This window comes from Taurulus bubalis (assembly GCF_910589615.1).
Source record: "Taurulus bubalis genome assembly, chromosome: 1".
Taxonomy (NCBI): domain Eukaryota; kingdom Metazoa; phylum Chordata; class Actinopteri; order Perciformes; family Cottidae; genus Taurulus; species Taurulus bubalis.
The window spans coordinates 4292274-4364362 of NC_136589.1; the positions used below are offsets into that span (position 1 = coordinate 4292274).

A 72089-nucleotide genomic window follows, 5' to 3' on the forward strand; every position below is an offset into this window, starting at 1 on the left:
TTTAAAGATAAACGCTGTGAGCACAACAACCCATAGTTCCCACATTAGAAAAGCAATCACCTTTTAACTAAATGCAGACGTTTCCTTCTGCGGCCTTTAATACTACTACTACTACTACTACTACTAATAATAATAATACATTTCATTTTTAAACGCACTTTTCTCTCAAAAGAAACTCACAGTGCCATAGAGCCAATATATAGTAAAACAAATAAACACATAGTTTAAATATTATTAAAGCGTTCTTTCTCTTTCAGTCTGCTGATTCACTATGAATGAATTATGAACACACACACACACACACACACACACACACACACACACACACACATATATATATATACAAATATATATATGCATATATATATATATATATGTATATATATATATATATATATATATATATATATATATATATATATATATATATATATATATATCTTGTACGGATGCAACTCTGCTCACTTTATTAGTTTATTAACACCTTTTTTTAAGTTTGAAACTTAAAAAAAGTTTTGTGTAATATGGAAGAAACTTTGAGGGATATCATTTACGCTAGTGACAACTGATACATCTATGTTTCCAATGTGTGTGTGTGTGTGTGTGTGTGTGTGTGTGTGTGTGTGTGTGTGTGTGTGTGTGTGCAGGTATGCTGACCATCACTGACTTCATCAACATTCTCCATCGTTATTACAAGTCTCCTCTGGTGAGCTGTGGGACCTTTTGGATTAAACATGTGCAGCACTTAAACACCGTGGTGTCAAATTATCCAGTTGTATAAAAAATATGCAAGAAGCTATGAATAACTAAATATATATCCATATGGTCCTCACATGCTGACGGATGTTTGTTCTGTCTGCAGGTTCAGATCTATGAGCTGGAAGAACACAAGATAGAGACGTGGAGAGGTCTGTACAGCACGATCATATCCTGATATAGTTTGTTTACTTATGAATAAATCATTACATGCATTTTGTTTTTGTTTGTGTTAATAAGGTATTTCTTTCTCTCTCTGTGCAGAGATCTACCTCCAGTACTCCATCAACAGGCTGATCAGCATCACTCCTGACTGCAGGTGAAACCAGTCTTTGAAATAAGTCATTAAAGTCACAGTTAACATTTCATCATTTAAAATGCAATACGTCATAAAATCAATTCAATTCTCATTTCAGCGTCGAACATACATTCTCTCTGATTTCACAATGTTTACTGAGGGAATAAATCAAGTGAGGAGTCATTTCTCTCAGACTTCTATACAACCATAGGAGTCCTATTGTTTATCTTAAAGAGAGCATAAAGAGTCTCATCATTCCCTCCCGTGTATTTATTCTCACCTTAATCATAAGTTTTATCGTCTCCTCAGTCTGTTTGACGCCATCTACTCCTTGTTGAAGAATAAGATCCACCGCCTGCCGGTCATCGACCCGGCGTCGGGGAACGTCCTCCACATCCTCACTCACAAGCGCATCCTCAAGTTCCTCCACATCTTCGTGAGACTTCTTCCTTTTGGAATAAACACGTATTAAGCCTTTCAGCATGCATCTCTTTATGTCATTCAAAAGGACTCTGAAAATGTCTGTCCTCCAAATAAGAATAACAAATGAGAGGCATCATCCCTAGAAAATACTTCAACTTCACAATAAAAGATGTTTTCTTTTATTCTGAAAATAAATAGATACATATATATGTATGATTTCTATTAAATAATAATAAAACGTATCCCCTCCAGGGATCAATGATGCCTAAACCCAGGTTTCTTCAGAAGCGCATCAATGAAGTGGGGATCGGTACCTTCAAACAGATCGCGACGGTCCAGGAATCGGCGTCCGTCTTTGACGCTCTGACCATTTTCGTAGAGCGAAGAGTGTCCGCTCTGCCCGTCGTCAACGAGAAAGGTAGCGCAACGTCACACTTGGCATTTGGTGCTTTAAAAACAATGCATTTGATCACTGTTGGACTGAAGGAGTCCTTCCTTCAACTCTTCGCCCAGCGTGGTTCACCTTCAGGCCAGCAGTCAAGAGTGGATGCCATTTTTTCTTTCTTGTGTGTTTTATCAACTTCCAGTAAAACTCTCAGATGTTCTTTCATGCGTAATGTTTTTGTGTTGACGTTGTCCGTGTCCACATCTCTGTGTGTGTCTCCTCTGTAGGGAAAGTGGTGGCGCTGTACTCCAGGTTTGATGTCATTGTGAGTTTCCATCCTATGAGTCATGTGATTCATTCATTCCATCGTCGTGCTCAGTCAGATAGTTTTATGTTGTTTTTGACTTGTTGACTTTTCATCTTCCACTTTGGGAATAAAATACAACAATTTTGATAGTGATTACAACTCAGAAAAGGACCACTGTAAAAAGTAAAATTGCCTTCTAGAAAAAAAAACGTAATCAGCTCACCAGTGAAAGAACAGTGTTGTACCTCTAATGAATGCCCAACACATACATGTATACATGTATATATATATATATATATATATATATATATATATATATATATATATATATATATATATATATATATATATATAAATATATATATAGTTGCTGGTATTGCTGCACACTATTGTTTAAAACAAATGTTTTCCTACTCCATCATTCAGAACTTAGCCGCCCAGAAAAACTACAACAACCTGAACATGACGATGCGGGAGGCCATTTCCTCCAGAGCCTGCTGTATGGAGGGGGTCCTCAAGTGCTACCCCTACGAAACGCTGGAGACCATCATCGACCGCATTGCCAAGGCGGAGGTACCACACATGCACCACCAGTCTGACGAGACAAGTCTTTGTTTGAATAACGTTCACATATTGATTGGTGGAGTCGTGGTTTTGGCAAGATCGCAGTATTATTTTCTGTCTGGTCTCCACTGAACGCTCATTCAAAGCGATTGGTTTTAGGTTTTTGTGCTCAATTATTGGGCAGGGATTATGTGAAAATGAAGAGGATATAAGATAAATTGCTAAATTAGATAAAGCTTTCAAAATTTGTTTTGTATCCAGCTGAGATCCAAATGCACACCTCCTGCTTGGTAATTGCTCTGTTAGCTCATTTGACCCAGCTGATGGTGGTTTTATATGATTGGTTAAGGTTAGTTGGTTATCCCACATCACATATGATTGGCACGATTCTGGCACGAGTTAAAGTGAATATACAATAAAACAAATCAAGAGGGATTTGGACAGCAATTATAATTCACTAACTTACAAAACATACAGTTAATATGGTCTCCTCAAAGCCACCAGACTCCATTCAGACAACAGTTGTTCATGAAAACCCACTTCATCCCAACGTATCATAGTCTTTCCACTGTTCCAACAATCACCAACTCTGGTTTGGTTGAAATCGGTTCATCAAGTTGGACGTAAAAAGAAACAGCCGTTATATGCACTGCTCAAAGCCACCGGACTCCATTGACAGAGCCCATCACAGATATTTTCAGCGGGTTTTCTTGCGTTTAACAAAACAACTTCATTCACTCGTTAATTCTGGTAGAAAACAGGTGTAATACTGTCTAATAACACAGTGAGCATTTCAATTTACTGTTTAGAACTGTCACCTTTCCAGTTTCTTATTTCTCTGATGATACAATGGCATCTTCATTGGCTGTAGAAGCATTTAAATCAAACATTATAAAAGAACGATTTCCCTTTCAGGTGCATCGTTTGGTTTTGGTGGACGGTGACGATGTGGTGAGAGGGATTGTCTCCCTGTCTGACCTTCTCCAAGCCTTGGTTCTCACTCCTGCAGGTATTGACGCTCTGTACTCCTGACTCCAACCCTTCCATTCACTCTTTCTCTGAATCCCCCGGTTGTCCGTCCATCTGCCTTCAAATCTTTCGAAAAAGCTTCCTCCTCTCTGCTCATCCGTGGAAATAAATCTTCTGATGTCAAAATTCCAACTTTCCTCCCTCGCCTCGAAGTATACGTCCCAAGATGAAGTGCCGTTATTGGACAACCCCACCCCCTTCTACACAAAGATCAACCTCTGGAATATTTTCCTAAACCTTTGCTGTGATCAAACGAACCAACGTCAGCCAACCATCTCATCTGAAACCTCATGGAGAACTAACCTCTTTACATGTATTCTAAAACTCTCATTAGACGCATTAAAACAAAATGAAAGGACACATCCTGCCCCTGTAGGATGAACAAAAGCCCTCAGCAAAAACCCACTTTTCCCTCCGCCAAACCAATCAAGAAGCCCCCCCTCCCACCCCACCCTTCGTCTTCACGCTGAAATCCCTCCTCTGAAACCACGGAGCCACCAGCACCTCTTAGCCGACACCTCCCAGGTAGGACGCCCAACCTGAGCTGCTGGTTGGCTGCCTGTCTGAGCTTGCATCTTCACGTTTCCTTTGAATTACAAAGTCTCCGCTGCTGCCTGTTGTGGCTCTTCTGTAGATTCTCCAAAAGGATCACATGAGGGGGAATTGGTATAATGAGCTATTTATACCTCAATAAGGCAGTGATCTCATATCATTTACCATCAAGGTGACTCATTGTTATGTTGTACCATTCCCACCCATCTCTGCTTTAAGAATCTGTTAACATCTGGGGGACAGATGTGATGTGATGGCACAATCAAATTGAGATTTTATTATAACGTTTGAGTGGTTTTGGGGACTGGTGCCTGTTCGGAACAAGCTTTTTCCGATCTTGAGTTTTCTGGAATGCAGAATAAGATTTTGCCTGGTTTTCCACAAAATTCTAGTTTTAACCTTTAAGACTTCTTATCCATGTTGGCTAAAAAAAACTGGGCAAACTCATCATGTGCTCAGATTGAAAGCTGCTACGTCATGGTGCTCACATGTTGGGGTGGCAGATCTCAAAAAGCAAGCCTGCGTTATCGTCCTCGTCCCGTGTCAGCATGTCATTACAAGAATGCTGGAGTAACATCATACCAGATTTACCAGTAATACAAGCGGCCATCTTGGAGGAACTATTAGGTTTTTTGCGTGGGATGTGCGGCTTTGACATTTCCCATTTGATTTCACGAGTTCTCCAGTGGTGGTCACACCTGCTTCCAGCAGACAGTAAATCATCTCGTCAAAGAGCGATGTGATCAAAAAGACAACATCCATGTTGTTTGACTGCAGTATTATCAATTTTTCCTGGTTCATCTGATATGATGTGAATGGGTTTCAGCCTTGATGAAACTGTAGCATTAGACTTTATGCTCGTTTTCACTCTACAAACACTGTAAATATGTGTTTAATTTGAACGGTATAAGAGTGTGTTTTTTAGTTGAAGTGAGGTCATAGTTTCTCGTCACACAAGTGTGAGAATTTAAACTTAACAAAGTGAAAACCTTTTCCTCTGTTGTTTGATCTTTTCCAGATATTTACGAGGGATCGCGCTGTCAAGACTGAAGAAAACCAGATGCAGGTTGATCACTGGTTTCAATCACAGTCCGGAAGACGAATACGGAACGAGAAAGTGCAAATCAGCCTCCTCTTTGAGCAACACTAATGTGCCCTTGAGCAAGGCACCCAATACTAAAGTGATGCGGCTCAGTGGCAGCCAGTAGAAGACTGTGGTTTTGCTGGGACGCTACCAGTTCGGAACTATTTACAGGTTGTGGCTGGAAAATGGCTTCAAACCAATGAACCACATCCAGAGACTTTTTAAACCGACCTTGACAAATTATATTGGATTTTTGTTGTTATTTGCAAATATTTTTTCTTGGAAATTGGAAACTGTCCTCTCCCAAAAGACTTATTACGACCCATAGTTCCATCTGTTGTTACCCAGGGACCTCTAGCACCTCGGGAGCAGAGGAGGAAGTCAGGTGGCGTAGGGTAAAGAGCATCAGAGGTCGCCAAGTCCCGCCCTACTGTGCTGTGATTGGATAATACTGCGGGACTAGACAGAACATTTTTGGGAAAGAAAAATATTGTAATCGGGGTCCCCAAAATTGAGTTGTTTAAAAAAAAGAAGATGTTTATTGGTTTGTACTTGACTTTCTGGTCTTAGAATGACTACAAATGATTCATTGATGTATTGAAAATATTGGATCTTGGAATTGTGGATTCACATTTGCGTGAATGCACTTCTGCTCCGGTCATAATTTTCATTTAACTGTTTCTTGGTTGTTACACTTTTCCTGACCTACGATGAGTTAATGATACCTTCACATTGTTAGTATGTTACCATATTATAATCCATATTCCCTTATTTCTGTTTTCTAATATATAATCCCTGATCACACCTCACGTTGTCATGTTTTTATTACCACATTGTCACAAAAAATTAACAACATTACCACTAATTAGTACCAAGACACTAACAGGCTACTACATTTGGAATTACACTGTTGTTCCATGATATTGACACACTTATTACCTTGTTTTTATTAGGCTGTAACCGTCGTATTTGTTTAGCGTGCACGACCTAATCTTTAATGTTCTCCACCGTATTAAAACTAAAGGACCGTATTGAAAAGCAAAAGTGTCTCTGAAGTGTACATTTATTGTAGTTACCAATAAACTTGAAAGCAAAACATTTTATGTATTTATTCTTCTTCATAAAATGTTTTTTTAAAGTGTTTTTTTCAGATATTTGTAATGCAAACCATCCGTCCGGCTGGTACGTAACAGTGCATGAGGTCCACTCTGTCAGGTGATCAGACAGCTGATGTGTGTCTAGATGGTGAGGTATGACTCTGTTTACCAGGGGTGGATTTGTTAACTCTACCACTCTCATACATCCTGGTCACATTACACACACACACACACACACACACACACACACACACACACACACACACACACACACACACACACACACACACACACACACGGTAAATAGCTCTGCTTCTGTTTATATCTTGACAATCCTCCATATGGGATCTAAGGCGGATGACAAGGACAGTTTTTCCTTCTTTCTGCTAGAAATCTCTTCATGTTTATGAAAAGATTGTTGTTTGGTTTAAATTAAACCTCTTCTAGAAGAAGAAAGCAACAAGCTAAACCATAAAAAAATGTATATGTAAATACAAAAATGAAGCTGAGCTACTTCTGTAGTATTTTGCTCTTGAGGTTTCCAGCAGGTAATAAAGTGAGAAGGTAATAACCGTCGTCCTCACGCTCCTCTGCTTTACAACTTCATCCTCTGAGCAAACAGTTGAACCTCCAATCACCAGCTCGGGCTCTGACTTTGCCTCTGAGCAAACACATGCATGCGAGATGCAGCGGAGCGCGTCAGGCTGACACAACTGATGGGTGGCACGCCGACTCCCGACGGCAGACATGGATCCCAAACTCAGGTAGGAGGCCGCTTCTGACCTTTGATTACTTTGGTGTTGAGTCAACAGGCTAATTTTGTTGCTTTTACTGGGTGGGTGGGTTGGATTTTTGCCAACCTGAACTGAATTGAGGTAAAGTCTGTGTAGTTTTGTGTCCGTGATCCAACCCAAGAGGCTTTCAAATATTCAAAGATGGCCGTTGTTGCAGGTTCACTCTGCTGTAAACATGGAGCCACATGGGCGGAGCGTTTGAGATTCTTTATATATCAGCACAACACAGAGCCGTGAGGATGTTTTCACTTTTCAGACAGACATTATAGCAAAGTGTCCTCATTCATTCCAATGAGAGAAAACAACTGGCTCAGCTTTTACTGCAACCAAATTCAATTTACATCCAGCAACAAATTCTATTGGCCAATAAGCGCTTCTTCCTGGTGGATCGCTTTAAAAAAAAATGTAGGTGGTAATTCAGATGTTTACCTGACGATCGTCGAGTCTGAGGATAAAATGAGTCGTAAAATCATCAGTGAACAGCTGTGCAGTGTAGAGCATTTGATTTGCCTCGTAACTCATAGATGTATCGCTCAAACTGGACTTCCTGGATTGTTCTCCACCGGGATCTGTAGCAACATTCCTGCACTGACCCAAAACCCAACGCAGAGCTATTATTGGTTCCAATAATAATATCAAGAAGAAAAAAAAGTTTGCTCCAGTTTCTGACACATAAATCATTCTGCAAGGCCTTTATTTATTGTAAAATACGACTTTAAAAAAAGAAAAAAGACATTCATACATTGGACTAATACGTAGAGTTGTAAAATAAAACTACGCCATTGGCAACCATTTTGAGAAATTGGCCTTTGGTTGCCATCAGATGCAACATGCAATGTCCCTTTGTCATAGTCGCCTCTTTGTCTTTTTGCAGCTGTTTTGCATCTCTTTATAGTCTTTTTGTGTCTCCTTGTAGTTTCTTTGTGGTAATTGTCTTTTTGAGTGACATTTTGGGCTCCTTTGGGTACGGCACATTCATCCATGTGCGTAAAAACCTGCGTTTTTTTTAGGCTTTGCGTTCTTTTCTTTCCAATTTAAAGTGTGCGCACACACGACTACGAGTGATTGTGTGTCGTGCAAACGGTCAGGTGACCAATACAGCAATAGCTTGCCATGCAGACACCGACAGGCAACTCAGGTTTCTCAAGTAAAGTGTTGCTTAAATGTCAAGCAACCTGTTCTGTCTCTTGGGTTGGAGGAGTCACTCTGTGATCACAGACGGTTGAATATGAACGTTCCTTCTGTTAACGATGAATAACAAGAAGGGCCACTAGGAACCAGGGTCCTTCTCCACAATATAACGAGGACACAGAGATTTGCTTTTCCCGTCTCAAAGCATTTGTCAGCTGTTCATGGCAGCAGATGTGAGTGTTGTTTGGGGGCAGGATGCATCCCACTTGAGGTCCTGGGTTAGGATGGAGCTCAGGAAGCGGAAGGACTCCAAAGCGAGTCACACAGGGTCACCTGTAGAACAAAACAAAAAGTGAACTGAAGGAGAAACCCCTGCTGGGTTGAAATCCTCTTCATGTGAACTTTCTGACTGTGGAGGCATCATCAGTCCACGGTGATGTAAACAACATTCAGATGTGAGAAAGCCTGTTAAATAAAGCGAGGCGGGCGGGGACGCTCCACCTAAAGCCACAAACTAACACAACACTTTAAAGAAAAATCAGCTGCTGGAACCAGAGCAAGGTACACACTGGGCCTGATGGGATCAGCGTGTGTTCTTTAGGACTAGAGGAGGTTTAATTGGCTTGAGACTGCAGCTGTGAAGAGGGAGCTGGGGTTTCCCTGTTGAAGGATGTTTCCATAAGTCTTTATTGACAGCTATGTCAAACGATAGAGGCACTTTGATATCCAGCTTTGTCCAAGACGGGGACAGCGTCTTATGTTTCAGTCTGAGAGAGAGAGAGATGAGGAGGCAGGAAGGCAGCTGCTAGTAGTTTAGTTGTTACCTAAAGAACCCGGATCCTCCTGGTGCCGTTAGTGGATCCTCCTGGTGCCGTTAGTGGATCCTCCTGGTGCCGTTAGTGGACCCTCCTGGTGCCTGTTAGTGGATCTTCCTGGTGCCTGTTAGTGGACCCTCCTGGTGCCTGTTAGTGGATCCTCCTGGTGCCTGTTAGTGGATCCTCCTGGTGCCATTAGTGGACCCTCCTGGTGCCCGTTAGTGGATCCTCCTGGTGCCTGTTAGTGGATCCTCCTGGTGCCTGTTAGTGGACCCTCTTGGTGCCGTTAGTGGGGAGAGAAAACCCGTCTGGACGTCGGCAGAATGGATCTCTCAGAAAGTCCTGCAACCAAGCGGCGGTGAGCAGCTGAAAGGATCTTTGTTTTTGGAGCATTTTGTTGCATCGAACTGACTTTTATGGACAAATTCTGTGCTACATTAAACACGCGTTGATATGATTTATTGTCAGTTAAATTAAATACTTTCAGATGTCAGTTGAAGTTTTCTTCCTGTTCTTGGAAACTGATTGTGGAGGAAGTGGAACACTAAATTAAAAGAACATTTAATAAATATCCGATGAATCAAAGAAAGAAAGATCAGATTTTTTTTAAATGAAAAATTTTAAGAATAAGATCAAACCCTTTTTAATGGTATGATAATAAATAATAAACTGTTCCTGAACAATGTTGGCATTTTGTTCCCACAATGTCCTTAATACAATTTAATCAAGTACTTCTCATTACTGTCATGCAAAAGTTGTCGCCACATGATTATGGTTTATGTATTTATGTTGGATGAAAAATATAATTTTTAATTATAATTGCAATTATTCCCAATTTTTGTTTTGTTATAGTTAGCTCAATTTAAAGGTTGGTTTTAATGGGAATACTTGAAGGGATTTTAATGCAATGCATTTTTTCCTTCATGCATTTTTGAGGAAAAGTGTTTTGATGTTTACTGCAGCCATTCATAGTCACAGAATCAGATATACATAAATACAATTTGGGGGTCAAATAATTCCAAATGTTTATATTTATATTGTAGCATCAAACAAGAATCAATAGCACATTTTTATGACTATATTGTTTGGCTATATGACTTCTTATCCTGTAGGATAATGTTAACATATTATGTATTTTTATTTGTATAGGCTTTTTTAAAACTCAAAATTACTTCAAAGTAATAAAATATAAAATCCATTCGTGAAAAACTTTGACAACAGCAGAGTAACGTCCCAGGACTCCTGCGTCAGGGTTGGAAGGGAAAAGGGAAAAAAATAAACATAATCTTCCTCTTCTGTGAGCAGGAAGGCCAAGTTGATGTTTGGCCTGAAAGGGAAGAAGAAAAAGAAAGTCAACACAGACCTGGTCCTGGCAAACAAGGGAGCTGTGGGTAAGGCCTGGAAAACAAACACACACACACACACACACACACACACACACACACACACACACACACACACACATCGCGGTTGTATTGACAGTGTATTAAAGAGTAATTATTCCTGTCGTATCTCTGTGGTCAGACTCATCTTTGTCAAATAGTCTCCTGTTTAAAATGTGTAACAGCATTTATGTGTCATTTAGGTTTTTGAGTACAATCCAGAGCATCGTTCATCTCAGGATGTAATTTTCCCAGTGCTCATAAACACACATGAAATGATTTTAAGATGGTAATTTTCTTCTTAATGTTTTTAGGATCTCTCTCAAGTACAAATTTAGGAAAATACTGAGAAAGATATTGGCAAATGAGGCCCATTGTTTGCCAAGATCATTTGTTAAAATGCATTGAACAACCTCGCTGAGCTTTCCCACTAATAAGAGGTTCACAGAACATGTAGGGAGACAGGAACTTTATTCTTATTGGCTACGAGTTGTGCAAAATACAGTTTTTAGCTGAGTTAACAGCTAAAATTTTTTGTTTTAAATGTCCAACTGTTTTAAACTGCAACCGTAATCTGAAAGAAAATATGCTTTCCTTGAAGTGCAGCTTAGTTGTATAGGAACATCATTTAGTAGCATAGTAGCAATTTGGGAAAGAAAGCTAATTTTGGGGTCAGTGACTAAGGCTAGAGTTTGCCTCAAGGAAATGACTGTAAGTCAATGTAATGTCCCCAAAAGGGACTTAATAAAATGTGTGTGTGTGTTTAATGTGTGTGTGCAGACAGTGAGGTGGAGGTGGGCTCTGAGGCGTCGGCCCTGCTGGAGGGAGAAAACCCAGAGGACCAACCAGGAACCTCTGCAGTCAGAACCAGAATAAAACCAAACAATAAAAGGTATGAAATATACACATCACATCAGACCGCCAGGCCTTTATTTCTATTTGACTCCATTCATAATCACATTGAGATACTGACCTGCAGTGAAACTTCCACAGGGCCAAACTGAAGACCTGCATCCAGAAGAGTGAAGGGAAACCCCAGAGCTTCCAGGTGATGGCATGCAGAACAGTATTTGGGTGATATCTTATTTAAAATGCAATTTTAAACTCTGTGGAACTGTAACAGCTCATCATGAGAGAAATATCGATGGCCAAAATGCAAAACCTCCTATCTGCAAAATGATCCAGGAAAAGTGAGGGAAAACCCCCCTCTCTGCACTTTGTGTATTTTTTGATAATTATTTGGGGGTTACCATTATCCTAACTTTTTTTTGTATTCTCAAAAAAGTGCATTTTTCAGATGTGAGGTAACAGGGTTAGGTTTAGGTAATTGGTATTAGGGGTAGGTTTAGGTAATAGGATAATCGGGTTAGGTAATAGGGTCAGGTTGAGGTAATAGGTAGGGGGTTAGGTTTAGGTAATAGTTAATAGGGTTAGGGTTAGGTTTAGGTAATAGGGTAATAGGTAATATGGTCAGGTTTAGGTAATAGGATAATCGGGTTAGGTAATAGGGTCAGGTAATAGGGTAATAGGTATGGGGGTTAGGTTTAGGTAGGGGGGTTAGGGTTAGGGTTAGGTAATAGGGTAATAGGTAATAGGATTAGGTTAGTTTCTACATAATCGGCCATCGATTATGGAGTGGTATGTAACTTTTTCTTGTGGCCTGTAGATTGCCATTAACATCACAGAGGCCCGGCAGCTTGTGGGAGAAAACATCGACCCAAGTGTGGTGATCGAGATCGGCGATGAGAAGAAGCAGACTTCGGTCAAAGAAGGAACCAATGCTCCCTTTTACAATGAGGTAAGAAGAATCCTGATGCACCTTCTGGTTTTAAGTATTGGAGGGACCGCAATGGAACCATCTCTGTCTCTAATGGTCCCCCTCTCTTCTTTCTGCCAGTATTTCGTGTTTGACTTCTTTGCCTATAAAGAGGTCTTTTTGGACAAAGTCATCAAGCTGACGGTAAGTAAATAAGATAAGTACAGATGTCATGTCTTATATTGTACATATTTATTTATATTCTGTAAATAGTTGTTGTTTGCTTTCATGGTCTGGTGGGTTTGGGGTTGCCAGGTCCAGTTTCAAGCTTTCGCCTCGTCCCTCCTCTGTATCTCACTCTTTCCAGGTGATGCACTCCAAGTTGCTGAGGAGTTTCTGCGTTGGGTCCTTTAAGCTGGATGTGTGGACGGTCTACAAGCAGCCAGGTAGCTTCCTCTTTCTGACGGGTCTCGGTTTACCTTCTGGAAGACGTTAACGGCGGTCAACCCAACGTCTCTTTCTCGCTCCCCTCAGGTCATCAGTTCACCAATAAGTGGGCGATGCTGACCAATCCGGGTGACATTAGCACTGGGGTCAAAGGTTACGTCAAGTGTGACATCAGCGTCTCAGCAAAGGGGGATGCCGTGCAGCCAGGACAAAAAGCGAGTGATGCTGAGGAGCAGATAGACAAGTACCATACCTTTCTTTTTCTTAACATTTTCAAAGTATTCCTGCTTTATTATACCGGTTAGATTTTCTGGAAGGTTTTTGCTGATAAAGCTGGTTGATAACGAGGCTTCATATCAATCCGTTTGGGTTGAAATATATTACTTTGTTGTTGTTTTCCCTCAGGAACCTGCTGATCCCAGAGGGTTACCCCTCCGAGCGTCCCTGGGCTCGCTTCTTTGTGAAGGTGTATCGCGCTGAAGGTCTTCCTCGGAACAACTCCAGCATCATGGCCAACGTCACCAAGGCCTTCATCGGAGACAACACGGCCCTCATAGACCCGTACGTGGTGGTGGGCTTCTTCAAGCAAGTGGTGGGTTGCAGATTACTCACATTTTAATATGTGCTCATATAAAAAACAATCAGGAACTGATCTGAAGCGCAGCAGCTCTATGACAGGTTTCTGAAGAGTTGTACAATTCTTATAATGAACATAATTATTAATTAAATAAGTTTGTAAGAAAAAAATATATTTTAGGGAACAGTTTTAAATAGTTGTGAATACAAGGACAAACTGTAAGCAGCAAAAATGGATTTGCCACATAAATCACATGTGTAAACTAAACAATGGTTAATGTTTGCATAAATGTAATTTAAACTGTGTACACTTATTAACACTGCTCCCAGTAGAACACACACACACACACACACACACACACACACCAAAACTAGCAACTCACTGACGCAACATCAATGTTTACCAAACTGTGTAATATCAATATTTCCTATGAGCAATAATGTTAAATAAAACAGTTTTTACTTATTATATTTTCTGTACATATTATATTATTTTGTGTTTTAATGTTTATTTATTAATTATATCGTCTTACACCTTTCAATCCTGAGAAAGGTGCCCATGTACCACTACGTCCTTTCACAATAAAAGCCCTAAACACACACACAGTTTTTATTTTGTCATCTTCATTTTTTTTATATCAGCTCCAAAACTATCGATTCACTCTATTTCCACTTTCAGTCATGCTTAGCTTTTGCTTCACGTTTTAAATTGAGCATAAACTGCTTCATGGACGTCTAAATCCTCTGATCTTCTTCCCCTTCGCCCTTTCAGGGTCGCACATCCACTCAGAAGTCCACTGCAGAGCCGGCGTGGAACGAGCAGATCGTCTTCACGGAGATGTTCCCTCCTCTGTGTCAGAGACTGAAGCTCCAGGTCTGAGCCTCATCTGAGCCACACACTTACTCCTTTATTTAAGCCTCATCTGAGCCACACACTTACTCCTTTATTGAAACATATATTTCCATCATTCACAACACAATTATGGCCGTCATTACTCCACAGGTCTGGGATGAGGGAAGCATGAGCGATGTGGCCATCGGAACGCATTACTTTGACCTGAGGCGCATCTCCAACGAACAAGATGGCGACAGAGGTGAGGAGAGACGAAGGGATGGGGGAGAGACAAAGGTATATGGAGAGATGAAGGCATGGGGGGAGATGAAGGTATGGGGAGAGACGATTGTATGAGGAGAGACGATGGTTTGGGGAGACACGAAGGTATGGGGAGACATGGAGGGGATGGGGAGAGACGCGAGGATGGGGAGAGAGACGAAGGGATGGGGAGAGACACAAAGGTATGGAGAGACACAAAGGGATTGTGGAGAGACAAAGGTATGGGGAGAGACACAAAGGTATGGAGAGACACGAAGGGATTGTGGAGAGACAAAGGTATGGGGAGAGACGAAGGGATGGGGAGAGACGAAGGGATGGGGAGAGACAAAGGGATTATGGAGAGACGAAGGTATGGGGAGAGGCGAAGGGATGGGGAGAGACGAAGGTATGGGGAGAGAGACAAAGGCGATGGGGAGAGAGACGAAGGGATGGGGAGAGACGAATGTATGGGGAGAGAGACGAAGGGATGGGGAGAGATGAAGGTATGGGGAGAGACGAAGGTATGGGGAGAGACGAAGGTATGAGGAGACATGAAGGTATGGGGAGACATCAAGGTATAGGGAGAGACGAAGGTATTGGGAGAGACGAAGGTATGGGGAGACATGAAGGTTTGGGGAGAGACGAAGATATGAGGAGACATGACGGTATGGGGAGACATCAAGGTATGGGGAGACATGACGGTATGGGGAGAGAGACAAAGGTATGGGGAGAGACAAAAGCGATGGGGAGAGAGACGAAGGGATGGGGAGAGACGAATGTATGGGGAGAGACGAAGGGATGGGGAGAGATGAAGGTATGGGGAGAGACGAAGGTATGGGGAGAGACGAAGGTATGAGGAGACATCAAGGTATGGGGAGACATCAAGGTATGGGGAGACATGACGGTATGGGGAGACATGAAGGTATGGGGAAAGACGAAGGTATGGGGAGAGACGAAGGTATGAGGAGACATGAAGGTATGGGGAGACATAAAGGTATGGGGAGAGACGATGGTATTGGGAGAGACGAAGGTATGGGGAGACATGAAGGTATTGGGAGAGACGAAGGTATGGGGAGACATGAAGGTATGGGAAGAGACGAAGGTATGAGGAGACATGAAGGTATGGGGAGACATCAGGGTATGGGGAGAGACAAAGGTATGGGGAGAGACGAAGGTATGGGGAGAGAGACGAAGGTATGGGGAGAGAGACGAAGAGATGGGGAGAGACACGAAGGTATGCGGAGAGACGAAGGTATGGGGAGAGACGAAGAGATGGGGAGAGACGAAGGTATGGGGAGAGACGAAGGTATGGGGAGAGAGACAAAGGTATGGGGAGAGATGAAGGTATGGGGAGAGACGGAATTTCTTAGTGTTTGTATATCAACTGGGAGAGTTTTCTCTCTCTCTCTCCAGGGTTTTTACCCACCTTTGGCCCTGCGTGGATCAACCTGTACGGCTCTGTGAGAAACGGTTCAATCGGCGACGACACACTGGAGCTCAACGAGGGCATCGGAGAGGGCGTGGCCTACAGGTCCATGTTAAATCAATTAAATTAAAGGGGGTGGGAGGATGATACTTAACTGAGAATGTTTCAATGATGCCTTTCCTTCCAATTCTCGCCGGGGTCAGGGGTCGCGTCTACATGGAGCTGGCAGTGGAGATCCTCTCGGTGGGGTCGGGTTCGGAGTCCAAACTCAGCAGAGTGATAAAACCGCTGAAGGATGCCAAAGCAGGAAAAGGAGGCGGGAAGGACGGTAAAACTCCTGCAGGAGGAGGAGGAGCAGGAGGAGCAGCAGGAGGAGGAGCAGCCGATGATGACAAAGGGAAAACTGTGGCTGCAGAGGTCCTGCCTGTGGAATCTCCTCCTGTGGTAAGAAGTGTTTTAATTGTAATAACATGCCAAACATGGACACTTGATGTAGTGATTTAATAATACGACGTGGTTTTGTCAGACCAATTGGTTATACATATTTTAGTATTTATGTCGGACAAATGCCTTTCAACCATTTCAACCTGTGCAATATTATGACACTGTCCATAATAGTTATATTTATTCTGTCTGTATATATAATTCAGTATTGTAGTTTTTTTACTCTTTTATTACAGTTTTTTTTACCGTTTATTATATATATTACTTGTTTTGATTTTACTATGTCTCTTACCTTAATCCTGATTGTTGTGATCATGCTAATAAAAGACATGGCCACGCCCCCTCTTTCTGTAATAATACTGATAATTCTCCGGTCTTGGAAGGGCCTCATCGTGGACACACATAATAAATCAATGTTTTCTTTGTCCAGCTGAATGCGAAAAACAAGGAGAGATTTCTGCTCTTCGGGGCGTTATTCGAAGCCACCATGATCGACAGGAAGATCGGAGACAAGCCAATCAGCTTCGAGTTCTCCATGGGTGAGTCCACCGTTCTCCCTCTTTTGCCTCCTTGTCGCTTCTGTTTTTTAATAGAAATACTTTATTTTATTTAACACGTGTTGATAATGTTTTTGTGCCGCTATTGTCTTGAACTTGATGAGATTAAAGTGTTTCTGTTATTTTGTCCAATCTATTTATCACTGATGCCAAAAATAAAATCACAGGAGAGTTCTAGGATAGTTTAGTACCTCAAACAAGTAAAAGTAAAACAATATTATATATATATATATGTTAAATGTAAAAGTATATATTTTTCATAACAAAGGGTTTTTCTTATTTGTTTGTCATTGGAGTAAATTAGATATGGCTGATGCATTAATGTTTATATCACCTTAATTTTGCAGCTGGTAGATTATTTTTTATTTATTTATACATATTTTATGTATACACATATACTTTATACTGCTTTGTAGCTGGTGAAATTCTTATGATATAATGCTTTTCAAATATATTTGTTGAGTATATTTTGTATCTGAATCTGTAAAGTTACTGAAGCTATCAAATAAATGGAGTGCCTCAAAAGTACAGGTACCTCAAAATGATACTTAGGTAGTGTACTTAGTTGTTTCCCAGTACTTCTGTGGTGCATAAAGAAACCCTTCCTCAGGTAACTGGGGTAACGTCTTGGAGGCTTCAGAGAAGCCCTCCATCCCGGTCCCCAGTCCCAATGTCAGGAGGAGAAGAGCGCTGGACGTCCCGGACAGCGGTGACATCACCGGCTCCTCTCCGCTCAGCACCTCCCCGCTGATCCCCAGAGAGCCTCAGGACACGCCCCCGACCTCCAAGTCCACCACGGCTCCGCTGAAGCCGCTCATCGTCGAAGGAAACAAGTTGAGCCGCTTTGTTGTTTTTGAGTCCTGAGCCTCGAAAGATGATCTTCCTCTTTGCCTCAGACACCGCTGAAGTGCAATGATCAGCCTTTTCAATTGGTCTTTGCACAGATTACAACTGTAAAACGAAGCTGATCAGCACTAAAATAGTTCCTTAAAGTGAGATTATACTTAACATTAAGTGATTTAAGGGATTTAAAAGGGATCGCTTAAAAGTCTTAAAGTGTTTTTTTTTGTACTTCTTCATAGTCAGTGTAGTACTGCCCTTTAAAACATCAAATAACCCAAACTACCTGATTGAGGCAACAGCAAATCAAAAGAGAGATAAGATAACAGCTTCAGTTCCACGCTGGAAAGGGGCCGTGAAATCTTTTTTAAAAATACCTTTTTTTTTAATAGAGAAAGGGTTTGTAATATTGTCACAAATTCAAAAGAATAATTGTGTTTATTGTGTTATTTGAACTTTCAAGACTTCCAGTCTTTAAACTCAATTTGAGGTTACACCGCATTTAATAAACGGGACTAAAGGCCCTAAAGGAGATCTTGATAATCAATATTATTGATTTTACAAGTTATCGGGATTCTTTTACATTTCCTTCTTACCAGTTGAAGAAGGGAAAAGAAGGGGGTCTGCTCCTCTTCCTCATCTTGCAGCTGGATGGTCGGTGATGTCATCACAGTGCCTTTTGAGTCTTCTAACTTTACAAGATATTGCTCTTTACTGTGCGTGTGTGTGTGTGTGTGTGTGTGTGTGCATTCAGGTACTACATGTATCTCCCTCTGGAGAAGCAGAAGCCGTGCATCAATGTGCTGAGTCAATGGGAGAACAGAAGCTACCGACTCTACAACTCCAACATGCTGGACAACATCGCGTTGCTGTTTGTACGTGCACTGGTCCTGGACCTGTGTGTTCGGGAAGTTATAGTTACAAAAAAACAACCTGATGGCCAGTTTCACAGCCATCTTTGGGGAAAATATACAACTAATTCTTATTGTCTTTTAGGAGGAGGGTGTCGCCGGTGCAGCCGAGCAACACAGGAAGTCAGACCCAGGGGCGGAGCCTATGCTCAAAACCATCATCAAAGAATTCTGCATGGACGCCAGGTATTCAGGCAATATTCAAACGGAACATGACGACGCTGTTTGTGTCGCACTGCAGCGGCGGTGGGAAAGTCTAACGGCGTTACTCGAGATGAGATACTACAGGCGGAGACAATCTAGAGATTTTGGTCTTGTTTTGCTTCCATAACACGTCTTCTTTCAGACTAGTGGAGATAAAACATCCTAAATACACATTTAGGTGTTTATTCTACTACTTTGTCTCTTTACGTCTGTAGATTTCTCCTAAATTTACCAAAAGCTACCATTAGATAATGCCTCATTTGATTCAAACATAACATTTTCAAAAACTACTTGATGGAAGTAATCAACCTTGAGAGTTTCATGGTGATATCGATTAGTTAATCTCTTCTAAAAACATCTCTTTAAAGCTTGTTTTATCCTAATGATTCTTATTCTTAGACTCTGATCCAGAAATCTCACTTCAGCAGCTCTTACATCACCAAACTTTACTCTTTCATTCCTACATATATTCTGAGGGTTTATGCAGAGGGGTTTGTTCACAACCAACCCTGTCTCCTAAAAATTACGTTCCCCCAGAACTAATACGCATTCCCAATTACGTTTGATCAGAAACGTATCTCCTCCCTGATTATGTTTGTGTTTAACGTATTACACATACGTTGATTATACACGTATAGGTTGATTAAACACGTATGTTGATTGTACACGTATTTTTGTTTTATTGTTTTTATGTTTGTGTTTGACGTATTACAAATACGTTTATAATCGTGTGTTTGTGTTATTGTTTTCTTGCTTTATTTAAGCATATTTTAATTTTTAAACTCTGTGGAAAAAAAAAGAAAAGAGGGGCGGGGTGAGGCTAGTGACAGCCGGCCAGTGAGAGCCGGCCGGCCCGGGCCGGGCGCCGGCCGCACCGGGAGCCGGCCGCACCGGGAGCCGGCCGCACCGGGAGCCGGCCGCACCGGGAGCCGGCCGCACCGGGAGCCGGCCGCACCGGGAGCCCGAGAGTCGGTCGCACCGGGAGGCGAGCACCGGGAGGACCGGCCGCACCGGAGCACCGGCCGCACCGGGAGGCTCGGGGCTCGGTCTTCAGACGCTTGGCGTCGCCGCCAGGCCGTCGCCGTCAGGCCGTCGGTAACAGCCTCCTTCGCGCCGGCTCCGGTCTTCTCTGAGTCGGGTTGTTTGGGAATGCAGCCCAAAGTGTGTGATAAACTCCATCTAGTGCAGTAAACCACTGCGATCATCAGCAGTCACATCAAGTGCAGAATCTGACGTGAAAAATATTCAAACGGGCGGAAGGAGTCACGGGACCCAAACATCCGGTTTTCAAAATACTAACTGATATGAATGTGTTCAGAACATTTCTGACCACATCCAAACATCTTAAGCCCCGAGCCTCCCGGTACCCCCGGTGCTCGCCTCCGGTGCGACCGACTCTCGGGATCCCGGTGCAGCCGGCGCCGGCTCTCACTGGCCGGCTGTCACTGGCCTCACCCCGCTTTTCTTTTTTCTCCACAGAGTTTAAAAATTTAAATATGCTTAAATAAAGCAAGAAAACAATAACACAAACACACGATTATAAACGTATTTGTAATACATCTAAAATAAACATAAAAACAATAAAACAAAAGTACGTGTATAATCAACATACGTGTTTAATCAACCTATACGTGTATAATCAACGTATGTGTAATACGTCAAACACAAACATAATCAGGGAGGAGATACGTTTCTGATCAAACGTAATTGGAAATGCGTATTAGTTCTGGGGGAACGTAATTTTTAGGAGACAGGGTTGTCACAACGCATTCAAAACCTCATTTATACAACGATTTAGGACTAAAAACATGGTTGAAATGTATTTCTCTGGCTGTGATTAATGGAGCAATACAAAGATCAATAGCCCTCTGACTCAACCAAATTAACAAGATTTTTAAACCCGGCTTTATGCAATGTTCAGATTTCTGTACGTTTTATGTACATAAAACCTATAATACCATATACAAACAAACAGGTGACACTTTGTGTGTCTCTGCAGGAGTTTCATAGCAGCGGCGGAGGCCAAGTTGAAGGCGGAGCTAAAGTCCAGCTACCTGACCCAGCTGGACAGGAAGCGCCTCACGCTGTGTAAACAGGAACTGGTGGGAACTCTGAGAAACCCGGAAACAATCGCACAAACTGAAAATACCTATTTTTTGGCCATTTCAAATGTTTTTATTTCTAGTTTAGCAGTGCAGTGGATTTATGGATTATGTTATTAATTAGAACTTTTTAGTGGCAAATTTGAGATGTTAACAAAATGTTTTATATATTCTATATACCTCCCAGGTCAACAGTTCATATAATGTGTGCGTGTGTGTGTGTGTGTGTGTGTGTGTGTTGCAGGAGAGCATGATAGGAGAGGCCCAGTCCGTGGTAGAGAGGAAGAGAAAAGCTGGCGGTGTGAAAGAAATGCTGCAGCATGCAACAAAACTCACGCAGAAGCTACGCTTCCTTGTGCAGGAGGTACGGGACTGTGTGTGTGTGTGTGTGTGTGTGTGTGTGTGTGTGTGTGTGTGTGTGTGTGTGTGTGTGTGTGTGTGTGTGTGTGTGTGAGTGTTTCATATACATCCTGACAATTTGTGTGTGAGACATCGTCTTTTTTTCTTCTTTCTTATTTACCTTGTGCTTCTAAACTTTTCCCACACACACGTGCACGCCTTCGCGCCGCAGCCCCAGCACACGGTGCCCGACGTGTTCGTGTGGTTGCTAAGCAACAACAAGCGCGTCGCGTACGCTCGGCTACGCGCCCGAGACCTGCTGTACTCCGACATCCCAGAGGCCCGAGGAATCCACTGTGGCAAGATAATAACACTGTTTCTAAAGGTGAACACGCACACACGCACACACGCACACACACACACACTCACACACACACACACGCACACACACACACACACCTTTAATTGCAACCGACAAGCCCCACTCATTCCACCGTGAAGTATTTCTTAAGGCTGGTGTGTGCATGTGTGCAGCCTCCAGGGAAGCGTGTGGCAGACCTGTCAGTCCAAGCGAAGGTGGATGTGTTTCTGTGGTACGGGGCCTGTATAGACTCCGCCCACATGCTGGACGACCTGCCCGCGGGGTTCCGCTCGGCCACAGGGGGCGCTGACGCCAGCTGCCCTCCGACAAGTCTGCTCTGTGCAGGTGAGAGACAGACCGACCATCACCGTCTCTCCGTTGTTGAGCTTATTTTTACAGCACTTTGTCTTTGAACTTCACGCATTGTAAAATAGCAACACAATTATGTCTAATTGCTACCAAATGTGGGCCAACTGATTGTCACCCTGAAGTCACCCTGAACCACAAGACACACACAACACTTTAATCACTTTGGCCACTTCAATTACGCTCATCTGGTACAATTTAAACACATTTAAATACTTTGTATATACTTTTTCTTCTGCCTGTATATTTAATATTGCTATTGTATTCTTCTTTACTGTTTATTTACATTATTAGTTTTTTTATTTACTATGTGTCTCTTGTGTGCACTACTGCTGTGATCCTGCAACGTTCCCACTGCGGGGCTAATAAAGGATTATCTTATCTTATCTTATAATTCGTTGCGTGTGGGTCGGCGTCTCCAGAGCAGCAGGCGTTCCAGCTGCGGTGCCACATGTACCAGGCCCGCGGGCTCATCGCGGCCGACACCTCCGGCCTGTCGGACCCGTTTGCCCGAGTCACCTTCCTGTCACACAGCCAGACCACCAACGTGAGTGCTTTGTCTACGTTCTCCCAGAATGTCCGGAAGGTTTCTCCGGGATGCTGAAAACATTATTAGTGTATTACTTACTTAGTGGTTCAATGCAATCTAATAACATAAATGGCACCTTTACAAAGCTTATAATGGTTTATTATTGAGGTTGCAGATGGTGGTGGTGTTGTGTTGGAATGCACTTTGTAATAAAGGATGAAAGTACAGCGACAATTCTGTTTTCAGTCTCTCAGATGTGGAGATTTCCTTCCTTTGTCTGTTTTAACATTTATAAAGCAAACTCTTAAAGGGGCAGTGGGCAGGCTTTCGGGAGAGAATCGTTTTGCAGAAATGCAATAACGTAATCACAACTACGTATTTCATTCGAGGATAATCAACCTAAAAACTAAGAATCGTTGTGTATTTTCGTCAGCTTAGAATGAGCTTGAATGTTTTAAGACAGGACTTACTAAATATTTAGTTTATGGGCTTCTTACTGTGAGTATGTTTGTGTCTCCTGAGCTGGCACTGTCCAGGTCTGATTGTTTACTTGTGTTTTCATGTTTTTTGTGTCTGTGTGTGTGATGCTGCTGCCAGGTGATCAGTCAGACTCTCAGCCCGACATGGAACCAGTGTTTGCTGATGGGCCGCCTGCTGCTGAGTGGGGATCTGCAGCACATCCGGCTGGAACCGCCGCACATCCTCGTCGAGGTGTACGATGACGACGCGCTGGTAAACGCCCGGCAAACGGCCGGCAAACGAATCAAGTAATGGTTTCATTGCAGATCTCACGACCGCCTCTCTCTGATCTGCCGTGTGCAGGGCAAGGCGGAGTATCTGGGGGCCACGGTGGCGGTGCCCGAGGTCCGCTTGGCCTCCGACCCCTACACTCCTCCGACGCTGCAGTACAGCCCGCTGCACTGCGGCAGCCAGCCGGGAGGAGACCTGCTGGCCGCATTCGAACTGCTGCAGGTCTGTCGGTCGGTCGGTGGAACCATGAGGAAGAATGTAGAGTGTAGAATGTAGAGTGTAGGATGTAGGATGTAGGATGTAGAATGTAGAATGTAGAGTGTAGGATGTAGGATGTAGAATGTAGGATGTAGGATGTAGAGTGTAGAGTGTAGAATGTAGAATGTAGAATGTAGAGTGTAGAGTGTAGAATGTAGAGTGTAGGATGTAGGATGTAGGATGTAGAGTGTAGAATAAAGAGTGTAGGATGTAGGATGTAGAGTGTAGAATGTAGAATGTAGGATGTAGAGTGTAGGATGTAGGATGTAGAGTGTAGGATGTAGGATGTAGAGTGTAGAATGTAGGATGTAGAGTGTAGGATGTAGGGTGTAGGATGTAGGATGTAGGATGTAGAATGTAGGATGTAGAGTGTAGGATGTAGGATGTAGAGTGTAGGATGTAGGATGTAGAGTGTAGGATGTAGAATGTAGAGTGTATAATGTAGAGTGTAGAGTGTAGAGTGTAGAGTGTAGAGTGTATAGTGTAGAGTGTAGAGTGTAGAGTGTATAATGTATAATGTAAAGTGTAGAGTGTATAATGTAGAATGTAGAGTGTAGAGTGTAGAATGTAGAATGTAGAGTGTAGAATGTAGAGTGTAGAGTGTAGAGTGTAGAATGTAGAGTGTAGAATGTAGAGTGTAGAGTGTAAGATGTAGAGTGTAGAATGTAGAGTGTAAGATGTAGAGTGTAGAGTGTAGAATGTAGAGTGTAGAATGTAGAGTGTAAGATGTAGAGTGTAGAATGTAGAATGTAGAGTGTAGAATGTAGAATGTAGAGTGTAGAGTGTAGAATGTAGAATGTAGAATGTAGAATGTAGAGTGTAGAGTGTAGAGTGTAGAATGTAGAATGTAGAGTGTAGAGTGTAGAATGTAGAGTGTAGGATGTAGAATGTAGAGTGTAGAATGTAGAGTGTAGAATGTAGAGTGTAGAATGTAGAGTGTAGAATGTAGAATGTAGAATGTAGAGTGTAGAATGTAGAGTGTAGAATGTAGAGTGTAGGATGTAGAATGTAGAATGTAGAGTGTAGAATGTAGAGTGTAGAATGTAGAGTGTAGAGTGTAGAATGTAGAGTGTAGAGTGTAGAGTGTAGAATGTAGAGTGTAGAGTGTAGAATGTAGAATGTAGAATGTAGAGTGTAGAGTGTAGAATGTAGAGTGTAGAATGTAGAGTGTAGAATGTAGAGTGTAGAGTGTAGAATGTAGAATGTAGAATGTAGAGTGTAGAGTGTAGAATGTAGAGTGTAGAGTGTAGAGTGTAGAATGTAGAGTGTAGAATGTAGAATGTAGAGTGTAGAGTGTAGAGTGTAGAATGTAGAGTGTAGAATGTAGAGTGTAGAATGTAGAGTGTAGAATGTAGAATGTAGAGTGTAGAATGTAGAATGTAGAGTGTAGAATGTAGAGTGTAGAATGTAGGATGTAGAATGTAGAATGTAGAATGTAGAGTGTAGAATGTAGAATGTAGAGTGTAGAGTGTAGAATGTAGAATGTAGAATGTAGAGTGTAGAATGTAGAGTGTAGAATGTAGAATGTAGAGTGTAGAGTGTAGAGTGTAGAGTGTAGAGTGTAGAATGTAGAGTGTAGAATGTAGAATGTAGAGTGTAGAATGTAGAGTGTAGAATGTAGAATGTAGAATGTAGAGTGTAGAGTGTAGAATGTAGAATGTAGAGTGTAGAATGTAGAATGTAGAATGTAGAATGTAGAGTGTAGAATGTAGAATGTAGAATGTAGAGTGTAGAATGTAGAATGTAGAATGTAGAATGTAGAATGTAGAGTGTAGAATGTAGAGTGTAGAATGTAGAGTGTAGAGTGTAGAGTGTAGAATGTAGAGTGTAGAATGTAGAGTGTAGAGTGTAGAATGTAGAATGTAGAATGTAGAGTGTAGAGTGTAGAATGTAGAATGTAGAGTGTAGAGTGTAGAGTGTAGAATGTAGAATGTAGAGTGTAGAATGTAGAGTGTAGAGTGTAGAGTGTAGGATGTAGAATGTAGAGTGTAGAATGTAGAGTGTAGAATGTAGAATGTAGAGTGTAGAATGTAGAATGTAGAGTGTAGAATGTAGAGTGTAGAATGTAGGATGTAGAATGTAGAATGTAGAATGTAGAGTGTAGAATGTAGAATGTAGAGTGTAGAGTGTAGAATGTAGAATGTAGAATGTAGAGTGTAGAATGTAGAGTGTAGAATGTAGAATGTAGAATGTAGAGTGTAGAGTGTAGAATGTAGAATGTAGAATGTAGAGTGTAGAATGTAGAATGTAGAGTGTAGAATGTAGAATGTAGAATGTAGAGTGTAGAATGTAGAATGTAGAATGTAGAGTGTAGAATGTAGAATGTAGAATGTAGAATGTAGAATGTAGAGTGTAGAATGTAGAGTGTAGGATGTAGAATGTAGAGTGTAGAATGTAGAGTGTAGGATGTAGAATGTAGAGTGTAGAATGTAGAATGTAGAGTGTAGAATGTAGAACGTCGCTGAGTGTCTCTGTGATGAACGTGTAGATCCAAGGGTCTGGAGAGGAGCTGCCGGCGCTGGAGAAACAGGAAGGAGGAATCTACACGGTTCCTGCCAACATCAGACCTGTGCTCAGCACCTACAGGCTGGAGGTGTGTGTGTGTGTGTGTGTGTGTGTGTGTGTGTGTGTGTGTGTGTGTGTGTTAGGACACTTGGGTTTTTTAAAATACTAAAACGTTTTTTAGAAATATTATTCTTTTTATTTTTATGCTATAATAAACGTGTGTGTGTGTGTGTGTGTGTGTGCGTGTTTTCTGTCCACCAGGTGTTATTCTGGGGTATGAGGGAGCTGAAGAAGGTTCAGCTGCTGTCTGTTGATCGCCCACAGGTACACACACACACACACACGCACACACACACACACACGCACACGCATATTCAACTTTATTGTGATGACATTGTCTTGCCCCAAAAAAATGTAACTTCATGAAATGGCACGAAAACATATTGGAATGACTTTACCCTACTTTTTATTGAGAAAAAAACTAATCACAAATATGGCGCATATTTTTTTAGGGAACGTCCTTTATAATGAAAAACGAACAATCTTAAATAAGGTGATCATAAATCATAAGGTCCCACTGCATGAAGAAAGGCCACATGAGAAATTAAGAAATGGGAACATTGTGTCTTTTCTTTCTTGCAAGAGAATTCCTGTATTTTTCTTTTTTAATCAGGCTCTTTTTTTATTCTCCACCATGACAGTGTGCTTGAGAGCTTTTTCCAGTCACCCATGCAAGGATTATCTCGTTATTGAACATTTTAAATGATCAATTTATTGAGCTTTTTATCGCGGTAGGAGTTAAAATCCTGTATTCTGTCCCATCATGATCTGCAGAGAAGTCCTCATATCATCCAATCCCTTCCTGCAAAGTCAAGATCATTTCATTTATTTAGCAGAATATCACAAACACAGATTTGCCCTGAAGAGTCTTCACAATGTGCACACGGCCCTTTCTGCCCTAACACCCTGGATTCTTATTCATATTCAGAAAAAAGGTTGAAGAAACCTTTTTTCCCACCCATCGTGGGAAAAAAGGATCCTAAAATCCAATTAATTTACTCATGAGAAGAAAGGATGTGAGGAAAGTGGAAAACAGATGATGAAAGTAAATAACAAACCCCTCCTCTCTCGTTCTCCAGGTCTTCATAGAGTGTGCAGGGAAAACTCTGCGTTCCTCCGTCATTCAGAAGTACAAGTCCAACCCCAACTTCACCACGCTGGTGGATGCCATAGAGCTGGTAGGACCAATACAGATATATATATATATATATATATATATATATATATATATATATATATATATATATATATATATACTGTATATAGGTATATATCTATATAGCAGACAGAGAGCCTATTGGTTTGGGATGATATGTTCAGTAATGGTCAGCTGTCCACATGCCTGTGGCCATGCAGTGGAATCGATACATTTATTGGATGATGTATGTATTTTTTTGATCTGCTCTGCCGTCCTTTCAGGAGTTACCAGAGAACGAACACCTCCACCCTCCTCTCAGCATCACCGTCGTCGACTGGCGGGCCTTCGGTCGCAGCACGTTGGTCGGAAACCACATCATCAACAACCTCAAGGCCTTCAAATACACTCCGCCTCCGGCCCCGCCTGCTGCCCCCGTACAGACACACGACCCGCCCAAGGTCACCGAGACGCCGGGACCTGCCCTGCCCCCAGAGCCACAGAGCGCTGAGGGTGAAAAAAAACATACGATACGATATACTTTCTCCCCAGAGGGATAATTTGTCTTGGACTCAGATGCTGCACACATGATAGTCATAATAAAAAAGAAACAACATGTACACCAACTGCATATTACACACATTGCACATGTTAAATAACTCTATATAAGAACCAGCAATATATTGCACACGTGAAGAAGATGTTCACGGACATTAAATTACTCTGTAGTCAGAGCACATGATCCATATAACTATAAAGAGGTAGTAGATTTGAACGTTTTGTTTTACAAATGATAAATGATGTTGAAAAACACTCAACTTTTGATGCTCTTAAGCAACTCAAAAGACGGTTGCTGCCAAGTGTCTAAATGAAGATTATTGTTTGTTTGTCCAAATTTTTATTTTTTGCAATTATCTGAAATTCAAGATAAAAATGTCAGTATTAGTTTCTCGATGGAACCGGTGCGATGGCCGACAAAAACACGCCATCGATCAGGAAGGATTAATCCTCCAATCCAGTCGGCCCACTGGTCTCCTCCCACAGGAAGTCTGACCTTTGTCTTTCCACTAGGACTGGACCCGTCTGGACCCGGTGGAGACACCAGTTCGGCCACACCACTAACTAATCAAGATTTCCTCATCACCGTGGAGGACGAAGCCCTTCCTCCTCCTCCTCCTCCTTCAGTCCCACCCCCAACCACACCCAAGGAAGAAGCCAGGAAGAAAAGGGTGAAAGCTGCTGCATGTACAACAAAACAAAATCTCGTGGATCCCATTGATCAGTATCTAACTATTCTTTAAATCCAGGACAGCAAGGCGAAGGGCACCCGCGGGCGTTCCACGAAGCGGAAGAAGCGGACCATCGCCGACGAATCGGCCGAGTGCGTCATCGACTGGTGGTCCAAATACTACGCATCTGTGGAGAAACAGGTGGCTCTGATTCTGAAGGTTTTGATGCAAAAGATCTGAAACATATATATATATATATATATATACATATATATATTTTATTTAACTCTCAACCTGTTTGTGTTGCAGGCCAAACAGGACGGGTCTCCGTTCCCAGAGGTCTTCGATAAAGGTATAGAACTCTTCTCACGTGACATCACACGTCAAAGTGGACATGTTCCCTGCATACATGTGATTTGATTGAAGAGTATTGAAAGTGATGTCCAATGATATTCAAACACAAAGGTATTTTGTCTCCTTTTGCCCTGAATGGAAACATGTTATCCTACAAATTGCTTGAACATCTCTCTTTGATCATTCTTTTAAAAGAGTATTTACAGCTGTGGTAAACACTGTAAATGTAAATGTGGTCATTTTGTCAGAAGTCACAAATACAGTTTGCAACTATTTGATCCTTCATCAATTGTCTAATTCCAGAAACCTGACGACTAAATCTTGAGAATAGCTGTTAAAAGTCAGTATGGAGGGAATCAATGTCCACACAAAAAAAGTGTGTAGAAACATAGATTTTGCTGTATTATTATTGTTCAGCTATTTCAGCGTGAATGGAGATTTTCTTGGAGACATGTTACTTTTACCACTAATACTATCCATTTAAGTCCATTATTTCCGCTGACCCACAAACACACACAAACACACACATTGTTGTGCATTGCAGCGTCTCCGTACCAGGGCTTGCTCAGTGCTGGAATAGACTCCTTGGGTAAGCACAAAGACATTCAGCTCCAACTGATGTGTCATTAGCGTTACAGTGTGGGACTTTCTCTTCTACATGAACGTCCGTTACGTTCAAGCATTCAGTCATGCAATCTTTAATTACTCTCACTGCCACTAGGGGGTGGGTAAAGTTACGCTTTAAGGGACATACTCTAGGGCCTCTACTTCTAACTACCCTTGAGGAAATCTTCTGCTTGGTAACTTGTTCACTGACAACTGGAAGCTCCGGGGACTGACTGCGTCTTGCTGGTTTCTGTGGTCCAACTGTGTAGATGTGACCCTCAGTGTGGTGTTGTTTACTGTTGTGGTGGGCAGCATGTCAAATCCCAAAAGGGCAGACAGAAATAAGTGGAAACAAATTCAGCGATATTAGGGAAATGTATTATTTATTTATGTGTTCCTTCAGTCGGCAGCGATGGAGACAAGAAGAAGAAACAGAAAGGAAAAGGAACCCTGGAACCAAACCTCGGTCTGACCACCAAATTAGCCACACTCAAGGTACAAACACTGTTTATACATATATATATATATACATATATATAAATATATATATATATATATATCTATATATATATATATATATATATATACATATAAAGTGTAGTAATGTCTACCTGAGCCGAGAAAAAAGGCTACCCAGCTGGCGCCATGTTGAGAGCCGTGTGGAGGCAATCAATCGTAGACCTTAACTGAGTTTTTTCTTTAGCACCTGTAATGCTCCAACAGGCATTGTGGGTAACGCAGTGCGTGTAGTCCTACTGTGCTTGATTGACAGATCCCTCACCCTCCTATTAGCTGTGATGGGCCTGTTTGGGTGTCATCATTGTCATCATTGTACTTTGAATTTTCTCTTTAGTACTAATGAGTACAATTCACATGGAGACTCATTGACATACATATCGTCTTGTATTCCTGGTGCATTTGTTTTATGTATAAACCAAAATCAATTGTGTTGTTGTTGTACGACGAGGATCTGAGCGTACATTGATGCTGACCATTTCTCTGCAGCTGTACAACAAGGAGCTGGAGGCGGAGTTTGGCCCTTTCAATGACTGGGTGAACACATACGAGCTGTTCAGGGGGAAAGCCAACGAGGACGAGGGGGCGACCGAGGAGAGGTTCGTCGGCAAATTTAAGGTGAGACGGTCGGGTTGGAAGTCCTCTCGAGGGAACCGCTGACTTATCGTCACTATTACTAATCCACTTCATCGTCTCTGCAGGGCCGATTCTGCCTCTACAAGCTGGGCGAGGACTCGGCCGAGGACTGGGACGAAGACACGGACGGCGGGGACTTCAGAGTCACCAGAGGAATCCCCCCCAACGGGCGGGTCCAAGTCCTCATCAGGGTCTACATCGTCTCTGTGCGTCCCCGTTGCTCAGGATCAGTTTTAAAGTGCATGTGCGGAAGCATTTAGACTGAATTACAGCTGATGAGAGCATCTGATCATTCATAAATACATAGAACACAACATCAAATGTTTATGAATGTATTTTAAAGTAACTCGGCTTAATTAAAACAGGCAAGAATTGAACAAATAACAAAACCGAGGCTTTGCCAAAAAATATGACTGAATAATTTATTTATTTATTTGCTGTTTGTGTCACCTGTTGCATCAAACTCCATATTTACTTCATTATAAATATGGAGGCTGAATCCCAAAATGGTAGCAGGGGCCGTCTTTGCGAAATGACAGAATGATCGACATCCAATAAGTGGCCTTTATGACATGAATCAGATAATATATTATAATATTTAATAACTGCATTTTAGTTTAGTAAATAGTTACATTTTTGCAGTTTATATGACATTATATAGCACTCTTTTTACAAACTACCTTCGACCTATTTTGTAGCTTTTCAATATTTACTTTGGACTTATTTACATTAAAATTACAACAAAAAAATCCCATCGTGGATACATTTGAAAATAATGTGTGGCCAACCGGCAGCTGCTGGAAGTAGATTTTCTTTCTTTTTTGAAGTAATGTTTGAATTTTTTTTTGATCGCAGGAACTTTTTAAGATGAATTTCAGCCACATCTACTGGATTTAGTTTCTGCGATCCAGAAAATCCTTCTTTAGGTGCAAAGCAGTGTATCACAAAGTAATAACTTGACCTCGACCTCCACACGCACAGTGATGGTCACTGAGCCCCTGGTATATAGTTCAACCAGCTCTCCCTGCTGAAGTAGTGCAGAACCTAATCTGTAGGTCTGTTCATTGTACGGAAGCCAAACATTGCCGATGTGCTAAACCCCAATGTGTTGGTCCTCTCCTCCCCCTCCAGGCGTCGAACCTGCACCCGGCCGATCCGGACGGGAAGGCGGACCCTTACATTGTTCTCCGGCTCGGCAAGAACGAAATCAAAGACAGAGACAACTACATCCCCAAGCAGCTGAACCCCGTGTTTGGAAGGTGCGTGAGCGGCGTTGTTTTAAATGAAGAGAGTGTTTTGATATTCAGAGCTTTTCCGTCTCATTTCCCCGATTCCAGATCCTTTGAGATGCATGCGTCGTTTCCTCGGGAGTCGCTGCTGTCGGTGGTGATCTACGACTACGACATGGTGGGAGGGGACGACCTGATCGGAGAGACTCGCATCGACCTGGAGAACCGGTTCTACAGCCGGCACAGGGCCACCTGTGGACTGCCCACTGAGTACAGCCTGTGAGTCCCTGTTTGCTTATTCATGGCTGATGGACCAATTGGAAACAGACTCGTTTGCAACACATGTCCCGAGAATTTTACGAAACTAAGAGATTAGAGACATTCCTTTGAAAAGCTAGACATGAGCACAGGATTGTGTCTGAATGAACCAGGCCTCTTAAAGGTGGTGAAGTTTGCAATGAGTTCAACTTGAAGCCAGACAGACTGGTTGTGATGGGAACCAACAGCTAAACCATTATGCTAGAAGAACAAATAACAAAAAAGGCCTTTGAGATACCTCCACACAACCATGTTCTTTCATTACTTTAATGTTTACAATGTCACCCAATCTTGACTGGATTGTTACTGCATACTTTGAAGCTAATAGTATCAATACCTTTGGCCATTTTTGAAAATGCATATATGTTTTATGTTTCATCATAAAAATATGAAAAAGACAGCATGACTTTCACAATATAGCTGAGAATCTAAAAAGGTCCCGAACTCCTTCTGTTACTTGTTCAACGAGCTCACCTTTCATCCTCACACTGAAGGTGAGAGCCAGAGTCACGTTCTTAAAGCGTTGTTGTTGTTCTCATGACTGACGCGAGGCTCCGCCCCCTCTGCTCCTCTGCTAGTGACGGCTACAACGCCTGGAGAGACTGCCTGAAGCCGTCAGAGCTGCTGTCCAAGCGCTGCAGAGACAACGGGCTGGACGAGCCGAAGTTCAGGCCGGGACGCATTACCGTGGCCGACAAGGTGTTCGTGGGAAAGACGTGCTTCATGCACGAAGGTGAAGACGGGACCTGCTGCTCCATTTAGCAGTTATGACACAATAAAACATGTAATGCATGCTTTATGACACAATACAACATGTAATGCATGCTTTATGACACAATTTAATGCATGCTTTACGACACAATAAAAACATGCAATGCATGCTTTATGACACACAATAAACACATTTAATGCATGCTTTATGACACAATAAACACATGCAATGCATGCTTTATGACACAATAAACACATGCAATGCATGTTTATGACACAATAAACACATGTAATGCATGCTTTATGACACAATAAACACATGTAATGCATGCTTTATGACACAATACAACATGTAATGCATGCTTTATGACACAATAAACACACTTAATGCATGTTTATGACACAATAAACACATGTAATGCATGCTTTATGACACAATAAACACATGTAATGCATGCTTTATGACACAATACAACATGTAATGCATGCTTTATGACACAATAAACACACTTAATGTATGTTTGACACAATAAACACATGTAATGCATGCTTTATGACACAATAAACACATGTAATGCATGCTTTATGGCACAATAAAAAACATGTAAGGCATGCTTTATGACACAATACACACACTTAATGCATGCTTTATGACACAATAAAACATGTAATGCATGCTTTATAACACAATAAACACATTTAATGCATGTTTATGACACAATAAAACATGTAATGCATGCTTTATGACACAATACACACACTTAATGCATGCTTTATGACACAATAAAACATGTAATGCATGCTTTATGACACAATAAACACATTTAATGCATGTTTATGACACAATAAAAACATTTAATGCATGCTTTATGACACACAATAAACACATGTAATGCATGCTTTATGACACAATAAACACATGTAATGCATGCTTTATGACACACAATAAAAACATGTAATGCATGCTTTATGACACAATAAACACATTTAATGCATGTTTATGACACAATAAAAACATTTAATGCATGTTTATAACACAATAAAAACATGTAATGCATGCTTTATGACACACAATAAAAACATGTAATGCATGCTTTATGACACAATAAAACATGTAATGCATGCTTTATGACACAATAAACACATGTAATGCATGTTTATGACACACAATAAAAACATGTAATGCATGCTTTATGACACAATAAACACATGTAATGCATGCTTTATGACACAATACACATACTGCATCGTCTCGTTGGTTTTCATACCTTCTGTTCTCAGGTCGTCCCTCTTCATCTTCTTTTTATGCCATAATACCATAACAAGATAGTTCATGTTTATTACTTTTTATGGCCTTTATTCGACGAGTTATTTATGACAGATGACTTTTTATCATTCTTTATGACCAAACTTTACTTTGACTTTGTATTACTTTTTACTATAATATTTTTTATATGATGTACTATACTATGACTTCTTTTTATAACTTGTTGTAACGTACTATACTATAAAGTTACATTTAATGAACTAATAACCTTAGCTTTTTATGACAATCATCATAATCTTAATCTTTTTTCTGACTTTTTCTGATACATCACTCTTCAACTTTTTATGCCACACAATAATATGACTTTTTATGACTCTACCAATGCAGTGTTTATCATGATCATCCTGTGTTTGTGCACCTTCTGCAGACGAGCCGCTGGAGAGCTACGAGCACCTGTCCCTGAAGATCCTGCACCGCTGGGCGGAGATTCCAGCTGTGGGCTGCAAGCTGGTCCCCGAACACATCGAGACCAGGACCCTGTTCCACAAGGCTCGGCCCGGCATGGACCAGGTACCTTCATGGTTCTCTGACTCTATTACGTCATCAAATTAAAAAACATTTTTGACAAGCTTTTAAAAAGTATCTGATTCTCCCCTGTGTGTGTGTGTGTGTGTGTGTGTGTGTGTGTGTGTGTGTGTGTGTGTGTGTGTGTGTGTGTGTGTGTGTGTGTGTGTGTAGGGTCAGGTCAAGATGTGGGTCGACATGTTCCCCATGGACTCCCCTCACCCGGGGCCTTCGGTGGACATTGCACCCCGTAAACCAAAAGGGTGATTGCCGTCTCTCTCAGCACCTGAAGAGCCTGTTAAGTCTTGATAAAACAATATATAATATTGTTTATAAAAAGGGGCGCCTAACACCCCCCATGTGTGTGTGTGTGTGTGTGTGTGTGTTCAGGTACGAGCTGCGTATCATCATCTGGAACACAGAGGATGTGATCCTGGAGGACAGCAGCTTCCTGACCGGCCAGCAGTCCAGCGATATCTACATCAAAGGGTAACGACGAGCTCGACCTCTATCCGCTCCACATGGAGGCTCATCACTTAGCTTTTAGGTTGCTGAATCTAAATATTATAAATGTTTTTAAACAAAAAGAAGTTGTTGGCTTACTTTACCCCTTTTTTTGCCCTTAGTTCTCTTTATGTTTGTCTGTATTGACGTTCTGCTTCCTGCATTTTCTGTTCCCGTCTTCTGGCTTTGTCTGTGCTTTGCTTCTCTGTAAACGCCGCTATATAAAGGTATCATCATAAAAACATCAATGTAAACCCTGTGACTGTGGCTCTTCCCCTGCAGCTGGTTGAAAGGATTAGAGGACGACCGGCAGGAGACCGACGTCCACTACAACTCTCTGACCGGAGAGGGGAACTTCAACTGGCGCTTTGTGTTCCCCTTCAGCTACCTGCCGGCTGAGAAGGTACCCACAGACCAGACGGGGTGTATAGGCCCGACCTTCAGCATCACACTGTCGACACATCACCTCTTCTCCTGTCCCTCTCTCAGGTAGTCGTCGTGAGGAAGAAGGAGCACATCTTCTCTCTGGATAAGTCGGAGCAGAAGCTCCCCGCTATCCTCAGCCTGCAGGTCTGGGACTTCGAGACGCTCTCCTCCGACGACTTCCTCGGTAGGTGCGACCGCTCTGTTTTTTTTGTGTGGTGTGTGTCGGACCTGACGCAGGTGTGTGTGTTGTGGTCGCGTAGGCACGGTGGAGTTGGACCTCCACGGCTTCCCCCGCGGGGCGAAGACGGCAAAGTCCTGCAAGACGGACATGTTGACGGATGGGACGGAGAAGATCTCCATCTTCCAGCAGAAGAGAGCGAGAGGCTGGTGGCCCTTCACCAAGTCTGGAGAGCTGACGGTACACACACACACACACACACACACACTGACGAAACACTTGTTGAGACTTGTGATTGATAGGTGTGGGTGTGCTCTGAATCCATCAGGGGAAAGTGGAGGCGGAGTTTCATCTTGTGATCGCCGAGGAGGCGGAGAAGAACCCCGTCGGCCGAGCCCGCAAGGAGCCGGAGCCGCTGCCGAAGCCAAAGTGAGTCTGGCAGTGCTTTCTATGAACGCGTGTGTGTGTGTGTGTGTGTGTGTGTGTGTGTGTGTGTGTGTGAGAGAGACAGTTCAGAGGTAGGAGCTCATGATGCACAGTGTGGGAAAATGTGACTTAAAAGATGTTAAAAACCCCAGAAATAAACACTAAAACTACTGTGACTCTTCTAAAAATGTCCTTCTTTCTGTATTTAAATCAGAATAACTCAAAATATGATTATTAATGCTGCTAAATGTGCCCCTCCCAGTCGCCCCGACACGTCCTTCTCGTGGTTCGTCAACCCCTTCAAGTGTTTCTTCCACTTGGTGTGGCGGAGCTACAAGAAGTACATCATCATCGCCGTGGTTCTGCTCATCACGGTGCTCTTCCTCGCGCTGCTCTTCTACACGCTGCCGGCCGCCATCTCTCAGAGGATCGTCAACGGATAACACACACACACACACACACACACACACACACACACACACACACACACAGAGCGGATGCTGCGACTCCCCAAATATGCACAAATATACACGTTAAATATATTGTTTCTGAATGTTGGTGTTTTGTTTTTTAATGCGTGAGTTTATGATTGGTCACACGTGTGTAATTGTCACATGTGTGTCATAAAGAAGTGAATTTAGTTGCAACATGTGAATGGAAGTTCTATATAAAGTAAAGCAACTCAGACCCAAATGTCTTTTTTATTTTACATTTGAAGCTTCTAATCCGTTACAATGTGCGTCTTCATCAAATGTGACGACACGTTTTTAACAATTAACTGATTTTTGGACTTTATAACCCTCTGTGGAACAATACTATGACTTTTTCTGAGTTGTCCATTTTTGTGACTTTCTTTACATTCTAGATGATGACATTTTATGAATTACTTCACCGATTTTTTTCTTTTTTTAATAAATCCAGAGGGAACTAAGTTTGCTTTTCAAAGCTTCTATGACACTCCAGCAGTCAAATATGTGGAATTTATTAAATTCTCTTTTGTTGTGCCGGACAAAAATTAATTGGTAATAAAAGAAACACCGACTTAATTTGTGTGAGTGAGGATGTCGTCCCTCATTCCACACGGTGTAGTTGTACTACGGAGGAAGTACTTTACAGCCAGCAAGAGTTGGAGAGTATCACAGCGACCAATAACTCTGACAACGAGAAGATACATTGATGCATACAAAATTAAAAAAATCTGAGTTAAACTTTATTCAAATTAAAATAATACACGATTCTGAATGTTGAAGTGTTTTTATTTGAGTACATGAGTTTACAGTGAGGCTCCTCCAGGAGGTCATGTGATGTGAAATGAGAGCAAGTGATTCATATCAAGTGCTTTTTTATTTTATTTACATAGATACAAAAGATGCCTGTAAGTTTCACCTGATGAAAATCCACGTGAACTGAAATGAGTGAGACGGTTCAGCATGCAGACGATGCTAATGTGATGCTAATGTGATGCTAATGAGTTCAGTGGGAGCTCAGCAAAAGTAGCGAGGTACAAAAATACTTTTTTTTTTAATACACATTTAAAGCTTCGATGGAAATTCAATCATCACCCTAAACAAATAATGACTTGAATATTGTATTCAATTGAAGTTATTCATCAGATTGAGTTAGTAATTATTCATTTGTATTAAATACATTGTCTTTAATGAATGTAACTTTGTCAACGCGAGTCTTCTTTAATGTGTGGAGACGTTTTTTTGATCGGAGAGAAAATGTTGTTTTTGAAAATCTAATCACCACCAAATATGAATCAAAGAATACTAATTTGTTAGATAAAAAAAATCATATAATCATATAATTTAACAAATAGTATCATACTATTAATAACGGCGTAATCTTTATTAGCAACTGTGAAGAAATCCGGGATAAATAGAAAGAAAGAAAAAAGATGCGCAGCATCCACATTTTAAATTAAGATTTGATTGTCAACGTTATGAATGAAGCTTCAAACTAGTCGGTACTGAGCTGTAAATCAGAGGTTTCAATGACGCCACACATCAAACATCTCACTGCAAGATATCGTCCGTCAGAGAGATGCTCTGCTGCAGCAGGCTGACCTGTACGTACGAGGAGGAGGAGGAGGACGACGACGACGATGATGTCAAAGTGTGCTGATGTGGAGCCATGTTGTGGCCTCTCATGAGCAGAGAGGAAGAGGAGGAGGAGGAGGAGGAGGGTATGAAGGAGAGGCTGCTTGCTGCTGACTGGTTGCTGAGGAAGCTGTTGGGCGGAGGCAGCGCTGAGCTCTGCCTCTGCTGGCTGCTGGAGGCGGCAGCTGGAAGAGCAGAAAGGGATCAACACGGATATTTATATACAAAAATGGCAGAAAAATGCCGTTTACAGCCTCTCAATTAGGAGATTTCTATCTTTTCTCCATTTAGAAATCGTATTAAACTGATTACTATTCCCAGAATTTTTATAGAGCAAGCGATTAATCGACGAATCTAGAAAATAATCGATAGTGAAAATAACCGTTAGTGCAAAACCTGCATATCATTTGTACAGTTGTGATCCGCATCATTCCGATGCCGTTTAATGCTCGTTTGTTTACAAGCCGGACTCTATACGTTTTTACAGGGTTTCCTCCAGGAAACTCCTCAGTAGAAGTGGTAAATACATAATAAATAGACTATTCTCTCGTTTCTTGGGCCTCAACAGCGGAACAGAGAGAGTTTAAAAAGCATAAGTGAGTCCGAGGTCTCTTCTCACCGCAGGTCAGTCTGAGCTGCTGCTGCTGGCTGCTGATGGGGAAGCCGGACGGAGAAAGACCTGCAGCGCCACCTAGAGCCTAAGAATGAGCAAGACAAGGAAGACACGCTTTGTGTTAGAGGGACGGACGGTTGCTTCCGTGTGAATGATCCCGTTTGTATTGTTAGAAACTGAACCATGTAGCGGACACTGTGTATTGACCATGACATCTTCATGTTAAGCCCCCTCACCCTATACAGGGTCTTCTACTCAAGGTTCACTGTGTTCAAGTAGTCGTATGAACCCCAAATTAGTTATAATACTTTATTATTTTCTATCATTTTTTTTCAGAATTTCTTTGAGAAAAAAAAAAAAAAAACACTTTTATAACATATTTTGATCATAACTATGAATAACCAGCATGATTTACGCAAGATTGGCTGAAAATGCTTTGAGCGGTTTCCGACATTCGTTCAAAATGTGTGCTTTCAGACCCTTACCAAGGTCCCACATACTAATAACACACCTTTTTGGAAAGAACAGCCCCTAAAAAAACAAAAACAAAAACAAGTGTTGGGGCGATTCGAAGGTTTTATAGAAAGAAAACTGTGTAAATCAGTTCAGAAATTAAAAAGTTAAAGTCTGACGTGGTTCCAAGATCGTAAACGTGAGATCACGAGAAATTAAAAAAACTCTCCGGACGTTTTGGGAACTTTAAGGTACTAATAGTGGACTCCTGTTAGACTCATACAAGCCTGGACGGTTATGGAGACGTCTTTATGAGTGACGTCGGATGTTTTAACGGGTACTTATGAGGGTTCTGGTGAAACCTTACGGGCGCCGCGAAAAATGGACGGACTGACGGCGAGTCGTTACATAAACTTAACGGTTACTTTTATTATTTTCTACAGAACCGATGTCTTCTCAAAAAGGGTTGCAGTATTGTAGAAATTTAAATGAAGTTAAACAACGATGTGGTTGTGGAGAAAATGAAGGAAACTTTTTTTTTTGTGTCCGATAATGAAATCAAACAAAACACAGAAATGTAAACGTCCTGCAGAGACGTGAACACGACTCAGGACTCTCTTGTGTCACACGCTCCTCTCTGTGATCAATAAAAAGCCAAAGTCATGACTGACGTGATCCTGGTTGGAACCGTCCTGGAGCTTCCTCTTGGCCCTCCACCGGGCCACCCTCAGCCGGGTCTTCTCTCGACGCTCTCGCACCTTCAAAGAGCATCAGATTTACATTTAATACAGGAGACACTTTGATGTGAAAACTCTCTCATATATATATATATATATATATATATATATATATATATATATATATATATATATATATATATATACAGATTATTATCAGAACACTTTTCTGCCCTTCAAAAGGTTTGGATTCAGCCGTTATAATAGAATTCAGACATACATTTCAAAATAGTTTTGGCCCCAAAAGAAGAAGAATTACATGATTCAATCTTCCGTTGAGTCTAGATCGTCATGTTGCATGTTTTTTTTAATTTGTTTTTCAGTCCAGAAAAGCATCAATGACCCTCGTTCATTATTGAGCTGCTATAATGCAACGGGGCTCTAAATATTAGTCTAGTTTGGCTTTGCTGGAGCAACATGCTGCCTGATATTTCCAGCTGAGCTTAGGCCGCCGTGTTGTGCGCTATTCCTATTCAACATGCACACGTTCTGATGCTAATCCACCAGGGTATGTATCTTTATCCCCATTGCATGTTGCTCCTCAGAGGGATCTTTGTCTCCAACGGCTCTTTGAATGTCTGACTGAACCACTGTAGAATATTTTAAAAAAAAAGGACAGATCCACTAACCAGATCTGCCAGCAGCGGCTGAGGCAGCGTCTTCTCCAGCTCTCGGCGCCGGTTGATGCTCCGCCTGCGCAGCTCATTCCTGCGCAGCTTGTACTCTTCATAAAGACTGAGGTCTTTGCTCCAGGGGCGCACCGCCTGCCGAGGCGGGGCGCCGGGCGGCGGAGCCACCATGGACTGCAGGGAGGCCACAGGCTGAGGCATCAGGTCTGAGAGCATCAAGAGGTGAGCTTGAACAAACGGCAGTGCAGACTAGAGGCAGACCAGTGACTCTGCTGTTAGAGCAGGGACAAGGGCGGAAAACTGGCTTCCACCTGCAGTCCAACAGGCACTTCATTCAAATGTTACCATGCCGACATGTGAATAATAAAGCAGGAATAGGGATTTAGAAGGGGAAGACATTTCTCACACACACAGGCTCACTCTCACTCTCACACACACACACACACACACACACACAGGCACAGACTCTCACACACACACTCTCTCTCTCTCACACTCACACACACACACACACACACACGCACACGCACACGCACACACACGCACACACACACACACACACACACACAGACCCACACTCTCTCTCACACACACACAGACCCCCCCCCCACACACACACACACACTCTCTCACACACACAGACCCCCACACACACACAGACAGACCCACACTCTCTCACCCCCCCCCCCCACACACACACAGACCCCCCCCCCACACACACAGACCCACACACACCCACCCACACAGACAGACCCACACTCTCTCACACAGACCCCCCCCCCCCCCAACACACACACACACACACACACACACACACACACACACACACACTCACAGCTGTGTGGCCCGGCGGAGCTGAAGGCTGCGCTGTGGTTCCTCTGGACTGCTGGAAGTCCGAAACACTCGTTCATGGACCGTTGGGCCTGGAAGAACAGACACACATGCAGCGTTGGGAACAGTCTGTGATATTCAGCTCGATGTTTGGATCCCTTCGTTTGATTTTCTATCCTAATTAAGAACTTATTCTGTGAAGAACTCAAGCGCTGACTTGCTTTTGTGAGATTTGATATTCAGCTCCAGCCTCACCTCTGACTCCAGGAGATGACCCTGCTGCATCTGGCAGTCCAGCAGAAGGGTGGCCATCACCTCCTGCACGTCCTCGGGCTCCTCTTTGATACAGATCACCTCCTCTTCCTCCTCTTCCTCCTCCTCCTCTTCCTCCCCCTCATGCTGCTCCTGGACCTCCAGCTTCACCTGCGTTACAACAGAAAGACAACAGGGACTTCAGGACCAGTGATGAGGGGTCAAACCTCCACTAGTGAGTCCTCTACTAGTTCAGGAGTCTACGTGTGTTTATGTATTCAGTTTAATAGCTTCCTGTCTAGGTCAGTGTTTTTGTGTTCGTACTTTGTATCAATTTGTATCTTCTCTTAATGAGTGGAGAAACATTACAAAAGTATGTTACTTTGTAGCTGAAAAAGTGGAACATGAACAAGTAGAGATAATTATGTAAAGTGTTGCCGTTCTGTTTTCTATGAATTGATTATAAGTATAATTTCTGCACTGTGCATATCTGAATAATAATAATCTTGAAGTGCGTTGTCACCTGTGGAGCAGGAGGAGGCAGAGTGGAGCTGTCGGCCTGGGTGGAGGCGTCCGGGGACAGCGAGCCGCCGGCCGACTGCCGGCCCGGATCCAGCTTCAGGGTCTGGACGGGACGGGCCGAGGCCACGCCTCCCGGCAGAGTGACGGTCCAATCGCAGGCGTCCTGCTGGTCCTGGCTCTGAGCCGGGTCTCGCTCTGCGGGGCAGAACGAGACTGCACAAACACAGCGGGGTTAAAATAATAGTTCTGTTATGACACAGACTAACCACTGCTCTCTGGTTGAGAATTCACCTCAAACTTTTCTTTTAGACGTCTTTATTTACATTTGTTTTACTTGTCAGTCGACATGAACGCCAGAGGAAAGAGGAAGGAAAGGGACAAACATCCAACACTCATCCTGGATTGTATTGCTGGAGGCACAAGCCAGTAAGTAATAAGTAAGTAATAACATGACCAATCAGCATTAGTTATGGTGACTAGTCTGTCAGTTGGGAATTTTTGAGGCAGATGCTGACACAGATATCAGTGAAAAACATGTTTCCTGCATTAAGTAAAAGTACTAAAGTATTAACATGAAAATATACTTATAGTACCAAAAGTAAAAATACGAACGTGCAGAATAGCCCATTTCAGAATAACTGTCAATTATATTATTGGATTATAATCACTGATGAGTTAATGTGTGCTCTTTGCTGTTGGAGTTGGACGCAGCACATTTTGGTGGGTAACTTAATTTATAATATTACATCATGATTTATTTGTATTATCATAGTGAATCTGCAAAGTAACGAGTAAGTTATCGAACAAGTACAGCTCAGTACCTGCACTGCTGTCCAGAGACTCTGTCGCCGCGCTCACGGAGAGTGAGACAGGCAGCAGAAAGTCAGACGCGTCACAGCCGGCGACTCCCACATCTGAGATACCCCGCACTCTGATCGAGTGCCTGCTCGTGCTGTGTGCAGAGGTGCATTCTGGGAGAACAAAGACAAGAAGAAGGGGTTAGACTATGGAGTCAAATATTATATATATAAATATAAAATATAAAAAAAAGTGAAAGTTAAAACATATTAAATCTGTTACTGAAAAAAAAATATTGAAAAAAGAAAACAGAACTGAATCAAAATCATATTTAACCTCAGAAATCTTTTCATAAACTTATTTTTTATTTTGAATACCTTGTAGAATTTTTCAGGTTTATTTCAAATGAACAAAACATTTGTCGTACATTTGGCTCCATACTTTTTCTTACTTCTTACCGGTCACTCCACTGCACACTTTAACTTAAACACTCATGCCACTTAACATACACTTTTTAACTTAAACACACATACACTTACATTAACGTTATCCGTTTGTCTGAGCACTTTATCTTATACTTGATTTAAATATCATTGCACTGTTGTTGTCGTTGACTGTTGATTGTTGTTTGTCTCGTATGCACCTTCCGCCTAGCAAAATTCCTCGTTTGTGTAAACATTCCTGGCAATAAACGGTTTCTGATTCTGAAGAAGGAGTCGGTCGTTTCCGCGGTCTTTACCTGGATTGCTTGAAGTCCTGTTCTGTGTGGAGCACGACGTCGAGGCCTCGGTGGAGGAAACCCCTGCTCCGTCTCTCTGCGCTGGGGGAAAGGAGGACGGGTGGATGCGGACCAGGGCGGAGGCCGCGGCCCTCTGCTGCAGCTCCTCCTCCACGCCTTGCCGGTAGTACTTGAGCTTCAGCTCGGTGTAGCGCAGCTTGGCTCGGATGTTGTCGTTCTCCTTCTCCTTTTGGACCTTTTCCCTCTGCAGCGACGTGACGTCCCTCTTCATCAGCGCCACCTGGGACTTCAGCTCCTCAAATTTGACGCCGACCACTTTGAGCATCTCGGCCAGCACGGTCTCCACAGCCCCGTTCACGGCTCGCTCCACCACGGCGCCCATCTGGCCCCGGATCAGCGTCACGGCAATGCTGACGTCCATCTTGAGGAGACTTCCGGAGAAAGACCTCTTCAAAGTTTCGCCTGCATGCATAATTACACGACGGTCAGATACATCTATATTAATTATGACGATATAGGACCAGGGTTTATACACATACTGACCAATGGATTTCCATGACTTTAAACCAAATTTCCATGACCAAACACGTTGTGAAATCTTGTTGTATACATGAAAAAATTTAGTATTTAAACTAAAAATGAGAAGACAAAGCATACAGTAAACCTTAAATTAAATTAAACACAAATGAATGAGACAATAGTTTGATTAAAAGAATAAACATTTATATAGATGCCTGTATGTATGCCTGCTTATATTTTGAACGTCTTTCTTTTAAAAGCATATTCATTATTTCAAACTCAGCGTAAATGAACGTCATGAACACATGAATATAACACATTTACATGACTGTCAGGACTACAAAGACCAGGACCCACTAACTGACTCTCACACCCACAGGACAATTTCCTTCAACACCCGTGCACATATTTTCTTTTCTTATTCAAATACACATGGCACTTATATTTGACAATATATACTTGTTTTAAAGTACTGTTATGTGTGTTGTTTACCATAGTTATCTATTATTGCATGTGTATTGTATTATTGTGTATCACGTGTAGTGTATTGCAATATGTGTATTGTTTGTGTTATTTGTATTGTTTTATTCTATGTCTATGTTTATTGTTATGCACCAGGAGTCAAATTCCTTGTATGTGCAACGTACTTTTGCAAATAAACGGTTCTGATTATGAACAAGTTATTAATAGGCCTGCACTTGTTTATGTATTTGGATCAGCTGTGAAAACAAAAAAAATGTATTGGTGCAAATCAAGGAATTGTGAACATTAGTGACTTTAATCAACGCAGCTACATGTTGTGACATGTCAGAGGCAACAGAGTTGCCAACATTGAATGTAACGTTGAGTTAAATGCATGATAAACGCTAGTGGCGTCACAGACACATCTCTTCCGACTTGTAGTTTAACACTTGAATTACGTTAAATTAGGAAGCTATACGGTAATCTCTCCGTGAGGAAATATACCGGACACATCCAGACTATGTTGAATTATCGCTTCAGGATGGAAGAGAAAACATTGTACTTACCACTCAACAGTTTAGCTGTAGCGACGCCTCTAATGTAACGTTACGTTTCTAACGTAAAGTAAACCCGGAAGTTGTAACGGCAAGTCGGGCCGGAAGTCGTAACGTAAAGTATGAATGATGTCGTAAGACTAGCTCGCTATTTTTAAACCCTGTTCCGTGATATTCTCTCTCTAAAGTCTCCAGTTGTATTATTTTATAAAGGTAGTTTCTGTTGGTTTAAACTTGCTACAAACGTCTGAACGTCACCGGACGGAAAGTGTTTCCGGGTCGTCTGTCGGACAGATGCCTCTTTTTCTTCGTCTTCCGGTCTGCATGATGTTTTACATAGACGGTGCCCTGCAACCCATTTCTGCACTGTGATGAAAGATAACGATCCTGTAAGTCATTATGATGACTTACAATCTCAAAGTAATGACTTTGCATCTCATAATTATGATTTACAGATCTTAATTTTGGGCTTCCTTAGGAAGCGCTATGAGCTACAAAACTACGGAAATCTTTCATTACATATTCAGTGTTGGGCCTCAAAATGTATTTGTGTTTCAGAGTTACATACAATATCAGAATTAGCTTAATTGGCCTCCATTAATTAAAAATATCACATCAAAACATTCTTTAAGTACCAAAAGTAGAAAGTGCTCATTATGCTAAATTACTTTTTTTCAAAAACTTTATTGCAATCACCACAGGTGTAGTTCCAGTATACTTTCTATGCTTCTGGGTGGCTTAATCTTTAACAAAAGTTCATATTTTATGAGTTGATTTATATTTCATATTAAAAAGCTAAATCTCAGGGCTTGTGTTTGGCACAATGCTACAGGAATTGCTGTATCAAAATAAGTCTGACGGTGGGCTATTTACATTTTACATCATCGTGACTGGGAAATCTAATAATAATAATGGATTATTTGTTAAGGGGACAGTGCACATTATTAAAAACATTTCTGTAAATGCGCCAGAGTTAACCCTGAGAGGCAGATGTTACAAAACAAACCTAAAAACAGTAATAAGATTAAATATACAAGGTTATACAATATTGACGCTTTACAATGAATAGTGAGAATATTAATATGCGTAGTATCATCATTCAGGAGACTCTTAGCCATTGTCAAGTACTAACAAGACAACACAGAGGCTCACACATTCAACACACACAGCAAATAAAATGAGGGATAACTGTTAAAATAGAATGGACTAAAGATTATGCTGCATTGTTAGATTTCAATTCATCCCTCACTTACATGCACACAATTCCTTGTGTAGTTTTTAGGATGCGCTTCTAACTCAATCACAGAAACAGTAATGTCTTGTTTATATAATTACACCAAAAACATAATCTAATTATAGTCAAAAAACGCCTCTGTCAGGCCTCCAGATCTAGTGTGTGTACACTGTGTATCTGTAAAGATCCAGTTCTATACATTTCTTCTTCTGTGGTTCTGGTGATACGTTATACAATAACTACGAGCTGATTGGCTGCATACATCGCTGCTTGTTTGTGAGTTGTAATTTAATGTGTTTTACGACTCGTGAACTCGTAAATGGGAATGTTTACTCAACCTTTAAGAGGAAGCTAAGTACGCTAAGATAGTACTTTCTACATCTAAACACTGTGATTCTATAAGATGTATCTTAAACTGCTCTTCATACATGGTCCATTATTTATTCATTATATACTTCCATTCATTTTGTTCGTTATAGTGTTTATTCATTTATTTTCTGTTTAGCAGTTTATTTATGTGGTTATTCTAATAAACATTGAATTCACAAAGAAGTGGATCATTTGACTTGTGTGTATCTGAAATAATAAATCACTGTACACCATGACAAGAACTCTGAGATTGAGATTACATTGTTTAATATCAAAGTTTCCTCTGGTTTTTCAAAATAAACTGGCGTCTTAAATGTAATGTTAAATTCTGATGCTTCAGCTAATTGTGTCTCACATAGATGAAGCTGAGTGCCATGTTTTTTCTTCACCTTTTTATACTATTTAAAGGGTTCATAATTCATTTTAATAATTCTCGTTACATATTCTGATATTAATTAAATCTGCTACAAGCAATAATGCTACAGGTGTGCTAGATGTGATGTGTGTCTCCCATTTGATTTAAGGATCTTTCAAAATAAGTGAAAGATTCATCAAACAATAATCTCTCCCTGCGTGTCACTCATGTTCTCACATGGAGGTGAAAGGTCAGGTCAATCCTTTAGCGGGATTCAGACCCAGTAGCTGTAACAAAGTGAAATAAGAGTAGATCCACGGTCTGGAGATCCCCTGAGTCTTCTCCAGACCTCCAGCCTCCGACACGAGACCCCTTTTAAAGGCCAACTGCTGCTGCAACAGCGCCATCTGTCTGCAGGAGGACAACATGAGACAGACAGAGCTGGACATTTTATTTCTCAAGTTGTTCTGAATCATTCTTCTGAAACATCTGAATGTTCATAGAATGAATACAGTTTAAGTAGACGTGTATATACCTGTAAAGCAGCTCCGCCTGCAGCCTGGCCTCCTCTTCGGCCTCCTCTTCCCTCCTCTTACGCTCCTCTTCCTTGCTCCTCCTCTCCTCCTCCTCCAGCTCCTTCCTCCAGAGGTACTCTGTCCTCTCGGCCTCATCCATCTCCTGCAGCTTCTGACTCTCCTCCTCCTTCCTCCTCTCGTCTTCCAGGCGCAGGCGCTCTAGTTCAGCTGGACGGGATGAAATGTCATTATTTTTATTTAAGTTCATTATTTTTGTTTAAAATAGCTACAGTGCAATCAAAAGTGCAATTAGCCCTACTCACCTTTGCAGGTTACAAATAATAGTGGGAGCAGATTTAACACAGAATCCATGATTTCTCACCTTCCCTGCTCTGTTCTTCCTCCTCTCTCATCCTCTGGAGGCGCTCCATCTGCCGCCTCCTCTCCTCCTGCCTCCTCCTCTCTTTGTCTCTTTGCGCCTGCTCCCGTCTCCCTCGCTCCTGCTCCTCTTCCTCGCGTTTCCTCCTCTCCTGCTCCTCTGCCAGTTTCTTCAGCCTGAGGATGTTTGTGGAGTATTCATGAAGCGGCAGTTAACTATTGTTATTAAAGTCAGACTCGAGCGACAGTGAGCCTCCACTTTATAGAGGGAATCTTTATAAAGTGTACAAATATATAGTAGGACCTGAGATCCTCAGCCCTCTTCATCCTCTCCTGCTCCAGCTCGCTCTTCATCCTCTCCTCTGTCTGCTCCCTCTCCTGCCACTTCCTCTCCTCTTCCTCCCGCTCCCTCCTCTTCCTCTCCACCTCCTGCCTCCTCCTCTCTGCTCGCTGGGCCCGACGCAGAGCTGCTGCAGCCTCCTCTTCCTCCTCCTGAGTCCTCCTGGGCCTGTCGAACTGAAACACACACACACACACACACACACACACACACACCAACGATGTAAAGCCGTCATCCAGACAGCATCAGAAAGGTCAGGAACATGTCAATCAAACGTGTGAAAAAGCACTGAATATTCTGTGTTTGTGCTTTCCTGCCGACCTCCGGCTTCACTGGGTTCAGCGTCAGCTGCTCCTCCGTCACCATGACAGTGGAGCACGATGACCGGCGACCACGAGACGGAGCGAGACCAGATGGTGGCGCCGCTCCCTCCTCACAGGACGAGGCAGCAGACCTCCTCGAGCTCCTCTGGCGGAGGCCGGACGCGGCGGCGGACCTGAGCGAGCTCACCGATCGGACGCTGCTGCGTTGGTCAGCATCGGTGGAAAGACGCTCCTCCTCCGTGTCCTCCTCTGAGTTCGCTTTTGTATCCTTATTGGGACTTTGTGTCCCAGAGGGCCTTTCGGCGGTTATTATTCGAGAGCCCTCTGACATTTCCTGGCTGATTTCCACCTCCTCTTTCTTTAGGAGGTCCTCTGAGAAAGAGAGAGGGAAGGGTGAAAAAGACCGGACAAGAATGCAAAAGAATAGACACATGGAAATAAACTACTTTTAAATAGACGGCGGCATTTTGACCTCACAGATTTATTCTAGATGCCATCTTTTCAAGCACGCATTCCAAATAAGGGTAAGTAAAGTTTACTGCCGATGTGGAGAGTTGAATCTTCCAGTGTGGCACAGTGCTTCTCGTTTGAGGCCTGTACACATATTGATGACGCGGGTTGGTTTACATTGCAGACGCCATCGAGGAGCACCGACCGCATTGGGAGTGAGAACGGAGAAGAATAATGTGTCCCGCCTTCACCATTTGAGGGAATTTAAAATGGCAGTTGTTGACAGTACAAAACAAATGTCCTGGTCGATGTGTCATGTATAGTCATGGTGTCTTTGCAATGTCTTACCAACAACTAACTCTTTGTGCCTCGGCCTTCCTCTCCTCTTCCGTTCCCTCCCTGCAGACTCCTCCTGCTGCCTCCCCACTTCTCCTCTCTCGTCTCTCTCCTCCTTCGTCTTCACTTGTCCTTTTTCTCCCTCCCGGTCTTTCATCCTCTTTTTCTGAAAGACGGGGAAAGTAATCGTAAAGCCGAAAGGCTTCTCATCTCGTGCGTTGCTTGGGACAGATACAGCTGTTCCTACTCGGTGTGTATTTAGCACATCAGACATGCTTTATATACCACTCACCCCGGGAGGGAGAGCAGAATGGCCCAGAGTCTCTGCTGCCTCTCCGTTGGTCCGCTCCTCTGCTTTCTGGCTCCTGACTGCTTGAGTTTCACTTCCTGTCTTTTGCCTCCGCCGCCGTCCCTCCCCCTCCGTCCTTGATGCCTTCTGTCCATCTGCTGCTGCACCTTTCACTGTTTTCATCTCCCTTTTCCTAAATGAATGCAGAACATGGGTGTTGGTGAGTTTGTTCTACTTCTATTGTTGTTTTAATCTCATAGGAGTGTTGGAGTATTGGTATAGTTCACCCTGTGGATGTTGCAGCTTCCTCGACGTCCTTCCTTTTCGTGTCCTTCCTCCTTTTGTCCACCGCGTTTTTTGTCTCTGTTGTGGCTTCATTTGTGCCGATGTTCTGCTGGCTGAATGATACACCGTCTTTAAACAGCAGCTTCTCGTAGGACAAGCAGAAAAACTACAATTATTTGTCAAATTCAGCAGACCAACGGCTGTGGGCCCCCGTTGTTTTTTATTACTCTCCACGTTGTTATTTCAAACAGGTCTTTTGCATTGCACGTGAAACTATTTAATAACTTCATTTAATTGTATTCATCTTTAGGAAACAGGACTTAAAACATAAAAGTGAAATGATTGCCTTTGGCGCAGATGAAGAAAGGCTGAACGCTCACCTTGACTCTCCGTCTCTGACAGCAGTAACGTCACGAGAAGTCTTGGAGTGATCACTAACCAGCACAACCACAAATGTTCATTTATTTTAGTCATCTGCTACTGATGTTAAATGTGAATCACACCAACCCTGGCTGACGGGATGCAGACGAACAGCCAGTCTGTCCTGTGCTGCTCAGCTCTTCCTCTTCGTCCTCCTCGTCCTCCTCAGTGTGGCCTCCTCTTGGCTCCTCCCTCAGTGGAAGCATCCTCATAACGTTTTTAGCGTCCTTCCCCCACTTTTCCGACACTGCTTCTGCACCCTTTGTTTTTGTCTCGGTCACAGCCGCTGGAGCGACAAACAAAAAGTTTGGTTAAATCCCTTCAAATTCAAATGATGGTAAAAAATAAGCAGCAGAGATGTACCTGTGTCTGTGTGGCTGCTGGCTGAGCATGCATCGGCCTCTGTCGGTCTGGCAACATCTAGGAGCTGCTTGGAGAACAGATTTTATTTTTAAATAGCAAGAGTCAGGATGAGACATTTTTTTTTCTTTGTGCTAAACCAGGCAAACACATGTTGCACCTTCAAAAGCTCAGTCAAAAAGCAAAGAATCACCTGGTGCACGGACTGATGGTGCTGGGTGTGCAGACCTGCATGTGTGTGTTCAGGCTGCAGCACGATGACCCAGGGTAACGCCTCTCCATCTGCAGACAACACCTGGAGAGCTGAGACACAGAAAGAGTGAGTTATTGATAATTACTCCGCTTTAATGTTTCATTAGAACACGAGTTACAACTTCTGGAAGATGCCCTTTTAGAGGGCTCGTTGAGTGTACCTCGCTCCCGTGTGTCGTCATCGGCGTGAGGCGGGCCGCCCAGGCCGTCGTACAGCGACAGGTGTGTGATCTCCCCGTCAGGACCCAAGATCAGGCTGCCGACTGAGGTGCCGTTCTGCAAATCTGACACAGCACGACTCAAAATAGAGGTGGATTGGTAACCATGTGTATGGTAACATTCTGAAAACATTAACTTAATGAAAAGACGAGGTTCATATCTTTTTTTTACTAATAACTTTGTTTAAAAGGACAATTGCTCTTCAACCTGGACCCTGTTTCCCCATGTCGTTGTGTCTAAGTGACTAATGGGGACAACGGGTTTTCAATTGGTCCAGTATTGAAGGAGAACGCTGCATTGTAGCGGCTAAACGGGACGCAATCGCATCACTCAGGGCTGCTCCTCACCGCCAATGTACGTTTTTGCCACCGACAGGCTCAGACTGACAACATTTTGGAAAGGACCTTTCTTTAACTTTAACTGTTTGTTATCGTGTCACGTGACTTGTTGCCTGAAAGCAATGATGGAAACGTGAGTGAAAGTTGAAGAGAGGAGTGCCGCTGTTTTCAGAGTTTGTTGTGTCGTCTGAAAGGTTTTTTTTAAACGTCATGGCTGAATATTTAGCTGATTTCAGAATTAAACTCCTAAACCGAAACACACAATAACAAAGCAACCGGATCAAGTAAAAAGTTGAAGAAAAAGGTTTTGTCAGCGGCAGGAACTATAACTTTTAGTGGACCTACATTGAAGGTGAGGAGTTTTACATTACAGCCTATTTGCCGCCTGCGTCCCTCAATATTGGACCAATTAAAAAATGTGTTGTCCCCATTAGTCACTTAGAGACATAAATACTGGGATTGCAGGTTAAAAAATGCATTTAAGTTTAGGTTCAATTAGTTTAGAGGGCCATGTGTTCTCATCACAGTGTTACAAGAGAAGTAGGTAGTTTCGTGTTGTGTCACAGTATTTAGCTTCCCGTACCTCTCAGCTCCAGAGGCAGAACGCCTCTCACCGCGCCCCTGGTAGCAGCGCTGGGCTCACAGGGATCCTGGAGGTCGGGCTGTCGGTTCTGTAAGAAGGCGAAAGAGCTCTGCTTGCCCGGGCCTCTCCGTCCTGCAACCCAACCCAACACTCCTACTGGAGGAGGAGGCTCTGAAGGAGAAGACGAACATGGTGAACCTTTTGCAGAAGATATTCTCCAACTGGATTGTATCATGTTGGATGTTGCTCAGTGGTGCTTTGCATGTAATATGTGTTCAATCCCCAACATACACTTTCTATGAAGTAACATCGGTCATCCGGCCACTGAGTGACACAGGGATGGCTCAAAATATGCAGAAAACTGTGCAAAGGAATGTGAAATCTGCTTTTAAGTAATTTGATATTGACCATATAAGCATTGTATGTCGTGGTAAAGTTAGGCTTTTTTCCATGTGCTGCCTGTGTTCAATCCTCCAAAATGATTTTAAAGCATCTTTAGAAAGATATAAAACAAGTAGCATGAGGATGCATAAAGATGTAAGAAAACAGAATAATAAAAACATGAAAAACCAAGATCTAAGCAGAGCCAACGCTAACAACTATATAGCCTGTGCTGTCTTGTATTAATACGGCCGGCCGCTTCATTGGAATAACATTCTGGAATCTCTTATAGAGCCATCTATCAGACTGAATATAAACAGCAGAGTAAAGTGTGCAGGATGTGCTGTACCTTCTTCTGGCTCCAGCAGAATCATAGAGCCTTTCTCAGAGGTCAGGCCTCCTCCTCCTCTTCCTCCTCCTCCTAACATCTCTTTTTTATGGCATTGTCTCCCTGTTTCCCCTGCTCCTCCTCTTTGCTGCCCACTTATCTCTTCTGAAAGACAGACGGAGACCAGTCAGAATACAGCATCTGTACATCTGGACAAATGAGGTGGGCAAAGTTATAATGTCCGTGTTTACAAAGTGGAGATCTACAAACCACTAAATTAAAACGGATTCCAAAAACCCACTCTTTCTTATGGAGAGAGTAGTTAGTTAGTAAATATGCCTCGTTGTTCGCATCATTTGATATTTTCCACTTGTTTTAAATGTATCACCACTGTCGCAGAACTGTAATTTTGGCGTCGATATATGTGATACATTTCATAGAGCACTCTAGTGGACTATAAGGGTACTTTCCTCCAATCATGAGCGTGCAGTTGCCCAATGAGAATTAGCATAAGCGAAGCTGGCCAAATAGGGCGTGCCGACCTGGATATGTGTCTACCCTCAGTATATAAAGCAGCATAAACCACTGTCTGTCATCCTTTTCTCTTCAGTGCTTTGCTATACAAATATATTCTTCAACTGTGTCCGTGTGTGTATCGTCTTCCTATATGTGTGCCTTTGTTACCCTCCGTCCCTGGAAACAGCAGAGGAAGAAACCGAGGCTGCTGACGGAGTCTATTCAGATTTTCCTGGGATTGAAATCCGACTCTTTCTGCCGTTGGTCGGGCTTCCTGCTGGGTCTGGGCCTGGACTTCCCAGTTGGAAGGAACCGTGTGACTCTCCGCTATGGGAGGCAAGCACCTTGCATTGTGTTCATCACTGCTGGGACCTTCCCATCTCAGCTGAAACATTCAACAGAGGCATATTTGCTATTTGGAAGTTTTTTTTCTCAGAAAATACAATGCCACAAACTGCTGTCTTACCCTGTCTGTCTTCTCCCAACAGGGTCCATTACAGCTGGGATTTCTCACTGCCAGAGGAGGAAGGAGGCCTGTGTGTGGGAAAGGCAAACAGTTATCAACATACGCTGTAGAGGAGTTGCACAAGGAAACGGTTTGGTCTTTGTTCCAAGCAGTCTGACAGGAAAAAGGTCAGGGAAATAAAACATGTAATTGGCTTACTGAAGGGAAAGGGGAGTACATGTAAATAACGTGACTTACATTCATTCACGTTGGCTTGGGAAGTACATTTTTGCTATCAAGACACTCCACACACACACAAACCTGTCCTCCCGCGTCTGTTCCCACTTATCGATATTTCCTGGTTGCCTTTATCACTGGTCATTCCACTATCTTGAATGGAGCAGTCTTGATCATCTGCCTTGTCTCGGTTCTCGTTCATCCCTGGATGATGGAGCTCTCCTCCCATACTGTGGTGTTTTATTCCAGTGTGCTGCAGACCAATGTTTACACAAGTCTGCAGTTGGTTGGAAAGACATTTGGACAATGCATTAAGCAACATAGCATCATTGCAACAGTTCACCTTCATTTTGAAAGATAAAAGAGCATTAATAAATGTCTATAGATCTAACTTCAGTCAGTATCATTTCACCTGAGGTCCTTCTGGTTCTTCAGGGGTCACTGCTAGGTAGTGTACCCAGGGCTGAGGCTCCATCTGTGGAGTTAGAGTCCTGGAGGTGCAGGGTACCTGGAGGAACAGATCCAGCCTGACCCTCTTCCTGCTGCCTTGCTCCTCCTCTTTATCTGCAGAGACGCTTAATGTCAGGATCTAAGCAGACTGGGTGGCATTCAAATGATTTGGGAGTGTTGGCTTGGCTGCATTCGTCCACTTGGTTACTTTCATTTCAGAAAGAAGCAAAGCAGGAATGTGAACAAAAACTATAGCTGTTATAGACGGAATTGTTGCTATTCATGCTGCATATTTGGCTGTTTTTTTTTTATACATTAAATTTGTTCTGTTTACCTTGCTCACAACATCACTTTAAAGAGTTTCTGTTTCAGACTTTGAATCTCCATTTATATCAGTTTGTATCCACCCATCTGTTACCTTCAGGTTGACCCTCCAGTGGTGCAGTGCTTCTTTCTGCAGGAAGCCACTGGGGGTTCAAATGTGCAAGCATCTCTGGACGGGGCTGCTCTAGCGTCGTGGGCCACGCAGGACTGAGACGATGGAGGTCTGGAGCAAGAGGGGGATGAAGAGGGGGAAAGGAGAGTGGACCGAGCCTGGAGGAGGTGAACTGGAGAGAAGACAAACATTAGGCTTGCATGAGTACATTTTTGGCCACAGGAAGGCAACACAATCTCTCAGATACACATGTCTGACATTTCATCACCTAATGAAGTTGTTATAGTTAATAAACTCACAAACAAGTGTCTTTTTTACATCCATGAAACCTAGAGTAACCTTGTCATCCCATTATGTTCATGGTACCACACTGCTAGCAAAGGATAGAGACATTTGTAAAAGGACTGACAAATTCAAGTTGACAGTTCCATGTAGGAGAAAAAGTGTAGCTTGCTTGCTAAAAAAAAGATGTAAATCCAAAACAATGAGCTAAAACAGGATTAAAAGCTTTGCAAATCTGAAAGGTTGGGTGAGGATTGTCAGTAGATTGTCACGGTGAGCAACTCCTTACAGCATGTGGTTTAATTCTATGTTACTATAAAGAAGTATTGATTAATGAAGCTTCACTTTTCCCAAATATGAATACAATTAATAATTTAAACTGGGCCCTCATTATATTTCATTATCAATTAAATTGTCAACATAGAACATTGTCCCGTTGACGTAGGACAGGGCCTTTTTACCTGAGTGTTGCTGTAGCTCAAAATTGCCGCCGATAGCTCCTTGACGGTGCTCAGCTGCTGCCCCACTTGCTGAGTGTACTGCCGAACAACCCTCTGCTTCCTGTCTCTGCTCTCTGAGGGACAACCGCTTTCGATCGAAACCAAGTCCTGTTCGAGAGAAGAAGGTCAACCTGAAAACACTGCTCTTGGTTTCTGTAAGTCAAAGCTCAATGTAGCGCAATGTGATGTTTTTTAGTAGAGCATTGACAGTTTCTTTCTATCTTGGTAACTGTGCCTGGGCACATTTCTCTTGTTACATTGTGGGCCCTAACTGTGCAGATCCTTGCATAGACACACACGGATACCTGCGAGTACAGCAGGAGTGGCCCCCTGCGGGTGCTGTAGGTCTTTGGAAGGGCCGACTCGGCCTCCACAAGCAGACGGCCGCTGTTGGACAGACGCAGCACGGAGTCCTGGGACTTCCAGATGTAGTAATCCTGTTGGTTGATGGATGGATGATATTGATGATGAAAGGTGTGATTGACTGATGGATGGAGGGGTGAACAGATTCACAGATGCTAAATTCAAAATGTAGAGCGTACCCATGATTGAGGGATTGCCTCCACTAGCCTCTCAACATGGCTGACCAAGCAGCTAACAACAGAGTGCAGGGAAAATATCTTTAGATAGCAAATAGTTTTTTTTACTGATATATCAATGCTCTAAATTGCAAATGTATAGCCTTTAAGGTTGGTTGAAAGGCATGAGGAGGACATTTTCATTCCATAACAAGGACACTAAACCATCAACATACATGCAAGTGTACTTCATTCCTAATGTATTCCAACATCAGAATAGATGCTATCACAGCCTTTTGCGAGTGTCTACCTGCGGTGTGAAGCAGACGTCCAGCCGTCCATCATGTCTCCCCGTGTTTTCTTTGGACGAGACAAATCGACCACACCCCCGGCTCAGCAGGGACAGAGGCAAATCCTTCATGATGTCTTTTCTCCTCAAGGAGGACAGGGGCTTAATTAGGTCATAGATTTCTAGTTAAGAAATATATTGGTGATAGTTCTATTTCCGAATGACACTGACTTGATTTGGTAAAACTAAACTTTACTATTAGGTTAAGGTTTGTGTGGAGTTTTCTATTCTCCCTGAGCCTGTGTTGGTTTTGATATGCATGTAAGTTCAGGGTTCTAGCCTTCAGGTGTCTTTTGAAGTGTGTGTTGGTACTGTGAGAGACTAGTAACCCTGCTAGTGTGCTGAGTTAGGCTCAGGCCACTGCAACCACAAGGGTACAAAAGGACATGGCTGAATGAATGAGGGAGATGTATGAATGTTGAACATAACTAAGAATACAGCTCCAGTTAAATACACTTCTTATTCAGATATTTTGTGAATGTTGAGCTATGAATACAGCTTATTCTCAGTGTTACTCTTGATGTTTTATCTTTTTATCCAAAAGATAAGCAGTAAACACTGCAAATAAAGTTTCAGATAAAAAAATGAAAAGCTATGCACCAATGCTATACTATACAATAACAGGGACAATATTGCCTTCATGCAACAGCTTGCTGTAAAGCAGATAGCACATGGAACAGAGGAGGCAAACTTCCAGTGAAGTCATGAATCATCTAGCTTGAGTTGAGCTACTCCTTATTCAGACTGACGAAGTAAATATAGACATCAGAATACTTAATTCCCTCAATCACCAAGGTCAGAAGGAAGCAGGGGAAAGGGTCAAGGATTAGCGCCCTGAAAAAAATCCTGAGAAAGAATCGTGTGGAATAAAGTCTGGAAGTATGGAAGGGAGATTTAGAGCTAGTGTGTCGGTATATTAAGTTTATCAGCTCCTCGTCACATTTTCTTGAGTTGGATCATGTTTAACAGCAAAAATAAGCATTAAAGAGACAAAACATTGGACGTACCTGCTGTCCCGCTTACGAAGACTGCCCTGTGTGTGTGTGTGTGTGTGTGTGTGTGTGTGTGTGTGTGTGTGTGTGTGTGTGTGTGTATGTGTGTGTTAAATCCCAGTTGCTAGGTTGAGTCGGTGCTTTGTGTGTGTGTTGCCGTGGCTGCAGTGACATATATTGTAACACACACACACAAAAGGAAAATGAGACTTATAAATGTTGCCTCCAGCTCAGGTTACACAGTATACTAAGGCTTCATACAAACCAGGGCATTTTTAAAGACACGCTTACCCAGTCTGCTGTGACAATAATCCTGTTTGTCTTCATTTCTGGAAACATTGTTGTGTTCACCAGTGTCATCCTGACAAATACCTGCAAATGTTTCTCTGAAGCATTGTGTTTTTCTACCTCTGAGTAGTAAATGAGTATCAGACACAATTCCTGCAGAGCCATACTCAGTATTGACAGAAAAGCAAAGAAGACATGGACTCATGTTGTTCTCTCTCTAGTGAAGATTAGTAATGAAAGTGGAGGCATGCAAAAGAAAGCAAGAAACACACCTGGTAATGGCATATTCAGCACATTTACTGTAATGCTGAGGCTCAAGTGTCTTGGAGGACAATAAGCGGAGAAAACTTTCCCCCCACACAGGTTACAGGACCTACTCCAACACCGTTGACAAACAATCAAAAAATGAAATTTGTCTCTATTATGAAAGACATTTTGAGAATGTTGAGAGGGGGTTTACGTGGTAATCGTGACTGGCCTTTTCTTTATTGCCTTCCGAAGGCAAAACATTGTTTCTTAGATATGATGCATAACATGGGATACCAAAGTCAAACATGCTCTCTTTTAATCATGATCGTGATCGTCGAAGAAGACACCTGCTCCTGTCCAAAAACGTAGACCTTTTTTTGTCCGAACCCCTTCGTGCCCCTGGTACTGCGCCACACAAAAACCTTTGGTGACCAAACAACCTTTTTTGCACATTGGTTGGAAAATAAGTGGCCTTCTAAAATACAACAGGGACCCTGTTGTTTTACTTGTTAGTGGACACCTGCTGTATGTTTGTTTGAGTGGATACCTAGACTGGCTGCCCACAGTGGTGCAGTCTTGTTAATTGATCTCAAGGGGGATAAGGAAGATTACCACATGTCAACCATTGAGACTGTGATGCTTGTATTGTGCATCCAAGTCTTCAGCAGTATCACCAGCTACTCTGCACAACTGACACCAAAAGACAGACACTAAATATGACACATTGAACTTTTCTTTTTTTGAATTTTTTTTGGAGTTGTGAGTTATTCGCATAGTGGAACATCGCAGCCAAAAGACAGTATTTAGCTGTATGAAGTGTGTAGTCACAATTGTTCCCCGAGGCCTTTTTACCCCTGTAGAGGTAGCCCACTGGGGATATCACAGTAGAAGACATAAAGCCATTCATTACAGTAAGCTTACACCACCTCTGGGCTTGTTGTTGTTGCTCTTAAAATGGCGGTATCTGCTTTTAGGCAAAATGGATTACGTAACTTGTGTTTCAACCTTGTGATTGGACGACTTCTTTTCTATTCATCCCTCTGAAACGCAGACTTATGTGATGCACTGACTGTTTTTGTTGCATCATGTATAGGGTTGGGTACTTCCAACACGTCCTGTACCTACCGGACCGAAAAGCAACGCAGATTTCGGTGCTTCCTTCCGGTGCCTGAGCCGATTTAAATATTTTTTTTTACACTACTCTGTAAAGTTGCACGGTATATAGATTCTAAAAAGGTAGCGCGGTGCCCGCACGTTAAAAACGATTATTAAAATAGCGCGGATCAGAGCGCACTCGCTGCTCTGCTCTCTGTCTGCCTGCATGCAGAGCGGGGCTCGAGGGGGCAGGGCTTCCAGCGCTCACACACACACACACACACACACACACACACACACACACACACACACACACACACACACACACACACACACACACAGTGCGCGCACACAGAGATCGCTGGAGACACGAGCACGAGCTTTTGAACGTCCGTCCTCTGCTTGATGGAACAAAGCTCTCCAGTTGATTTTAATGATGACGTGTAGTCCAGTAAAGCAGCAGTTTTAGGATCCAACAGTGTCTGAGTTCTGTTGCACACGGTCCCATCAGGCCATGATGCTTGTGTCTGTTCTTTTTTTAAATATATATTCTTATAGTTTGAAGTTAAAAGGTTTGAAGCTGTAGTTTGAAGCGTGTTTTGTATGTATTTATTTATATCTATAGTATACTTTAAACAGTTAATAATATTGTTCAATTTGAAGAAAAGAAATTGCCTTGGCAACAAAAAAGTATCGGTTCAGGCACCGGTATCGTTTTAAAAGTATCGGTTTAGCACCGGTATCAGAAAAAACCCAAACGATACCCATCCCTAATCATGTATGACTTTTTTTGTGTCCATGAATTACATGTGGCTGCCATTTCATTGACAAAATCACCTTTTACTTGCTGTTACAATGATAACATAGCATCAGTTGCTTACACCAAAAGCAAACAAATATAAAGAAAATCAATGTTTTTCACTGTCCATTTATAATATGTCTAGCCGCATTTGCCAGCGATCATAACCTCCTGCTGGCTGCATCCCACTGCCTCCCAAATCTTTCACAATGACTTTGATCTTTGTAGTGTTGGCAGAATAAATTGTACAAAGTGTGTGAATAAAGCACACAGTAAAACAAGTTTTAAAGGTCAATGTTTTGTAGTGAAATCTTTAATAAAAAAATCCTTCTATTTCATATGACCGGTCATTTTTGACTGAACCCCACAGGTGTACAGAAGTTAACAGTAAAACACTGTACAACGTTTGTAAAGGTAAATGTTTAAAATGTAAAATTGTTAAAAGTACAAGTTTTAATTGTTCCTAAAAACCTTATTGTGTAAACCTTATTTTCCTTATTTTCAACAAAGCAAAGGGTTAATTTGAGATGAACACAGGCATAACAGCATGTGGCTGCTTACAGCACTTATATGTTACATTTCAGAGTAGATACTGTCATCTTCTGGCAGTAATTAGTATCACACTAGAGTGTCTAAGATGAAAGGTGGGGAGCTTTTCATTAAGTATGCAGAGTATGCAGAGACAGAATTTCACAACTATCTACTGATGCAACTGCCGTTTTTCCAGAGTTGTCAAGTATGGATTTATGATTAACGAAGGTAGGAGGTATTTTGATACACTATAGTCAAACAATTGAAAAGATTGACAAGAAATAGGGCCTCACTCCCCAACTCTTAGATGCAGAACCAATCATTGAACAGATTGTAGAGGCCCGTTGGCTATGTGTTGGAACTGTAATAAAACATAAAAAAACTCTCATGACAAGGACATTCTCCATCCCATTCTTCAATGATTTCAGCATTGTAAAGTCAACAGAAAGTATTTGATTTTGTCGAGAATCAAGCACATGGCCCAGTAGGCGCAGCTAGCCGGTTGAGTCTTTTTAGCTATACCTTCTTTTCAACCAGGCCTATACTTGATGGAACAATCTAATGCAGCACGTTGTGCAGCCCAACACTGCTCTCTAGCACCAAGGTTTGGCTGTGGATAGATAACTGAGAAGGTTTTTGTCCATATACACCACACATTTCTGTCCCAGCAGGTAATCTCTGAATATTTCAGTCATGTCCCATTTGAAGGCCAGTAACTCCAATTTCATAGAGCTGTAGTTTCCCATGTTACACCCTGTAGATTAAGGCCACAACTAGGCATAAGCAATATAGCTGACTTTACCGTCCTGCTCTTGTGTGACCACAGCACCCAGTCCATCATAGCTGTCCTCAACCTCTTGTATGACGTGCAAGGTGAAGTCAAAAGCCACCAACCTACTTTTAAGTCCCTCAAAGTTCTGACAATGAGGCAGGTAGACTCTTTCCAGATGGTTGATTTTGTGCAAGTTAGTTCAGCAACCGGGCGATGCAAAAGGGCGGTCAGTTTGACAAACTCTTCAATAGCTTGCAAATCCTATGAAGGACTCAACTCCGAGACATGGTTAGGTTGCTGCCACGTTGAAACCACTTCTATCTTACCAGGGTCTGTGGACTGTGGCAACTAAGGTGTCTATAGTGCAGTGATAGAGTGGGTCGTCCTCCAATCAGTTTGGAGCAGTTCAATCCCGGCTCTGCTAAAGTATCGGCGGTTCGATCACAGGCACCGCTAGTCTATGTCCATGCCAATGTATGATTGGGTATGGATGTTCGTTAGGTAGAAGTTAACCTGAAATTAAGGTGGCACATTGCATGGTAGCCCCTGCCATCAGTGTATGATTGGGCATGATTGGATCAATGAACATGTAGTGTTTAAAGCGTTTTGAATGGTCGGAAGACTAGAAAAGCGCCGTACAATTACAAATCCATTACACACCGTCCCTGGATATATTGTGGCCCTAATAGCGCACCTCTGGTCTGAAGGACTTGTACAACTTTGCTTTGAGGCTCTCTTGCTGCAGGAAACCCAGCACAGCATCCAGACGCTCCATGTGCTATGCTACAATGGTAGAGAAAACAATATTGTCCAAGTACAGTAACAATGACTAACAGTGCTGATCTCCAAAAATCCTATCCGTTAGTCTCTGGAAGATACTTGGGACATTGCACAGCCCAAATAGCATCTGGTTCCAGGGTTAAGAACCAGCGCCCCCCTGACAGGGTGTTAATGCATCCTTGCAGGTTGCTGTTCAAGAGCTGATGGTTTACACACAGATGAAGGCTGCCATCAATCTTGTTTACCAGCATAATGGGGGAGGCAAAGGGGCTACTGCTTTCCCTGATAACCTGGGCCTCAAGAAACTGGTTGTTGTGGGTGTGCATTGTCTCATACTCTGAAGGAGTGATGTGCCTATAACTTTGAAGTACAGCTACCTCATTCACGAAAGAAATATCATGGGAAATGAGATTAGTGCAACCGTTATCTCCCTCATGGGTAGAAAAGACACCACTAAACGTACTGAGCAGGACACTGATCTGGCTCAGTAAGTCCTGTTAGATTAGCTGCCTCAAACCTGTCCTTCACTGAACTGGTTACAGCCTGGGATGAAACTGTGGCTGATACCCCCCTCTCCTCAAGACCTCCTCACCAGATGGGCACCTAGAACATTGAGAGGGTACAGTATACCCTTGTTCTACATTGACAATGGGGATGTAAACAGTAACTCCTGTTACACGGACCAGCGCTGATGAGGCTAGTAATCCTGCAGGCAAGCCATTGCAAAGGTGCTCAAATAAGGCATCATCTGTCATGATGTTGGGAGCATGTGGCTGCCACCATTTTCACGGCACCCGCTGCGGACTCTGCAGATCCTTGCTGAGCCATCAGGACTGGCATTAAAAACATGGACATGGTGACACTGCTGGAGAGTCTGCTGAATTGTGAGCTTGCAACACAGAGGGTAAGTTAAAAAGAGCAGGTCTGTGCTGTACATACAACTCCCCGTAACACTCCTTGATAATGGCCATTCCTAGCACACCAGGGAATGCGGGTACACAGTGTGTGTGTGTGTGTTACACCCAGATCCTCTGGGTAGTTCTGTGTTCACTGTCTGTGTATGTTGTGTTGTCTGTCACTCACCTTGTCTCTCATTCCAGACTCCTCCCTCCTCGTGTGCCGCCCTCTTGTGTGATTGCAAGCCCCGCCCTCATTGTTTCCACCTGTGTCTCGTTCCCCTGTGTATTTAGTCTCTGTCAACTCCCTGTCCTGTGCGAGTTTGTCTTTTGACGTTCTGTATGTGTACTTAGTAAAACTTGCTCTTTTGAATCAAACTGCCTTGTTGTCTGCTTGTGAGTCCAGCCACCGTGGTCCGGTTCTTAACAGTACAAACTTGCCATTATCCAGCAGGCCAGCAGGCTCTCGCCTCTCAAGGCGCTCTTGTGGGTCGCCACGACAGGCTTCTCAAGGAAATGATGGAGGCCATCCAGGGCCTCTCTACTAACGTCGACCAGCTTGGACAGCAGCTTCATCAAGTTGCCTCACAGCTGTCTCCTCCTGCTCCAGAGGCTCCTTCTCTGCCTCCTATCCAGCCCGCCGTTGGCTCCCGGGAGCCACACGTCCCTGCTCCAGAGTGCTACGTTGGAGATCTGGGAACATGCAGGTCTTTCCTTATGCAGTGCTCCTTAGTTTACGACCAGCAACCCTCTAGGTATGTGACTGATAGAGCTAAGATCGCCATTGTTATGGGATCACTTACTGGGAGAGCATTAGCCTGGGCTACTAACATTTGGCACAGTCAGTCTCCCACTAGCTCCTCATTCCAGCATTTCTCTGACGAGATTTTTCTCAGGGGACTTAACCCAGTGAGGGAGGAATTAGTCGTGAGGGATGACTCTGACTCTATGGACTCTGAGAGCCCTGAGCCCTTGCTGTAAAGCTAGAGAGCCGTCTTGGGGAGTTTAGGAGAGAGAGACCTAGCCGCTCTTTTAGCTTGCCAGCCCCTTGCTTAGCCCCTTCATTCCCTAGCAACCTCGCTACCGGCCCAGCCCCTAGGTTCCTTGTCACTCTTGGCTTCTCTATCACATCGCCAACCGCCTCTCTCAGTCAAGAGGTGTTGGTGGATTCTGGTTCTGACGCTAACCTAATGGACAGTTGTTTGGCTCGCAAGTTAGGGTGGGAGGTCCGCCCCCTCTCCGAACCTCTGGAGGCTAGTGCCCTACTCTGCCGGGTAACTCACCGCACGTCCCCTGTACAGCTAACCTTCCCAGACCACCACACACAGACTATTTGTTTTCACTTGTTCCAGTCCCTGCAACACCCCCTCATTTTGGGCCACCCCTGGCTGACCCTGCACAACTCCCACACGGACTGGGCTTCGGGAACGGTGATTGCATGGACTAATGAGTGTTCTGGGAGATGTTTCCCCACAAGAACATCCCTGACCTTACTCCCCCTACGCCTCAGTCGGCGCTTCCATTGGATTCTGACTACCCAGACCTTTCCAAGGTGCCGGCATGTTACCATGACCTTAAGGAGGCATTTAATAAGGCCCGAGCCACCTCTCTGCCTCCACACCGGGAGTATGACTGCGCCATTGATCTGCTTCCGGGGTCCTCTCCTCCCAGGGGAAGGCTCTATTCCCTGTCTGCACCTGAGACACAGGCTATGAAGGAGTATGTTACCTCCGTGTTGGCTGCAGGCCTGATCAGGCCTTCATCATCTCCAGCGGGAGCAGGGTTTTTTTTCGTCAGCAAGAAGGACAAGACTCTCCGACCCTATATAGATTACAGGGGTCTGAATGACATCACCATCAAGAACAGGTACCCTCTTCCTCTTATTTCGTCGCCATTTGATCTGTTACAGGATGCTAAGATCTTCACCAAGCTTGACTTAAGAAATGCCTATCATCTGGTCAGAGTTAGGGAGGGGGCATTATGAATATCTCGTAATGCCCTTTGGACTAGCCAATGCTCCAGCTGTTTTCCAGGCCATGGCGAACGATGTCCTCCGGGACCTGCTCAACATCTCGGTTTTCGTGTATTTGGATGATATCCTTATCTTCTCCCCCGACGAGGAGACTCACCGAGGTCACGTCAGACAGGTCCTCCGGCGCCTTCTTGACTGAAGAAGATAATTTAATGTCTATTTTGCCGATGATCGGCCTCACCGGGCCGGTGGGCGTCCCGCCAATGGATAATGCTCTCAACTTTTTACTGAGTACTTCTCAACCTCAGTCCGACGGGTCACTCAGGAAATCCCCAGGAATCACAGATGCATAGAGACAGGATGATGATGTGATCCACGCCAGTTTATTCACAAACAGCAAGTTTATGAACAAAACGATTGGTTCCGGCTGGCAACAGAATAAAAGAGTATAGGTTCCCCCTCAATTCCAATGCCCCAACTCTTAATGTTTTCACAAACACCTAGTTTATACTCACTCAATTGCACGTCATCACCACCCTCCCCTCTGATGGTGCCAGAACCAACGGCCATCCTTCTATCAACCTTAACCAATGCCTGATCACTTACTAACTAACGTTTTTTTGGCAACGTGATCGGCGGCTCCCTCCCCCCAGTTCGCGGAAACAGTTGTTATTGTGACCCTGTAACCCCTTATCCTGTTGTTTAACCATTGTGCAACTACCAGATGCTACTGGCGTCACGGAGGCCTGCATTGCTTTCCTGCTAGGTCCTTACAGGGCTTCACTATGCGCCAGGTCACTGTGACCAGATAGACCCAACTCCTGCCAAAACTCTTTGGGTAAACAGACACTCACCAGGCTTTTCGTGGGAGGGGGCCTGAGTTGTGATTCCAGAACTCTTCCTCTCTGATATTTAACCCTTCCCTTACACGCCAGTGGATATAGCTTGTGGATTAGTGGATCTTCCTATAACTACTGTATAATTCTTTGATTACATAAACAATTCCCTCCAACATTCCCCTCTTTGAGTAATGAACAATAACTCAACACAACAACCACATTCTCTTCTCTTTGTCCGTTCTTCGGGGGCTTCGAGCACTTTGCGCGCGTAGACCCGCCCCTCCGTCGTGCGTTTGCTGGAGGCATGTTTGTGAGGCCGGGACTTCCGACCCCTTGTCGCTCCCTATATTGCCTTCTATACGTGCATACTACACCTTGCGTCTGACTATACGGCGTACATTTCACTACTGTTGCTTAGGGCAACATGAATTCAATGGCAGAATATGCATTTTTTTTTTTACAGGAATTTAAACCTGACAAGTATGGCAAGCATGATTATACACATGGTACATTTCACTGCTGTCGCTTAGGGCAACATGAATTCAATGGCAGAATATGCGTTTTTTTACAAGGGGGTGCTGAATAAAGCAATGAGCTCCCCCCCAGGGCAATACCATGCCGTTAGTTCCGGGGGGAGATGGGCCTCCATAGCCACGCCCTCTGGTCCGCAGTAAATGTCAGTCAGCTTTATGCCGTGTTCGGTATCTTGCATAAGCTCCCCCCAGAGGGTGCTATAGTCCACATCTCTCCCTTCCGGGTCATAATGTAATATACAGTGTAGCGGGTCCTGCACCATAACGTATTCTGGATTCGAGCTCTTATATATGGGCTCCAGGTCTGGAACTGCGTCCACGCTGTCGAATCCGGCTGCAGTTCCGCCCAGTAGACCTTGTCGGCTGGAGTGGATCCAACTGACGTCAGTTGCGTCATCATCTGGGCATGGTTCAGGTCTTGGCCTCTGAAAGTGACCCACAGTCCCATGGGGCTACAGTGTATTTCTGCTCCTAATTTACACAACAAATCTCTCCCCAATAGGTTGCATGAGGCCGTGGGGGAATACAGCAGTGGGGACATTGCGTTTTTAACGCCCACGCTTAGCCGTTGCGGCTCTGTGAAATATAAAACTTGCCTGGAGACGGTAGCTCCAGTATCCACCAGAAACGGTGTTGATTCCTTGCCATTGATGGCTATCATCAAGGCGGGCTCCTCCTCTGGCGATGCTGGTCGATGCCCTCCCCTGGTTCCTCTGGGCACCCCTAGTATTGATCCTGTGCCCCAGGTTGCCACGCCGTGGACTGGGGCTGTGTCATCATCGGCTGCTGCTGGACCATCACTTGGGGCTGCATCATCATCGGCTAATGCTGCACCATCACTTGGGGCTGCATCATCGACTGCTGCTGCACCATCACTTGGGGCTGCATTGGCTGCTGCCGTTGCCCTCCTGAGGACCCAGGCTGTTGTGGTCCTCCCTCGCTGACGCCCAGGTTGTAGGGGCAATCCCGCTTCATGTGACCACTCTCGCCACACCCCCAACACTGGTATATCCCCTGTGCACGGCTCGGATATGCCTCTTTTCTTGGCACCTGTTTTCCGTAGCTTCCTCCTCTGTTCTCCTGGTTCCCGTATGCGTGCGGTTCTTTCCTGTGCTCCGCCCTCATCCCTCCAAATCCTTGATTCCTTGGTTGATTCTGTGGCGTCTGTTGCACATACACTTGTGGCTGCAGGTACTGCACCTGGGGCTGCTGTGGTTGCGGCAGATGCCACTGTAGTTGCACCTGCTGCTGCGTTGGGAGCGTCTGTACGCCTGTCTGCTGCTGTAGTTGAACCTGTGGCCCCAGCCGCTGCCGGGCGCTGTCCACCACCGGTGGTCCCTCTGAGGCGACGATACAGCCTGCATCTTCTCTGCCTTCTTCTTCTCCTTCACCTTCACCTTCTCGTCTGTGACCAAGGCTCGAAACTGGTTCTTTACAAGCAGCGCCCCCCCGGCTTTCTCCTCTTCTTCCTTCTTCTTTAGCCCTGCTTGGTATCGGTTTGCGTAGTGCACGATGTGAGCCTGTCGTTCCCTCCAAGGCTTATTAGTAAACCCAAAAATGTTTCCATGAAGAATGCTATTGAGGTGGGGGATTCGTCCCAATCGTTGAGAGTGTATTCCTCCAACTTTTCTGGAACCCTTCTATAAAGTCCACGACAGGAGTGCCTTCCTCCCATTTACACTGGTTGAGCCTGCCTGGCTCGGCTGTGGTGGGGTACAGCAGTCCCCTAATGTCCCCCCACATGCGGTTCCGATATTTTCCCAGCAACTTGGCATCGTGTGCATTGGTCTCCAGCGGCGCCGTCATCGTGGCTCGGTGGAACAACTCTTCCACCACCGCTGTGTCCAGTTTGTAGCAAAGGATGGCCTTGACATCCCCCACTGCAACTGCAAATCCTGCGGTGTGCTTCTCGAACGCCGCAATCCACGCCTGTCCTCCTCGCGACATTCGTGGTAACGCATTGGCAATGGTTACCATGTCGGTGTACGTCCACGGGATGAATGCGGCGTTGCCCCCAGCATCAATACGGAGCGGATTAGCCTGACCTCTGTCCCCAACATATCGGTCAGGACCCCTCAGCCTTTGTCGATCGCGTTGCACCCTCCTGAGTGCGACCGCTACAGGTGTGTCTGGCCCCAGCTCGTTCTCCTGTCCTCCCTTGACTTCGAGTCCTCTTACTTCCCCCGCTTGCGTCACCACTTGGAGCAGCTCTTGTACCAAGTCCATGACGGGGCTGAGTTCTTCGGGGCCGTCATTCCCTCTCGCTCCGTCTCTCAGAGGCTTCAGCATGATCCGCCCAGTGATGTTGTGCGCAGTTATTTGTGCTTCCGATTGGTACAGTGTCTCCCACTCAGCCGGGGGTTGCTTTGCCCCTCCCAGGACCGACCTTTGGTTCATTGATCCAGCCCTAGGTGCAGCGTCCTCCCTCTCGTATTGTCGCTCCTCCTCCTTTGCCTCCGTCTTGCTGCGCTGGAAGCCTGCTGCGTCTTAGCTGAGCACATAACGGATGCTCGGGGGACCCTCCCCTCTGCTTTCTCCTCTGATGTCTTCCTCCTCGCTCCATTCGTCCTTCTGTCTTCTTTCTGCTGCCTCGCTTCCCTTAGCGGCGGTGGCGCTTCCCAGTGGAGTGCTGTACTCTTCCATCTTCTCGTGTTCCCTCCCCTTTGGGACGGGGGGATCTGTCCAAACGAACCCCCTCCGGGTCTCGTGGCGTGCCCCCCAGGGCCCACTTTCGGGAATCGCCCCTTGCCCCTCCAAAGGGCGTACTTGTTGCCCCCGGTGAGGCTTCTTCCATTATTCTGGAGTGGGTCCAGATTGATGATGATGATGATGATTGATGATTGATTGAAGACCAATCCGGGGACCGTCATTATTTGAAAGGGCACTGGAGCATCCATCACTGGTTTCACATACACTGTCCCCCAGCTTGCCGGGAGCGGCACGGGCCCTGCGTCTCTCGGTTCTGCCAGCTCCGGCCCTGCTTGGCCCTCTGTATTGGCTTGGCCACCAGATGTCGTAGCAGTCCCTTGATGTGGGGTTCGGATATACCCAGGCTCTGCTTGCCTTGCAGCTCGGTGTAGTTCCTCGCCCTGGCCACCAGATGTCGCTGCCTCTGCTGATGCTGCATGTGGCTTCACACATTGGCCACCAGATGTCGCTGTCTCCTCTGATACTGGATGTGGCTTCATGCATTGGCCACCAGATGTCGCTGTCTCCTCCCGACGCTGGGCCTGATCGATCCCTGGACCCTTTGCAGCTCGGTGTTGTCCCCGCCTCACGGCCAGTGTCTCCTCTGTCAGGAAACGCTCCCTCCAGTCCTGGAGCACCGGATACAGATTCCCAGTGGTCCCTTCTCCCTGGTACGGGGGAGGCTTGGCTGTCTCCTCTGCGTCTCCCTTCTCTGCAAAAGTTGGCCCTCTGACAGCCACAGCTTCCTCAGCCCCGCCTTCCTGTCTTTTCTGCTTGTCGACCCCTTCCAGCTGCACTCCAGTTGCAGCCAACTCTCCTTTCAGCCTCTCCCACTGGGCCACCAGGTGCATCCTCCGTGCTGTGTGCTTCACCTGTTGCGCAGCGAGACCTTTGAACCACCCCAGCACCTTATTCAAGTTTCTATGGGAAATTTCTTGTTTCTTGTCCTTCTTTCCCTTTCCCTTCAGGCTTTTGTCCTCCAGATATCTGGATCGTGATCTACTCATCCTTTAAGTCAACCTACGGAAAACTACAGGTCCCGGCCATGAAGTACATTGCCACAATCACCCTAAGACCCCAAAAGGAGGACGCTGACCCTAGCAAGAGAATGCAATAGCCATGGACTGGCCTAAGGGACGGAGGGGGAAGAGGGGAGAAGTAGTGTATCGGGGAAAGTAGAGTAGTAGTGTATCGGGGAAAGTAGAGTAAAGCTCAGTAAAGCCTGGTGAGTGTCTGTTTACCCAAAGAGTTTTGGCAGGAGTTGGGCCTATCTGGTCACAGTGACCAGGCGCATAGTGAAGCCCTGTAAGGACCTAGCAGGAAAGGAATGCAGGCCTCCGTGACGCCAGTAGCATCTGGGAGTTGCACAATGGTTAAACAACAGGATAAGGGGTTACAGGGTCACAATAACAACTGTTTCCGCGAACTGGGGGGAGGGAGCCGCCGATCACGTTGCCAAAAAACGTTAGTTAGTAAGTGATCAGGCATTGGTTAAGGTTGATAGAAGGATGGCCGTTGGTTCTGGCACCATCAGAGGGGAGGGTGGTGATGATGTGCAATTGAGTGAGTATAAACTAGGTGTTTGTGAAAACATCAAGAGTTGGGGCATTGGAATTAAGGGGGAACCTATACTCTTTTATTCTGTTGCCAGCCGGAACCGATCGTTTTGTTCATGAACTTGCTGATTGTGAATAAACTGGCGTGGATCACATCATCACCCTGTCTCTGTGCATCTGTGATACCTGGGGATTTCCTGAGTGACCCGTCGGACTGAGGTTGAGAAGTCCTCAGTAAAAAGTCGAGAGCGTTTTCCATTGGCGGGACGCCCACCGGCCCGTTGAGGCCGATCATTGGCTGAATAGACAATAAATTATCTTCTTCATGACCAACAGCTGTTTGTGAAGGCGGAGAAATGTGAGTTTCATGTTTCCACTGTTTCATTCCTGGGGTTTGTTGTGTCTGAGGGCAATGTGAGGATGGGGAAGGTTGAAGCAGTTACAGGTTGGGCCACTCCCAGCAACCGCAAGGAGGTCCAACGTTTTTTGGGGTTTGCCAACTTCTATAGGAGGTTTATTAGGAACTTCAGCTCTGTAGCAGCCCCCCTGCATGCACTAACCTCCTCTGCCGTTAGGTTCCAGTGGAACCCCGCCGCCGATGCTGCCTTTCAGCGGTTTCACCACTGATCCGGTGCTTACCCTCCCGGACTCCCGTCAGCAGTTCGTGGTGGAGGTGGATGCCTCGGATATGGGATTTGGAGCGATACTGTCCCAGAGGTACGCGGGGGATAGCAGCTGCAGCTCTGCGCTTACCTCTCTCGGAGACTTTCACCTGCGGAGATGAATTATGACACAGGAGACCGGGAACTTCTCGCCGTCAAGATTGCGCTGGAGGAATGAAGGCACTGGCTGGAGGGGGCGGAGCACCCATTCCTGGTCTGGACAGATCATAAAAACCTTGAGTATCTGCGGACAGGTAAAAGACTGAACCCTAGTCAAGCCAGGTGGTTTTTATTCTTTAGTAGGTTTAATTTTCTGTTATCTTATCGCCCGGGCTCAAAGAATGTGAAGCCTGATTCTCTGTCTCGGCTTTTTGACCCTGTTGCCCCCAACGCCCCTCCCTCATGCATTCTGCCCCAGTCATGACTGGTTGGGGCCGTCACGTGGAACATTGAGGAGAGAGTGAGCCAGGCTGCCGCAAAAGTTTCTGTCCCTGATGG

The 72089-nt window shown here is 43.8% G+C and overlaps 4 protein-coding genes across 4 annotated transcripts in view; 3 read left to right on the forward strand and 1 right to left on the reverse strand.

Annotated features, from left to right (window-relative positions):
• Positions 1-3765, forward strand: part of prkag3b (protein kinase, AMP-activated, gamma 3b non-catalytic subunit) — a gene marked incomplete at its 3' end in the record, with an annotated part of 7043 nt that extends 3278 nt beyond the window's left edge. The window contains exons 5-12 of the mRNA XM_079228827.1: positions 648-706; positions 863-908; positions 1021-1075; positions 1364-1490; positions 1730-1895; positions 2150-2187; positions 2596-2742; positions 3649-3765. Of these exons, the coding sequence (XP_079084953.1) occupies positions 648-706; positions 863-908; positions 1021-1075; positions 1364-1490; positions 1730-1895; positions 2150-2187; positions 2596-2742; positions 3649-3765 (755 nt within the window). The remainder of the gene's footprint in view (positions 1-647; positions 707-862; positions 909-1020; positions 1076-1363; positions 1491-1729; positions 1896-2149; positions 2188-2595; positions 2743-3648) is intronic.
• Positions 3766-7242: 3477 nt separating this feature from the next.
• On the forward strand, positions 7243-36693 carry fer1l6 (fer-1 like family member 6; the record flags this gene model as incomplete). The annotated part of the gene is made up of 46 exons (XM_079230907.1): positions 7243-7259; positions 10541-10626; positions 11398-11509; positions 11611-11665; positions 12284-12415; positions 12515-12577; positions 12741-12819; positions 12908-13064; positions 13226-13412; positions 14169-14270; positions 14400-14490; positions 15903-16020; positions 16119-16359; positions 16790-16898; positions 17527-17749; positions 18511-18631; positions 18753-18853; positions 20871-20973; positions 21218-21337; positions 21545-21697; positions 21847-22018; positions 22462-22586; positions 23166-23300; positions 23391-23540; positions 26065-26169; positions 26343-26405; positions 27221-27319; positions 27561-27789; positions 28348-28505; positions 28584-28706; positions 28815-28857; positions 29404-29448; positions 29869-29960; positions 30471-30599; positions 30683-30823; positions 31749-31876; positions 31955-32125; positions 32743-32897; positions 34570-34712; positions 34881-34969; positions 35097-35195; positions 35493-35613; positions 35700-35820; positions 35897-36054; positions 36143-36243; positions 36503-36693. 46 exons carry the CDS (start codon positions 7243-7245, stop codon positions 36681-36683), a joined length of 5646 nt encoding a protein of 1881 aa, XP_079087033.1. The 3' UTR covers positions 36684-36693.
• Positions 36694-38258: 1565 nt separating this feature from the next.
• LOC306745130 (uncharacterized protein) lies at positions 38259-44337 on the reverse strand (the record flags this gene model as incomplete). Its single annotated transcript, XM_079227872.1, has 8 exons — positions 38259-38527; positions 38962-39040; positions 40080-40166; positions 40775-40980; positions 41610-41697; positions 42381-42592; positions 43201-43350; positions 43917-44337. 8 exons carry the CDS (start codon positions 44335-44337, stop codon positions 38259-38261), a joined length of 1512 nt encoding a protein of 503 aa, XP_079083998.1.
• Positions 44338-71349: 27012 nt separating this feature from the next.
• The window catches only part of LOC306745140 (trace amine-associated receptor 13c-like), a gene marked incomplete at both ends in the record, with an annotated part of 18451 nt that continues 17711 nt past the window's right edge, over positions 71350-72089 (forward strand). The window contains 2 exons of the mRNA XM_079227885.1: positions 71350-71410; positions 71505-71646. Coding sequence (XP_079084011.1) covers positions 71350-71410; positions 71505-71646 — 203 coding nt within the window. The remainder of the gene's footprint in view (positions 71411-71504; positions 71647-72089) is intronic.